The following is a 71029-nucleotide window of genomic DNA, read 5'->3' as shown; positions in this document are numbered from 1 at the left end:
CCCGCGGGGGCGTGCAACAAACTATGATTTCCAAGTTGTTATGTTGTGTTTATCATTCCCGTGCTGCGTCGCAATATCAATGTTTTATATAGGCACATAGGAAAAACTTAGCTTGACGCGCTTGAAGTAGTTTCCGCCTCACGAGGCGCGCGTTTCTCAGTACCTGGCGAGGAGGAACTGCAAAAATTTGTTAGGAGATTCGAGCCCTGGTCGCAGGCCCCTCTGGCCATGACCCAGCGCCTCGTATCGCGGTACCCGAGGGGCACGGATTGAGAGAGGTGCGCCAGCTTGCGGCTCGAACGAGGGTGCCTTGCGAAAAACAGACAAGATGCTCATGAGGGCACGAGGGCGCCTGTCCAGCCCCCTCGCGAGTGACGCGAGAGAGAGCTCAGGTCAAACAAAGAACCGAAGGCAGAAACAGAGGCAGAAGTCGATGGAACAAGCTCAGCGAGTAACACCAGAAAGCAAATTTCGATTAAAGAGGGGCAAGCCAACTACGGAAAGCAAATGAAAAGCTGCGTCCGGCACCTAGTCTAGTCTTCTTGTCTTCTCACCAACGCGGAGCTAAGTGCTGCCACTAGGACGTGGGAGGGAGCCCTAGAGGCCCGAGGGCGGCACTCCTGAGACTCCGGGGCGTGTACAGCCCCACTCATTATTACGTTAGAGTGTCACGAGCAGAGACCTTCACAGGCACGGGGCCTTCTTCACAGGCGCTGGGCCTTTCTTCATGGGTAGAACTTCCGGAGGTGCTGGATGTTCCAGGCGTTCTGGATGGGTACCCCGTCCTGCATCTCCAGGCGCGCGGCGCCAGGCCTGGAGACGTGGGCGACCCTAAACGGGCCCTCCCACATGGGTGAGAGCTTATGCAGCCCTTCCCTGGAGAGCACCCGCCTTAGGACGAGGTCACCCACCTCGAGCGTCCTGGAGCGGATGCTGCGACAGTGGTACCGTCGCAACGCCTGCTGATATCTTGCCGCCCGTAGAGTGGCTTCACGGCGGCGTTCCTCCCCTAGCACGAGGTCCATCCCCCACATGGTGTCCTGCTGCGCCTCATCAAACGCCAGGACCCGCGCGAAGTGATGCTTGACCTCGTGAGGGAAACCGCCTCTGCTCCGTAGACGAGGAAGAATGGGGTCTCACCCGTTGGCTTGGTGGCGGTGGTGCAGATGGACCACAGCACGGACTGGAGCTCGTTGTGCCAGCCCCTGCCGCATGCCTCGAGCTTCTTCTTGAAGATCCTAGTCTTGAGGCCTCTCAGGACCTCTGCGTTGGCGCGTTCGGCCTGGCCATTGCTCCGGGGGTGCGCCACCAAAGCGTAGCAGATCTGCGTTCCAAGGTTAGCACAATACGTCTTGAAGAGATTGCTAGTGAACTGCGAGCCATTGTCGGTGATGATGCGGTTGGGGACCCCAAACCGGCTCACGAGACCTTTGATGAACTTGACCGCGGAGCCGGCCGGGATGGTGCGGACGACTTCTACCTTCGCCCACTTGGTGAACTTGTCGATGGCGACGTAGAGGTAGCGGTAGCCCCCAGGCGCTCGAGGGAACGGGCCCAAGATATCCAGCCCCCAGACTGCGAATGGCCACGAGAGTGCGATGGTCTGGAGGCCCTGAGCCGGCTGATGGATCTGCTTGGCGTGGAACTGGCAGGCCCCGCAGGATTTCACCAGCTCAGTCGCGTCGTTGAGTGCCGTAGGCCAGTAGAATCCGCTGTGAAGCACCTTGCCGACGAGGGTCCATGATGACGAGTGGTGCCTGCAGTCCCCGTCGTGTATGTCGGCCAGCAGCTCTTTCCCCTGCTCTCTGGAGATGCAATGTAGGGAAACGTCATTCGGCCGCTTCCTGCACAACTCACTGTCCTGGATGCAGTATGTCGTGGCCTGCCGGGCCACACGCTCCACGTCCTCCTCCTTCTCCGGCAGCGTCCCTTGCGTCAGGTATTCCTTGAATTCCTTGGTCCAGCACCCCTCCTAAGGCTCAAGCGCCAAGAGCAAGCGCGCTCCTGAGGTCGGGCCACAGGCCGGGGCTCCCGAGGCAGGTGGTTGAGGGAGCTCCTCCCAAGGCAGCGCTGTTCTTGAAAGCGGTGGTGTTGCCGATGGCTTGAAGAGCCGCTCCTCGAAGACACCAGGCTCTTGGGGTAGCTGCTTGGATGCTCTCCTGGCGATGTCGTCGGCTTCCTTGTTGGTGCCACGGGGCACATGCTGCAATTCCAAGCCCAAGAACTGCTTCTCCATCTTGCGCACCTCCACGAGGTACGCCTCCATGTGCTCGTCCTTCAGCTCGTACACCTTGTTGGAGAAGTTGACGAGGAGCTGCGAGTCGCCCTTGATGGTGAGGCGCTTCACCCCCAGGGCCACCGCAGCCTTGAGGCCAGCTATGAGGCCTTCGTACTCTGCTATGTTGTTGGAGACCTTCTCGCCCTGCTGGAAGCAGAGCTGCACGGCATAGTAAAGCTTGTCCTGAGTGGGTGAGATGAGCACTGCTCCAGCCCCCGCGCCCTGGCGCGCAAAGGCGCCATCAAAATACATAACCCAGCCGCCAGCCGTCTGGCGCTTCACTCCCCGGCGAGAGGGACCTATCCTCGCCTTCTTCAAGCCCCCGGGCGTCCGTCCATTCTACCATGAAATCAGCGAGCGCGGCTCCCTTGATGACCCTGGTTGTGCTGAACTCCAACTAGAATGCCTGTAGCTCGATGTTCCACTCAACAACTCTCTCGGCGGATTTGGGGCTCCTGAGCACCCTCTCCAACGGGTAGGTCGAGACGACCTTGATGGGGTGACCTTGAAAGTAGTGTCGTGGCTTGCGTGAGGCCACCAAGAGTGCGAGCAGGAGCTTCTGAGGCATGGGGTACCGCGCCCTCGCGTCCCACAACACCGTGCTGACAAAATACATAGGGTGCTCGACGAGGGCGGGTGCATTGACGTGGCTTGCGGCTTCCGGAGGCTGGGGCGCCTCCCGAAGCCTGGTCACTCGTTGGGGCTTCGTCAGGCCCAGGCGCGCCGTCTTGTTGAGCCTGGTCCTTCACCGGTGTCGCCGCAGCCTTCGCGGAGCCCTCTGGGTCTTGCGCCGCTCCGGCTGGGGAAGCGGCTTGGCGCGACACATCCTTGACTCGGCGCTCCTCCCGGACTGCCACCGGAGCTGCGCTGGCGGAGTAAGGGCTGGCGGCAAGGTACAGCACCAGGGGCTCGAGAGGTCGGGGTGCCACCATCACCGGAGGGCTGGTCAGGTATCTCTTGAGGTCTTGAAACGCTTGGTCGGCCTCCGGAGTCCACTCGAATGGGCCCTTCTTCTTCATCAGCTTGAAGAATGGCAGGGCGCGCTCTCCCAGCTTGGAGATGAAACACCCCAACGCAGTCACGCGACCAGCGAGCTTCTGCATCTCCTTGAGGGTTTGCGGTGGACTCATGTCTTTGATTGCCTTGACCTTCTCGGGGTTTGCCTCGATCCCTCTGTGGGACACGAGGAAACCCAGCAGCTTGCCGGAAGGACGCCGAAAATGCATTTCTCCGGCTTAAGCCGCAAGTCCACCCGGCGTAGGCTTTCGAAGGTCTCCTCCAGGTCCTGAATTAAAGTTCTCGCCTCCCGAGACTTCACCACAATGTCATCGACGTAGGCTTCAGCGTTCCTCCCGAGCTGCTGACCCAAGGCGATGTGCATCAGCCGTTGGAATGTCGTCACCGCGTTGCGCAGCCCGAACGGCATGCAAGTGTAGCAGTATACCCCGCACGGGGTCAGGAAGGCTGTCTTCTCGATGTCTTCTACCGCCATCTTGATCTAGTGGTAGCCTGAGAACGCATCTAGGAAGCACAGCAGGTCACACTCAGCGGTGGAGTCGACGATCTGGTCGATGCGTGGAAGCGGGAAGGGATCTTGGGGGCAGGCCTTGTTGAGGTTGGTGAAGTCGACACACATGCGCTCCTTTCCGCCTTTCTTGGGCAAAACGACGGGGTTTGCCAACCATTCAGGGTACCGGACCTCGCGAATTACGCATGCTGCCTCCAGCTTGCGGGTTTCTTGGACGATGAAGGACTGCTTCTCCGTGGACTGCCGTCGCGCCCTCTGCTTCACAGGGCGTACATTGGGGCACACCTTCAAGTGATGCTCAATCACTCCCCTTGGGACCCCTACCAGCTGATCGGGCTCCCAGGCAAATACTTCCTTGTTTGCGCGCAAGAACTTCACCAGTGCCTCCTCTTGGTCGGGGTCAAGGTTGGCGCCTATGGTGAAGGTGGCCCCTGAGGACCCGTCCTCCTCGACCGGCACCTGCTTGGTTTCTGCCCGGTCTTGAGTGAACAACTGCTTCTTCTTGGTTGGTGCGGCCGCCTTAGCTCCAGAGGTGCCCGCATCGGCCGGTTGCGCTGCTGCGGCGGTCTTGAGGGCAAGCTTGAGTGCCGCCAGAGCCTCCTTGATATCCCCCACTATGGTGAGGACGTCCTTGCTCCCAGGCATCTTCATGAGGTTGTAGGCCGGATGGGTCACCGCCATGAACTGAGCTAGAGTCCGGTACCCAAGGATAGCGTTGCACTGGAGGCTGATGTGGGCGATGTCAAAGTCGATCAGCTCGGTGCGGTAATTGTCGTGGGTACCGAAGGTCACGGGAAGATGGATCTGCCCCGGGGGCTGGAGGAGGAGCCTCCGATGTCGGAGAAGGGCTTGCTGGGGCGGAGCCGCTCGAGTGGTACGTGAAGGAGGCTGAAAGCCTCCACCGAGAGCACGTTGAGGCCGGTGCCGCCGTCGATGAGGGTCTTGGTGACGGCTATGTGGCAGATGGTGGGCGTGCAAAGCATTGGGAGCACGCCCGAGCCGACGGTGGTGACGGGGTGATCTTCCGAATCGAAGGTCAGGTCGGCCTTGGGCGCCACCCAACCCGGGGCAGCCCCCTGTCGCGCGGAAGCACCGATGATCTGGCGAAAGAATGGCTTCGCGTGACGGTCCGAGGGCGGCGCTTGCGAGCCGCCGAGGAGGGCTGCGACCGCATGGGGCGCGGTGCCACGAAGCACGCGGCGAAGAGGCCGCGTAACTCCTCCCAAGATGCCACCGTGGATCCGGGAAGGTTGAGCAGAGAGGCGCGCGGCACGCCGGTGAGGGCCATGGGAAGCCAGTTGGCCATGACCTTGTCGTCGCCCCCGGCCTTAAGGACGGCCTCCTCGTATGCCAGCAGGAAAGCCACCGGGTCCGCCGCGCCGTCGTAGCACGGTGGCATGTCCGGCTTGAACTTGGGCGGCCACTGCACCTCCCGTAAGGAGGGGGCCAAGGCTCGGAGCCCCCTGGCGCCGCCACTGGCACCAATCGTCGGAGGGGGAAGCGCAGCGCCTACCGGGCGAAGCACGGATCGACGGAAGGAAAGCTCCGACGCACCCCCCTGGCGCGCCAAATGTCGGATTTCGGGTTCCGGCAAAACCCTTAAGGTTCGAACACTGGGGTGCGCACGAAGATCTCCCCCTACCTAATCACGCCCTCAGCCTCACCGCGGTCTCTAAGGCTAGCTCGATGAAATCACAACACAAGGGACACAAGGTTTATACTGGTTCAGGCCACCATTATGGTGTAATACCCTACTCTAGTGTGGTGGTGGTGGATTGCCTCTCGGGCTGGGGATGAGCAGTACAAGGGAAGAATAGCCTCCTGAGGAGAGGTGTTCTTGTGCGTGGTGAGTGTGAGGATGGAATGGATCCAGTCCAAGATCAATTCAGGCTGAGTTGCCTCCTACGTTGGTGGCTAGTCCTATTTATAGAGGCCCTGGTCCTCTTCCCAAATATCGAGCGGGAAGGGATGCCACAACAGCCAATTTGAAGGGGGACAGCGAGTACAAGCTATCCTGACTAAAGGTGGTCTTTGCCTGCCAAAGGCTCTGGTGGTGAAGCCGTCTTGGGCTCCACGGTGACCTCCGTCCTGTCATCCTGCTGGTCTTGGTCTCGTTGCACCGATATGGAAAACTTTGCCTGATGCCTCGGTACTCCTCGCCTGTGCTTGCCTCCTTAGCACCAAAGAGGAAACGAGGACACTGTGCGCACTGGCGCCCGCCTGGCGCCCGCTTGGTCTTGGTCGTCATGGCTTACGTCATTGGAACCTCGCGAGGTTCATCTTGCCTTGATCTCTCTGCCCCTCGCGAGCCAGCCTGGTGAGGCCTCTCCCGAGGAGGTCTTGGGTCGTCCGCCTCGCGAGGCTTGGCCCCTCGTGAGGGTCTTGAGTGCTTATTGGTGAGGACGGGCCGCACTAGGTCGCGAGTGGAGCCACACCGTGGGCCGCAGGCAGGCAAGTCTGGGGACCCCCGTTCCTAGAACGCCGACACCGCCAAGACTAGAAGTCTTAATTCATGAGCCAGTTCACCAGCCATAGCATTTAGATGCTATTTCTCAAAAACACTTATCCTTTTCCGGCCGTTAGATGCCTTGTAATAGGCTAGTTTAAAAACAATGATATGTTGTGCCATCGTGCATGTTTATTTGCATAACACTATTGATCCGTTATATAAGATCTGCCACTTATGCTTATAATATCATCAATTATGCAGACCATGCTTATCATTTTTTTCCTGCACATAAGCAGACAACAGGTGCCCTGGTGGTTTACCCCAGGGCGGGTCACAATACCCCATATAAAAACCACCAATGACTAAATAGTCCATAACCAGGGCCGGTTTATCAAAACCTCATATAATCATAACAAAATAAATATCATACCTGTGATATTTGTTCACACTACCGGCTTATCATGCGTCGTGCAGTAAGGGTAACAGCCCAAAGATTGAGAACTCAACACCCTGTTCAATTTATTCATACCGCCGGCTTACAACGCCATATGCAACAAGGGATAACACCCCAAAGCTTAGAGAACAGTACTCCAAGGGCCGGGTTAATAAAACGCCGGATAGAGTCATATATGAACCATAAGGCAACATGGCCCTAATCGGTTTTTTAACCATGTATCAACATGGCACAAAAAATGAACCTCAAAAAATGTTCAACCAAACATAAATCAGAAAAAACAAGGCATTCATAGGCTGCCAAGCCTCAATGTCAAGTGCTATTCAAGGGTTGCACAACCGCTGAGTTAAACCTTAATTCAAACCCGTAAGCCGGACCTCACATGACCAATCGCCGTTTTAACTTTGACAAATATAGGGTCTTTATAAGATTGATTGTCAAGAGTACGGCGAGTCATTCCAGGATTACCTGGTCGGAGTGGCAGGCAAACAAAGGTAGGATAACCCAGATTTTTGGTGAATACACCTGGTGTCCAAGCCTATTACAAGGGACAACAAAGCTCTGTTCATTAACAAGGAGCCCCCAAGTAATATTTCATTCCAGGCGTATAAGCCGGATTGATAGGGTAGTCATAGCTATGCTCAATGAGCAAGAAGCCCCCAAGTGTTTGTAATCATGGCGTACAAGCCGGATCAAGAGGGTAGTCATAGCTATGCTCAATAAGCAGGAAGCCCCCAAGTGATCGTATGAAGTAATAATAAAGACTCATATTCTCAGAAATGAAACGACAGAGGCCCTGAACTATCAGGGATGCCGGCTTTATTATATTCATCATAATATATACATTGACAAAGTATGTACATCACAAGAACCGGTGGCTCATGTGTAATAAGGCCGAAGATGAGCAATATTCCACGATCGGCGGGTCTCCTCTTCCAACGTGCGTGAGTCCTTGTGGTCTCGAACATCCATAACGTAGTATGACCCGTTGTTCAGATTTTTGCTAACCAAAAAAGGCCCTTCCCAAGGTGGGATAACTTGTGCATGTCAGTTTGATCATGGATGAGCCAGAGCACCAAATCTCCTTCTTGAAAGGTCCTGGTTTTAACCCAGCGGCTATGATAATGACGCAGATCTTGCTGGTAAATCACTGAACGAGCCGCCGCACGGTCACACTCCTCATCCAACGGGTCAAGAGCATCCCGATGTGCTTTTTCATTATCAGCTTCAACATAAGCTGCCACACGGGGCGAGTCGTGACGGATGTCACTAGGGAGAACTGCCTCTACTCTGTAAACCATGAAGAAAGGCGTGTAACCTGTAGATCTGTTGGGGGAGTACTGATACTCCATAACACTAAGGGCAATTCCTCCACCCAACAACCCGGCGTCCTCTGCAAAGGGACCATAAGCCGGGGCTTGATGTCTCTCAAAATTTCTTGATTGGCTCTTTCAGCTTGGCCATTGGACTAGGGGTGAGCCACTGATGATCCATCAAGACGAATATGCTCTTGTTGACAGAATTCTCTCATAGCACCCTTGGACATATTAGTGCCATTATCAGTTATAATGCTGTGAGGAAAGCCAAACCGGAAAAATCACGTTTTTGATGAACTGAACTGCTATTGCTGCGTCACACTTACTGAACGGCTCTGCTTCAACCCACATTGTGAATTTGTCAACCGCCACCAAAAGGTGGGTCTTTTTATCTTTGGACCTTTTGAAAGGTCCAACCATATCCAGCCCCCAGACTGCAAATGACCAAGTAATTGGAATCATCCTCAATTCTTGAGCCGGCACATGAGCTTGTTTTGAAAATTTCTGACAACCATCACATTTACTGACCAAATCCTCTGCATCAGCATGAGCCGTCAACCAATAAAACCCATGACAGAAAGCCTTGGCTACAAGGGACTTAGAGCCAGCATGATGACCACAATCTCCTTCATGAATCTATCGAAGAATCTCACGGCCTTCCTTAGGAGAAACACGACGTTGAAATACCCCTGTGACACTGCAACGACGCAACTCTCCATTGACAATAGTCATTGACTTAGACCGCCGAGTTATCTGCCTGGCCAAAGTTTCATCTTCAGGTAACTCGCCCTGGGTCATATAAGCCAAATATGGAACTGTCCAATCAGGAATAACATGAAGAGCCGCCGCCAATTGCGCCTCCGGATCAGGAATAGCAAGATCCTCCTCGGTAGGAAATTTGACTGAAGGGTTATGCAGAATATCAAGGAAAACATTAGGTGGTACCGGCTTATGCTAGGACCCTAGCCGGCTCAAAGCATCAGCCGCCTCATTTTTCCTGCGATCAACATGTTCCACTTGATAGCCTTTGAAATGACCAGCAATAGCATCAACCTCTCAGCGGTAAGCTGCCATGGGTGGGTCTTTAGAATCCCAAGTGCCTGAGACTTGCTGAGCCACCAAATCTGAGTCGCCAAAGCATCTCACCCGGCTTAGATTCATCTCCTTAGCCATCCGAAGACCATCGAGCAAGGCTTCATACTCAGTTGCATTGTTAGTACAAGGGAACATCAACCTTAAAACATAACAAAATTTATCAACTCGTGGGGAAGTTAAAACAACTCCAGCCCCCGAGCCTTCCAACTGCCTGGATCCATCAAAGTGAATAGTCCAATATGTGCTATTCGGCTTCTCCTCAGGCATCTGCAGCTCTGTCCAATCATAGATGAAATCCACAAGTCCTTGAGACTTGATGGCTGTGCGAGGCATATATTTCAAGGGATTTCTAATTTTATGCCCCGGTTCCTTAGTTGTGCTCACTTTTCCCCATTCGTTAACTTTTTCTTCACTTTTCCCCATGTCTCGGGTTTTTTGCTTTCACATTTTCCTCACGTTTCCCCCCGAAAAAATGCCCAAAAAGGACGAAAAAAACGCGAATGGGGAAAAGTGAGCACAACTAAGGAACCGGGGGCATAGAATTAAAAATCCCATATTTCAAACCATGGGGTCCAAGCTCAATGGCCCACTTGGCTACCCGACCTGTGGCCTCCCTGTTTTGAATAATGTCCCCTAAAGGAGCAGAACTAACCACAGTGATGGGATGACCAAGGAAATATTGCTTGAGCTTTCGACTAGCCATGAACACCCCATATACTAGCTTCTGCCGATGCGGATACCTCTGCTTGGATTCAGTGAGAACCTCACTGATATAATAAACCGGCCGCTGAACCGGATGTTCCTTGCCTGCTTCCTTCTGTTCCACCACAATCGCTACACTGACAGCTCGGCCATTGGCAGCCACATATAAAAACAAGGGCTCCTTATCAATAGGAGCGGCAAGGATCGGCGGCTCAGCTAACTATTTCTTCAAGGCTTCAAACGCCTGATCAGCAGCATCACTCCAGACAAAGTGATATGTTTTCTTCATCATCTAGTACAGCGGGATAGCTTTTTCTCCTAGCCGGCTTATGAACCGGCTTAAGGCCGCAATGCGATCCGCCAGACGCTGAACATCATTAATACGCGCCGGTTTAGCCAAGGAAGTAATAGCCTTGATTTTCTCTGGATTAGCTTCAATGTCTCGTTCAGAAACCAAAAAACCCAAGAGCTTGCCTGCTGGCACACCAAAAACACACTTGGTCGGGTTAAGCATCATCTTGTAGACCCGGAGATTGTCAAAGGTCTCTTTCAAATCATCTATCAAGGTTTCCTTCTTCATGGACTTCACAACAATATCATCCACATAAGCATGAACATTGCGTCCAATCTGACCATGAAGGCATTTTTGAACACACCGCTGATAAGTCGCCTGGGCACTCTTGAGCCCAAAAGGCATAGACACATAGCAGAAGGCTCCAAAGGGAGTGATGAAGGCTATCTTCTCCTGGTCCTTAACTGCCATCTTGATCTAAAGATACCCAGAATAAGCATCCAAAAAACTCAAACGCTCACAACCCGCCGTAGCATCAATAATCTGATCAATACGGGGAAGAGCAAAAGGATCGGCCGGGCAGGCTTTATTAAGGTCTGTGTAATCCACACACATGCGCCAAGTACCATTTTTCTTAAGCACCAGCACCGGGTTAGCCAACCATTCAGGATGAAAAACTTCAACAATGAACCCAGCCGCCAAGAGCCGGGCCACTTCTTCACCAATGGCCTTACGCCTCTCTTCGTTAAAGCGGCGAAGGAATTTCTTGACCTTTTTAAACTTTGGATCAATATTAAGAGTGTTCTCAGCGAGTTCCCTCCGTACACCTGGCATGTCTGAAGGCTTCCATGCAAAGATATCCCGGTTCTCACAGATGAACTAGATGAGCGCGCTTTCCTATTTCGGATCCAGATTAGCACTGATACTAAACTGCTTAGATGAATCACCAGAAACAAAATCAAACAACTTAGTGTCATCTACTGATTTATATTTCAACAAAGGGTCATGCTCTGTGGTTGGCTTCTTCAAAGGTGTCATATCTGCCGGGTCAACATTATCTTTGTAAAACTTCAACTCTTCTGTTGCACAAACGGACTCAGCATAAGCAGCATCACCCTCTTCACACTCCAAGGCTATCTTCCGGTTCCCATGCACTGTGATGGTACCCTTATAACCTGACATCTTAAGCTGCCGATAAACATAACAAGGCCTTGCCATGAACTTAGCATAAGCCGGGCGCCCAAACAAAGCGTGATAAGGGCTCTTAATCTTAACCACCTCAAAGGTCAATGTCTCGACTCTGGAATCGTGATCATCACCGAAAGGCACTTCCAAAGCTATCTTGCCCACTGGATATGCTGACTTACCAGGCATCACACCATGAAAAATAGTGTTCGACGGCTTAAGATCCTTGTCAGTCAAACTCATGCAATGAAAAGTTTCGAAATAAAGGATATTGATGCTGCTGCCTCCATCCATGAGCACCTTGGTGAACTTGTAGCCTCCAACCTGAGGCGCAACCACTAAAGCCAAGTGACCCGGATTGTCAACCTGGGGTAGGTGATCCTCACGGCTCCAAAGGATAGGATGTTCAGACCATCGTAAGTAATGGGGAACCGCCGGCTCAACTGCGTCACCGCCCTTTTATGAATCTTCTGGTCTCGTTTACATAAACTCGTGGTGAATACATGGTACTGTCCACTATTCAACTGCTTCGGATTACTCTGGTAACCAGATTGCTGTTGTTGATTCCCTTGACCAGACTGCTGATTAAAACCACCTTGATTGCCTTGGCCCTGGAAGCCAGAGTTTGAACCACCACCACCAAAGCTAGGCCCGTGAGAGCCGGATCCTGAGCCGCCATTTGGGCCATGATTGTTCTAGAAAAAATTGGAATTCCTATACTCCCTCATGATGAAGCAATCCTTCCACAGATGATTGGCCGGCTTCTCTTGCGCTCCATGCTTTGGACAAGGCTGATTCATCATCGCCTCAATGTTAAATTTTGGCCCTCCAAGGCGGGGCGGCTTTCCCTTGCGACACTGATAATTATTCTGCATATTGGTGTTAGCCACAAAGTCTAAATTTCCATCAGCCTTGCGCTTACCGTTGCCACTTTGACTTGCCGTGTTATGCTGCTGCCCCTTCGTATTGCCACTCTTCTTCCCCTTACCCGCCTTCTCCTCATCAGAGTTGGGGTCTTTGGTACTATCAGAGTCGGCATATTTGATGAGAGCCACCATGATCTCCCCCATGTCATTGTAGTAGCGTTTAAGCCACCCCAATTTCTGCTTAAGGGGGAGGAAACGACAATTCTTCTCCAACATCAGGACTGCTGAACCGGCATTGATACTGTCCGATGAGTGTATAACAGCTGAGATCCGGTGCACCCAATTGGTTGTTGACTCGCCCTCACCTTGGACACAAGAATCCAAATCCAGGATCGACATAGGCTGCTTGCACGTGTCTTTAAAATTTTGGATGAAACGAGTTTTCAACTTCACCCATGACCTAATGGAGTTAGCGGGCAGCCCTTTCAACCAAGTACGAGCCGGTCCATCAAACATCATGGTGAAATACTTAGCACATGCAGCATCACTCACATCCAGCATCTCCACGGCCATCTCATAGCTCTCAATACAAGCCTCAGGGGGCTGATCCGCCGTGTAATTAGGCACCTTACGAGGACCCTTGAAATCCTTAGGCAAACGCTCGTTACGCAGAGCCGGCACTAAACATGGCACACCCAAAGTTCTAGAGGTCACTCCTGCCTCCATCGATGCTGATGGATAAACCGGAGATTGCCGTTGAGCCGCCAGTTGAGCCGCTAGCTCAGCCTCCTGACGCGCCCTGCCCTGATCCACCATAGTCTGAGCGTCGACACCACCGCGCGCCGGGTCATGCCTACGAGGCTGGTTATGGTGCTGCTCACTGCTTGAAACCGCCGGCGACTCAATGTGCCTGCTATAACTCTGGCTTGGACGAGGGGTTGAGTGAATCCATTCACGGCTACACGAATAAGCTGCCTGTTGAGCCACGGCTGTCTGAAGAAGTTCTCTGGCCCTCCGTGTCTCTATCGCAGCTGGAGACTCGCCTTCAACTGGGAAGAGCCGCCAATCGTGTCACCGCAGCGATCATGTTATCCAGAGGGTTAGAATAATGACCTGGCGGTGTTGGAACATGCTGAGGCGGAGTCATATCTAAACGAGGTGGATCCATGGTACGCGACTAAACCGGCGCTCCGGTCACGGGCGCCTCAACCGCCCGGTTCACCACAAGCGGGTCACTGGTCCCTGCCCTAGGCGTGTTGAAGAGGTTTCTCGCATCGTAAACTGGAGGTAAACGACTCTGGTGCCTCCTTCTCATGATAGCATTTGAAGCGTTTTGATCCAAGGTGAGCCGAAAAGAGTCCGCCTGATTCCGTTGTGCCTGAGCATCTAGAGCAGCTCGCTCCGTGGCCATCCTAGCATTCTCAGCCGCCAGCTCTTCCTTGGCTTGACCTATCTCATCTCGTAACTTCGCAAGATCCACCTTATGTTGTTCTTGAGTGTCCGGGGTCACCTCCACCCCCATCAGAGTCGCCAAAGCCTCCAACAAATCTGTCAAAACCTAAGCCAGCGGGCGCGCGGTGCCGCTAGTACCAGCCGTCGCCGCAGCCGATGAGCTGGAGGTCATGGCCGCGGCGGTCATCGAGCCGAGCGCCGGCTGTGTACCGGCCATGAAGATCGCAACCCTATTCGGTGGCTCATATGGGTCCGGAATACTGTCGCCATCGGAACACCACCAAGCCGGCCGTCCCACAGTTGATACATTGAATTGGTCTCGCCGGTTGACGATTCACCATCAGAGTGGATGGTCGTCTCACCACCAGACACAGATCCTTCCACAAAGTCCGCCCCATGGATGAAACCAACAAAGGCATGCTTCACAGCGGCCTGAACCTTGGCGGGTCGTGCACGCTGAGCCGTCTCAATGATGTCGGTGCAGGTGTCCGGCTCAGGGCCCGATTCACCGATCTTGTCGATGAAGACGTGGATTCCGCCGAAGGGGACCCGGTACCTGTACTCAATTGAGCCGGCCTCGGGGCCCCAGCCTGCGTCGTCGATGTAGAGCTTGTCGCGACGACTCTGAAGGAAATATGCCCTAGAGGCAATAATAAAGTTATTATTTATATTTCCTTATATCATGATAAATGTTTATTATTCATGCTAGAATTGTATTAACCGGAAACTTAGTACATGTGTGAATACGTAGACAAACAGAGTGTCACTAGTATGCCTCTACTTGACTAGCTCGTTAATCAAAGATGGTTAAGTTTCCTAACCATAGACATGAGTTGTCATTTGATGAACGGGATCACATTATTAGAGAATGATGTGATTGACATGACCCATACGTTAGCTTAGCACTTTGATCGTTTAGTTTATTGCTATTGCTTTCTTCATGACTTATACATGTTCCTATGATTATGAGATTATGCAACTCCCAAATACCGGAGGAACACTTAATGTGCTATCAAACATCACAATGTAACTGGGTGATTATAAAGATGCTCTACAGGTGTCTCCGATGGTGTTTGTTGAGTTGGCATAGATCGAGATTAGGATTTGTCACTCCGATTGTCAGAGAGGTATCTCTGGGCCCTCTCGGTAATGCACATCACTATAAGCCTTGCAAGAAATGTGGCTAATGAGTTAGTTTCGGGATGATGCATTACGGAACGAGTAAAGAGACTTGTCGGTAACGAGATTGAACTAGGTATGATGATACCGACGATCGAATCTCGGGCAAGTAACATACCGATGACAAAGGGAACAACGTATGTTGTTATGCGGTTTGACCGATAAAGATCTTCGTAGAATATGTAGGAACCAATATGAGCATCCAGGTTCCGCTATTGGTTATTCATCGGAGATGAGTCTCGGTCATGTCTACATAGTTCTCGAACCCGTAGGGTCCGCACGCTTAACGTTCGATGATGATAATGTATTGTGAGTTATGTGATTTGATGTACCGAAGGTTGTTCAGAGTCCCGGATGTGATCACGGACATGATGAGGAGTCTCAAAATGGTCGAGACATGAAGATTGATATATTGGAAGGTTATGTTTGGACACCGGAAAGGTTTTGGATAGGTTCGGGCATTTTTCGGAGTACCGGGGGGTTACCGGAACCTCCCGGGGGGTTAACGGGCCTTCATGGGCCTTAATGGAAGAGAGGAGGAGGCAGCCAGGTGGAGGCGCCCCCCCCCAAGCCCAATCCGAATTGGGGAGGGGGGCCGGCCCCCTTTCCTTCTCTCCCTCGTCCCCTTCCTTCCCCTCGTAGTTGGACTAGGAAAGGGGGGAACCTACTCCTAGTAGGAGTAGGATTCCCCCCCTTGGGGCGCGCTCCTTGAGGCCGGCCGACCCCCTCCTCCACTGCTTTATATACGGGGGAGAGGGGCACCCCATAAACACACAAGTTGATTTTTTAGCCGTGTGCGGTGTCCCCCTCCATAGATTTCCACCTCGGTCATATTGTCATAGTGCTTAGGCGAAGCCTTGCATTGGTAACTTCATCAGCACCGTCACCACGCCGTCGTGCTGACGAAACTCTCCCTTGGCCTCAGCTGGATCTAGAGTTCGAGGGACGTCACCGAGCTTAACGTGTGCAAATCGTGGAGGTGTTGTGTGTTCGGTACTTGATCGGTTGGATCGCGAAGACGTTCGACTACATCAACCACGTTACTTAACGCTTCCGCTTTCGGTCTACGAGGGTACGTGGACACACTCTCCCTGCTCGTTGCTATGCTTCTCCTAGATAGATCTTGCGTGATCATAGGCAAATTTTTTGAAATACTACGTTCCCCAACAGACTCTTGGTCATCCGGCCCATAGCGTATCCCTTGATCCCTGCGAAGCTGCCCTTCAAGAACTCGAAACCACCGTGCGCTGGCCCCATGGTGGGCGCCAACTGTCGTGGACTTGACACGGCAGATGTCCTAGCAAAAGGACTTAGTCGTGGAGCCATCGCAACTAGGTTAGCTTGAAGGGGTTAAACGGAACAAAGGATACACAGACTTTACCCAGGTTCGGCCCCTCTCAACGAGGTAAAAGCCTACTCCTGCTTTGTGTTGTATTGCTAGGGTTTCAATTACCAGGGAGCGAATACGCTTGACCTAGCTCTCGATTGTTTGTTACTACGGGTCGTCCCTTTATATACACAGGTTGACACCCGGCGGCTCACAGAGTCCTGGCCGGCTCATACACAGCGTGTCCGGCTCGGTGACTAGCTACGCTTGCCTTACAATACAAGTTACACACATATGGCGGTTCATCCTCTTAGGCCTCAAGTCGCCTCTGGGTCTTGGGCCATCAATAGGATTGCTATGACCCGCCATCTTCATGGATAAGTCGTCAGTGGTATGACCCGGCCCCTCCTGGGCGGTTCGTACCCAGTAGTTATATCCCCAACACCACCTATCGGAACTACGCCAAAAAAATTCTGCGTCTCCATTGCGTTTGCACACTCCAATCCCATCCCTTTACTTTCTTGCAAATTGCATGCTTTACTATTTCCGCTGCTCATACCCTTGTCGTGCTTGCTTGAAATGTATTGTGAATGCTTTAACATGTGCTAAACTCAACCTTAACTTGTAGAAATTTAAAATTGTCAACTTTGCTTGTTATTAAGGGTCTAATCACCCCCTCTAGACCCCTCTTCTCGATCCTTTCAGGGTGGACCGGTGCTTGGGTGCTTCCCTTACTTGGACAAGCCTCCCACGTATGGTTACCCCCTCTCGCAAGCATCCGCGACTATGAAAGAAGAATTAAGATATCTAACCATAGCATGAAACATATGGATCCAAATCAGCCCCTTACGGAATAGCGCATAAATTAGGGTTTAAGCTTCATCACTCTAACAACCCATCATCTAATTACTACTCCATAATGGCTTCCCATAGGCCCAAGTATGGTGAACTGTCATGTAGTCGACGTTCACACGACACCACTAAGGGAAACAACAACATACATATCATCAAAATATTGAACAAATACCAAGTTCACATGATTACTTATGACAAGACTTCTCTCGTGTCCTCAAGAACAAAAGTAACTACTCACAAATCATCATCATGTTCAAGATCAGAGGGGTATTGAATATCATTAAGGATCTGAACATATAATCTTCCACCAAATAAACCAACTAGAGCATCAACTAAAATATGTAATCAACACTACTAGCAACCCACAGATACCAATCTGAGGTTTTGAAGCAAAGATTGATTACAAGAGATGAACTAGTGTTTGAGATGAGATGGTGCTGGTGAAGATGTTGATGAAGATTGCTCCTCCCATGATGAGAGGGTTGTTAGTGATGTTGATGGCTTCGATTTCCCCCTCCCGAATGGAAGTATTCCGGTGGAATCGCTCCGCCAGAGAGCAAAAGTGCTCCTGCCCAGGTTCCGCTTCGAGACGGCGGCGCTTCGTCACGAAAGTCCTCTCTTGATATTTTCTAGGGAAAATGGCATCATATAGGAGAAGATGGGCCTCGGAGGATGGCCAAGGGCCCCACGAGCCACCTGGGTGCGCCGAGGGGGGTGGGCGCATCCAGGTGCCTCATGGTCACCTGGTGGGCCCCTTCTAGTATTTATTTTCTCCAGTATTTTTTATATATTCCAAAATAATTCTCCATGAAATTTTAGCTTATTTGGAGTTGTGCAGAATAGGTATCTCTGATGTAGCTTTTTCAGGTCCAGCATTCCAGCTGCCGGCAATCTCCCTCTTCATGTAAATCTTGCAGATAAGAGAAAAAAGTCATTAGATTTGCACCACAAAAACATTTTAAATAACAGTAGCAAAACATGATGCAAAATGGACGTATCACTACTTCATCCTGAAGAAGGACGCCGTGGAACGATTGGCTTCTCCCGTTACCAGAAGTGCACAACCGCACTCCGGATGCTTGCATATGGCATGGACGCTGATTCATGGGACGAGTACCTACGGATGTCTGAGAGCACACACGGAGATGCCATGGTCAGGTTTGCAATTACCGTGGTCAAGGTGTTCGGACCTCAATACCTGAGAAAACCAGCTGTGGCAGACACCGAGAGGCCTCTAGCAATCTCAGAAGCAAGAGGGTGGCCATGTTTGCTTGGAACTCTTGACTGCATGCGTTGGAAATGGAAGAACTGCCCGAAGGCTTTACAAGGGCAATATCAGGGTCATGTTAAGAAGCCCACCACCATTCTTGAAGCAGTTGCATCATAGGATCTTTGGATTTGGCATGCCTGGGTCTCACAATGACATCAATGTGCTGCAACAATCGTCGTTGTTTGCGAGGCTGATTGAAGGAAAAGCTCCTCCTTGCCACTATACTGTCAATGGACATGAGTACAACATGAGCTACTATCTAGTTGACAGTATGTATCCTCCATGGGCTACCTTTGTCAGCACCATCTCAAACCTAGCTGGACAGAAAAAGTCTCACTTTGCCCAAAGACAAGAAGCAGCTAGAAAGGATGTCGAGAGGGCATTTGGAGTTCTTCAATCCCATTTTGCAGTTGTTCGTGGACCTGCAAACAATGGGATCCGGAGACCTTGTGGGAGGTGATGACATGTGTGATCATGCACAACATGATCATCGAGGATGAGGGTGACGATGCTGCTGCAACTTTGGAATTTGAGAACATGGGTGATCTTATCCAACTTTCGGACGAGAATCCGACCACATTTGAGGAGTTTATTCAAATGCATCAACAAATTCGGCATCGACCAACTCACGAGCAGCTCAAGGAGGATCTGATTTAGCATCAGTGGGCGGTGAAAGGAGACAACAATGTTGGGATGTAAAATATTTGAAGTTTTTTAAATTTAAACTAGTGCTGCATGCGGCCATTTGAACTTTCGTGCCCTTTGCATGTGGCTACTTGATCGTGACGACTGGGGAAAATCTGAAAGGCCGAATGTATGCAGCTACGGTTACTGCTTCCCGCATCCGTGTCCGTGGACTATTCCTCCTCTATCCGCGGACTAATGCGGTAGGTTTTTTTGCGGGTTACCGTTGGAGATGCCCTAAGCACCCAACCTGGAGTCGGTTGTGGTGTTGGGTTTCCCATCCCCTTAATTTTTCATCTAAAAAGGTTGGTACTCTAAGTGCTGCTAAAACCTAATTTTACCAAAAAAAAGGATAACATTTTAAAAATACTCATTTGAATTTGATTACAGCATAAAGTTATTAAAAATATGCAAATATTTTCAATGTGTACATGGTTTTAAATGGGACTCTGTGCCATTTAGCGCAACGTGACCTCGTTTCGCTGGATGTGCTTCCCTCGTAAGAAAGAAAAACAATTCGCTGGATGTTTTTTTCGAGAGTACGCCAAAGGCGTACCTTACTTTTATAGAAGAGAAGAGCAAAGAGCAATGTACAAGAGAGTTTAGATGGAAGCGAGCTTCCATCGGGGACGCACACCCTACCACACCCTACAATTAACCTATGCCTACACTCTCACAAAACGTGCCATAGCCTCCTCCTCCCAAGCCCGCCAACCCCCACTCTTTGAGCTCCGCAATGATGGCAAGGGCCAAATCTAGCGCCGTCATCTGTTGATGAGTCCTGTGGAACACTCTAGCGTTGCGTTGCTTCCATAAAGCCCAAGTGGTCGCAATGATCACCGTGTCGAAACCACGCTTGGAGCCCTTCCTAAATTGAGCTCTCCTTGCTAGCCACCACTCCAGCAAACAGTCCTCCTGCTCCGGGATGCTGCCCTGTAGGCTCAGCGCCTCGAAAATGTAGTGCCACACTTCTCTAGCGTAAACGCACTGAGTAAGAATGTGTTCCGTGTTATCCTCTTCTTGAAGGCACGTGAAGCAGGCAGAAGAGGCGTCCTGAAGGCCGTGCCTCGCTCTTCTATCAGACGTCCAAATCCGGTGTTGAACTGCCAGCCACACAAAAAATTTGCACTTGAGGAGGGCCCAACTCTTCCATATGCATGAGGCGTAAGGAACCCTCTCCGCACCCAAACAAAGCCTATGATACGTGGACTTGGCAGTGTAACTGCCAGAAGGATCCGCCGGCCAGGAAAATGAGTCTTCACTGGAAGGGTCACGATTTACCGTGCTGATCGCAAGGTTGAGGTGTAGAAGTTGCATGTGGCCACCAAAGTTAACTTCACCGGCTATGTCAAGCAACCATCTCGCATTCTCTAAGCCTTCCTCAACCTTGCGGCGGTTGATCGTTCTTGTGTCCACCAAAGCATGAATGTAGGGTTCAATGTCTTTAACCGCAAAGCCATGAATCCATCTATCTCTCTAGAACAGAACTCTATTGCCCACCCCAACCGCAAGTGCACCATACTATCGAAGACCGCTCGAGCCTCTTTGTCCACAACCATGGGTAGCCCTTGCCACGGCCTCTCGGGATCCGTCCTTCTCAACCACTCCCACCTCACTCTCAAAGCCAAGCCTTGTAGTTGCATGTTGCGCACGCCCAAACCTCCAAGCCACGTAGGCTTACAGACCGAGTTCCAAGCCACCAGACACTGACCCCCATTCACTTTCTCTTTGCCGGCCCAAAAGAAGGAGCGCATCCATTGATCTAACTCTTCGAACACCCAGGAAGGAGCCTCCGTGACCATGAAGTGATGGATTGGCTTGGCTGCGATCACGGACTTGACCAGCACGAGACGTCCCGGGCAGTGCAACAACCCCCTTTGCCAGGCCGGGGCAAACTTTTTGGCTTGATCGATCATGGGCTGCCACTCCGCCCTCGAGAGCTGTCTAATAGCCAATTGGAGGCCAAGGTACTTGCATGGGAAACTGCCCAACCGCAATGCAATATAGACTCGACCCGGTCCCGATCAGTGTTGCTTCCGTGGGTCATGATTGCTAGTGACTTCTGATAGTTGACCCGTAAGCCAAAGGCGGCACCGAATGTGTGTAACATGGATCTGACGAACGTGAGGTCCAGCACCCGGGGTTTAATGAACAGTGCCATGTCATCAGCATAGATCAACACTGATTGGTGAGCAGCGATGCCAGTGAAGCTACTAAAGACTCCAAAACTCTCGGCCTTGATCATGATTCTCGACAGCACGTCCATGGCAATCACGAAGAGCAAAGGCGATACCGGGTCCCCCTGCCTAAGGACCTTAGCATGGGTGAAACTTCTTCCAGGAACTCCATTGACAATCACCCTGGTACTAGCCGTCCTGAGAAGAATCGAGATCCATGTGCACCACTTGTGGCCAAAGCCTTTGCTCCTCATCACCTCGAACAAGAACGCCCAGTTTAGCGAGTCGAAGGCCCTTGAAATATCGAGCTTTAGGAACACACTAGCCTCCTTACGAGCATGAATCTTCCTGGCCACTTGCCTAAGTAGAAGAAAGTTATCATGCAAGTGTCTACCACATATGAATGCGGATTGATTTGCCGTGATTATCTCTTTCATTCTTCTTCGGGCTCTATTGGCTAGCAACTTAGCGAAAATCTTGGCCACACTATGTGGGAGGCTGATGGGGCGGTAGTCTCCCACTTCCTCGGCGTCCGGCTTCTTCGGAATCAGCACAATGTGAGCGCGGTTAAGCTTCCCGAAACCACGCCCATCTCCCACGTAAAGATTTAGGAGCACCGCCATTACGTCATTCTTTATCGTGGGCCAAGCTTTTTGATAAAAAGCAGCACTAAACCCATCTGGCCCTGGCGCCCGATCCGAATGCAGTTCCCTGATAGTTTTCCACACCTCTTCCTCCGTGAAGATCGCATCAAGATCTGAAAGATCATGCACAGCCATGTCAAGGAAATCCATGTCCACATCTGCTTCCCTAGAAACGGCGTGACCCAACAGTTGCTTGTATGCTTCGGTGAAGATCTCCTCCTTCCTTTCTTGCTGGGATATCAGTTCTCCATTATGTCTAATATGAGGGATGGAATTCTTAGACCTCCTTCCGTTTGCCACTGCTTGGAAGAGTTTAGTATTGGCATCACCCTCTCGGATCCATGTCAGACGAGAACGCTATCTTTCAATGGTACGTTGGAGGGAGGCAAGCCCCAAGACCGAGTGCTTGAGGGTTCTCCTCAACCATCTCTCCCTCCAATTTAGCACTCGGGCCTCCATAGCTCTGTCCAGCCTAAGAATGATGTAGTTTGCCACAGCAAACTGAACTTTGATGTTCCCAATCTTCCTTTGACCCCAGGCTTGAAGGGCGGATGCGGTATTCCTAAGTAACATGTCAAGCCTCTTGAATGGATCGACGATAACATCTTCACACACCCATGCATCTTTAACAACCTGCTCAAATCCTTCCAGTCGAGTCCAGAACAACTCAAAACGAAACCTTCGCTTCGGGCAGAAAGGGGCCGAAGTGGAAAGATGGAGCGGCGCGTGATCCGAGATGTTGGTGGAGAGGGCTTGGAGTAGCAAATCCGGGAAACTAAGCTCCCAATCAACAGAGACAAGCACCCGATCGATCTTAGTCATAACCACCTGTTCTCTCTCGTTAGACCACGTGAATCGCCTACCATGCATATATATCTCTTTAAGTTCGTTGTTATCCATAAACGATTTGAACTTCCTCATCATGCTCCTATTAAGGTTCAAATTTCTTTTCTCCTCGGCTTTGATGATCATGTTGAAGTCTCCAAGCACCATCCAGGGGCCCGGAGACACGTCCCTTCTAAGCTGAAGATCCACGAGGAACTGGGTTTTTAGCTCGTCACCTTGGGGTCCGTACACAACCGACAACCACCATTCGAAGCCATCTTTGTTACGCACCAAGCCCGAGAGGAAGTTAGTATGCCGGGTGATGTTGTTGATCACCAAGAGCGAACTGTCCCAACCCAAAAGGATACCACCCCTAGTGTCCGAAGCAGGCAAGTAGGCGAAACCATCAAATGATGGTCCGATGCATTGCATTACCAAATAAGAATCGAAAGCTTCAAGCTTGGTTTCTTGAAGACATACAAGGTTGACCTTCGCCGCGACTACAAACTCCCTAACTGCATTTCTTTTGGCGGGGTTGTTGAGCCCTCTCACGTTCCAACAAAAAAATTGAGGGTTCCAATCCATGAAACCAGAAGCACACCCACACCAACGGGGACAAGCGACCTCAAGCCATGCCCAACAACACCGTAGTGTCGGAGCTCACCTCCGGAGCCGGTAGCATCTCCTTACCAAACAGTGTCGCGATCACTCTCACATGTTGTTCCCTCAAAGGGGAGTCGAAGAGCTCGGCCAACTCCGCAATCGTGTCGTCATTGCAATCCAAATCCTCCGGAACCAGCCCTAACGCTCTCATAAGCACGTTCTCAGCCTGTGTGGCCTTGGATTTCCCAGCCGAAGCCCTCTTGGCGCGGCGTGTCGTCCTTCGGGGGGTGAAAGGCTCGGCTTCCGGCCTCAGAGAGGACTGCACCTCAAGAACAAGAGGAGGGGCCAACTTTCTTACCAGCGCGTTACAGAACCATTTAAGCTTTCCGAAAGCAATCACCTCCTGGAGTGTCATGCCCCCATCTCCCTCCGGAATCCGAGTTTGCATGGCCTGGTTAATGTTCAGAATCACCTGAACCAACGCGCGCTCCTAAGAGGGCGCCACTTGTAACTGCACGTCCGCACATGCAGGGGAAGTCTCCCCAATTATTAGCGTATCCACCTGCCGCACCGAAAACGCCACCGGATTTGTCTCCACGCCCGAGCCAACCAGTAGCTCCGGAATCAATGGCACGTCCACCAAAGCCTCCGCACCAGAGCCCTGCGCCAATCCAGGAACCTCTCAGGTGGGTCCACCACGATCTCGCCAGGGGGCACGACAGGCACAGAAGCCAAGCTAGGGGGATGGGCACATCAGATGACCCCACGAGCCTCTCAGAACACGCCAAGGTGGGTTCCACCAGATCCTGAGCCACCTCGGGGCCTGTAACGCCCCGAGACCGACGGTTCAGAAGACTTCCATTTTCTCGTGATCACTGTGTGTTCCTTCTGGTGCTTTCTCTTTTATTTTTGCATTGCATCATGTCATCATGCCATCATGTCATTAATCTTTGCATAAAAACTCAACTAAATAAATTGCATGGATCTTCGATCCATTTAAATCGAGGGAATTCACATGGTGATTTCTCTTTATAACATATCCTCCTAATATTTATGGAGCTATTATAAATATTCCATTAGTTTGGAATTAACCGGAACACACTTGCAAAATAATTCCCATGCCTATTTCCACTTCAAGTTTCACCTCCAAGCTTTGCCAACAATTCTTTTCCCTCTTATCGAGGCCCTTCCTAAATGTTCAACATTTTGGACACTTTGTAATCCTACTCCTTGTTCAAACCATTTGAATTAAATCCAAATGCATTTGAATTTAAACCGTGCAATCTTACCCACTCTGTTTTTCTTGGAACGAGCATATTTTGTGAGTCCGGGAAAATTATCTGCCTGCCCAAATTCTATCTCTACCTTCCGTTCTTCTTCTTTTCTTCTTTGACATTTTTCTGTTTTTTTTGGAAAAGAAGAAGAAGGAGAGCAGCCACAGCACGGCCTTCTCCCAGCAGTCAGCCCAGGCCACCGCGGCCTCCCGCAGCCCACCACCAGACCTAGGCCCAGCCACCGCACCCCTACCACACCCATCGCCCGATCCCCATCTCTCCCTTCGTTCTCCTCCTGCGCCGCCACACACCCATCGCCCGATCCCCATCTCCCTCTCGTCTCCTCCCTGCGCCGTCACTCACACACACGCACGCATCGAGCCAGGGAGAGGAGCTCCCTTCTGCTCGCACCCTCCATGGCGCTGCCTTGCTGCTCCCTCCAGCGCCCAAGCCTCCTCCTCTGCTTCGCCCCCTCCTCTGCTCCCTCAGCCATGGCGCTCCACCGTCCCTTGTCTCGCCCGCGTCGGCAACCAGCAGTAGGTCGCCACTCCGCGCCGTCCGTGAGCGCCTGCAGCTCGCGTCTCCACCCGTCGTCGCTGCCTCGTGTGCTCATCAGCGAGCAGCAGACCCGAGCGCCCGTAGCCTTGTGCGCTCGTGCAAGCTGCCCAGTCCTACTGCGGCAACCTCCAGCCGCGCCCGTCCTGGAGCTCGTCCGCCTCCTCAAGCCGCCGCCCTAGCCTCGGTTCTGGCAAGTTCCCGTGCGCCCTCGCCCCTGCCGTCCCCGCGCCTTGCTGCCTCCTAGAGTGCCGCGCGAGACCGCCGTGCCTAGTTCCCGCCGCTGCCGCCAAGTCCCTGCTTCGCGCCCCTGTTGCTGTTGACGCCAAGTCCAACAGTCATCGAGCGTGGATTCGCCATGTACAACTACTGACACCCGTGGATTTCACCAAGTACCTCTACCGACGACCGAGACCCTGGTTTCGACAGGTTCCTCACGGCGACCCTGAACATCTACGGGATATGTACGACTTCGAACCGTGTACCACGATGAACATGTACGGCTACACGACGACCCGCCAAGACCCTGAACAACTACCGCCGCCGTGTACAACTACTCCCACTAACGTCGCGAGTACGACTACTTCCACTACAGCCCGTGTACCCCTACATCCCGTCGAACTTGATCCATTCCGAAAATGCACGCTTCGAAGGTATAACCCCGAGACGCCGCCCTTGAACGAATGCATGTTGTATGAGATGCTCGTGTTTGCACCGTGTCCGAATTGTCACTCGTTTCCATGCCACTAACCCGTGGGAACCCGGTTGCCGGGATCACCCCACCATCTTGCATGACACGCTCACGCCACGCTTCCTTTTGCGCCGGTATTTCCATTAGCTACCGGAACCGATATGTTGCCGTGGCATCATTTTTGGATTCGTCGCCGTGGCACCCTTTCTTCCACCACGGTGACAAATGCTCTTATCATGCCCCATATCTTATTATAACAACATTTTCATAAAATTGCTTAAAAAGCTTGCATATGTCATTCGCATCATGATAACAACATTTAAATGTTACAATTGATGTTTGCATTAAAATTGCTAAATGACATGAGGATTTTCCGGAATTATTGTTTGTTGTTCCGGCCTCATTTAAATTGCCTAGATAGTTAGTTTACTTATGCTTCACCTCTTGCCATGTTGATCAACATTTAATATTGTTGGGTACATAACCAAGAGAACTAAACAATTGATGTGGTGTTTCGTCAATATGCAACTCGTTGCATATTGAGCTCCACTTAACTTGTAGTTTCGTTTGTGCACTTTGCCATGCCATGCCTCACTAAACCAGACATGCATCATACTTGATTGTGCATCGTGCCATGTTTATGATTGTGTGTTTACTATGTTGTTTGTTTCTTTCCGGTTTGCTTCTCTCGTTAGCTTCAGTTTCGTTCCGGAGTTGTGAGGATTCGTTCGTCTACGTCCATTTGTCTTCATGGACTCGTTCTTCTTCCTTGTGGGATTTCAGGCAAGATGACCATACCTCGAAATCACTTCTATCTTTGCTTGCTAGTTGTTCGCTCTATTGCTATGTCGCGCTACCTACCACTTGGTTATCAAGCCTCCCAAATTGCCATGAACCTCTAACCTTTGTCACCCTTCCTAGCAAACCGTTGTTTGGCTATGTTACCGCTCTAGCTCAGCCCCTCTTATAGCGTTGCTAGCTGCGGGTGAAGATGAAGTTTGTTCCTAGTTGGAACATGGATATTTTGGGATATCACAATATCTATTATATATTTGATTAATGCATCTATATACTTGGTAAAGGGTGGAAGGCTCGGCCTTATGCCTGGTGTTTTGTTCCACTCTTGCCGCCCTAGTTTCCGTCATACCGGTGTTATGTTCCTTGATTTTGCGTTCCTAACGCGGTTGGGTGATTTATGGGACCCCTTGACAGTTCGCTTTGAATAAAACTCTTCCAGCAAGGCCCAACCTTGGTTTTACATTTGCCTCACCCAGCCTTTTTCCCTTGGGAGTCGCGCTCCCGAGGGTCATCTTATTTTACCCCCCCCCCCCGGGTTAGTGCTCCTCGGAGTGTTGGTCCAAACTTGAGCCCTTTGCAGCGCCACCTCGGGGAAACTTGAGGTCTGGTTTTAGTTGTACGGACTGCTCATCCGGTGTGCCCTGAGAATGAGATATGTGCAGCTCCTATCGGGATTTGTCGGCACATTTGGGCGGCTTTGCTGGTTTTGTTTTACCATCGTCAAAATGTCTTGTAACCGGGATTCCGAGACTAATCGGGTCTTCCCGGGAGAAGGAATATCCTTCGTTGACCGTGAGAGCTTATAATGGGCTAAGTTGGGACACCCCTGCAGGGTATTATCTTTCGAAAGCCGTGCCCGCGGTTATGTGGTAGATGGGAATTTGTTAATATCCGGTTGTAGAGAACTTGACACTTGACCTTAATTAAAACGCATCAACCGCGTGTGTAGCCGTGATGGTCTCTTCTCGGCGGAGTCCGGGAAGTGAACACGGTTTCTGGGTTATGTTTGACGTAAGTAGGAGTTCAGGATCACTTCTTGATCATTGCTAGTTCACGTCCGTTCCTTTGCTTCTCTTATCGCTCTTGTTTGCGTAACTTAGCCACCATACTTGCTTAGTCGCTGCTGCAACCTCACCACTTTACCCCTTTCCTACCCTTAAGCTTAAATAGTCTTGATCTCGTGGGTGTGAGATTGCTGAGTCCTCGTGACTCACAGATACTTCCAAAACAGTTCCAGGTGCCGATGATACCAGTGCAGGTGACGCAACCGAGCTCAAGTGGGAGCTCGATGAAGATCTTGTTCGTTGTGTTGTTTCTTTTCATTTTGATCAGTAGTGGTGCCCAGTTGGGAAGATCAGGGATCTAGCAGTTGGGTTATCTTCTTTTCTTTTGGCTTTGAACGTAGTCGGTCTATGAGTGTACTCTGATTGATGTATGATTTATTTATGTATTGTCTGAAGTGGCGATTGTAAGCCAACTCTTTATCCCATTCTTGTTCATTACATCGGATTGTGTGAAGATGACCCTTCTTGCGACAAAAACCACAATGCGGTTATGCCTCTAAGTCGTGCCTCGAAACGTGGGAGATATAGCCGCATCATGGGTGTTACAGGGCCCGCCTGCAGTGTCCGTGGAGAACCGCGCTCCAGCAACCCAGACTGACCCACCAATCCACAGTTCAGCGTATCAGTCTCCCTGGACCCCACAAACGGAGCCTGGCCAATGGGCGCCGATTCCAGAATCACGACTGTCCCCTGACGCACCGGGCCCTCCTCCGACACCCTCGGGGTAAGAGACGCAAGCTGGCAGCTGCACCTCATCCAGCCGAGGCGGGCCCTGCGGCGAGACACAATCCGGGGCACGCGGGGGCGAGGCAGCGGTGGTGGCGCCCTCCCGATTCAAAATACCGTCGCTATCTCGAACAGCCACCTCTTCCCGGCCAGTCGCCCTTCCCAGATGGTCAAAAGCAGAAAGGCGGGTTGATAGCCTATCCTGCACCAAAGTCACTGGCCCACCTGACGCTGTTGGGGATCGTAGCAGAATTTTAAAATTTCCTACGCATCACCAAGATCCATCTATGGAGTATACTAGCAACGAGGGGAAAGGAGTGCATCTACATACCCTTGTAGATCGCAAGCGGAAGCGTTCCAATGAACGGGGTTGATGGAGTCGTACTCGCCGTGATCCAAATCACCGATGACCGAGTGCCGAACGGACGACACCTCCGCGTTCAACACACGTACGGAGCAGCGACGTCTCCTCCTTCTTGATCCAGCAAGGGGGAAGGAGAGGTTGATGGAGATCCAGCAGCACGACGGCGTGGTGGTGGATGTAGCGGGATCTCGGCAGGGCTTCGCCAAGCTTCTGCGAGAGGGAGAGGTGTTGCAGGGGGAGAGGGAGGCGCCAGGGGCTGTGGTACTGCTGCCCTCCCTCCCCCCACTATATATAGGCCCCTCTGGGAGGGGGGCGCCGGCCTGGATCCCATCTAAAGGGGGGGGCGGCGGCCAGGGGGGAAACTTGCCCCCCAAGGCAAGTGGGGCGCCCCCCACCCCTAGGGTTTTCAACCCTAGGCGCAGGGGCAGGCCCAAGGGGGGCGCCCCAGCCCACTAAGGGTTGGTTCCCTTCCCACTTCAGCCCATGGGGCCCTCCGGGATAGGTGGCCCCACCCGATGGACCCCCGGGACCCTTCCGGTGGTCCCGGTACAATACCGATAACCCCCGAAACTTACCCGGTGGCCGAAACTTGACTTCCTATATATAATTCTTCACCTCTGGACCATTCCGGAACTCCTCGTGACGTCTGGGATCTCATCCGGGACTCCGAACAACTTTCGGGTTTCCGCATACTCATATGTCTACAACCCTAGCATCACCGAACCTTAAGTGTGTAGACCCTACGGGTTCGGGAGACATGCAGACATGACCGAGACGCCTCTCCGGTCAATAACCAACAGCGGGATCTGGATACCCATGTTAGCTCCCACATGTTCCACGATGATCTCATCGGATGAACCACAATGTCGAGGATTCAATCAATCCCGTATTCAATTCCCTTTGTCCATCGGTATGTTACTTGCCCGAGATTCGATCGTCGGTATCCCAATACCTTGTTCAATCTCGTTACCGGCAAGTCTCTTTACTCGTACCGTAATGCATGATCCCGTGGCTAACTCCTTAGTCACATTGAGCTCATTATGATGATGCATTACCGAGTGGGCCCAGAGATACCTCTCCGTCACACGGAGTGACAAATCCCAGTCTCGATCCGTGCCAACCCAACAAACACTTTCGGAGATACCCGTAGTGTACCTTTATAGTCACCCAGTTACGTTGTGACGTTTGGCACACCCAAAGCACTCCTACGGCATCCGGGAGTTGCACGATCTCATGGTCTAAGGAAATGATACTTGACATTGGAAAAGCTCTAGCAAACGAACTACACGATCTTTTGTGCTATGCTTAGGGTTGGGTCTTGTCCATCACATCATTCTCCTAATGATGTGATCCCGTTATCAATGACATCCAATGTCCATAGTCAGGAAACCCATGACTATCTGTTGATCAATGAGCTAGTCAACTAGAGGCTTACTAGGGACACGTTGTGGTCTATGTATTCACACATGTATTACGATTTCCGGATAATACAATTATAGCATGAACAATAGACAATTATCATGAACAAAGAAATATAATAATAACCATTTATTATTGCCTCTAGGGCATATTTCCAACAGTCTCCCACTTGCACTAGAGTCGATAATCTAGTTACATTGTGATGAATCGAACACCCATAGCGTTCTGGTGTTGATCATGTTTTGCTCTAGGGAGAGGTTTAGTCAACGGATCTGCTACATTCAGGTCCGTATGTACTTTACAAATATCTATGTCTCCATTCTGAACACTTTCACGTATGGAGTTGAAGCAACGCTTGATATGCCTGGTCTTCCTGTGAAACCTGGGCTCCTTGGCAACGGCAATAGCTCCAGTGTTGTCATAGAAGAGAGTCATCGGGCCCGACGCATTGGGAATCACCCCTAGGTCGGTAATGAACTCCTTTATCCAGACTGCTTCCTGTGCTGCCTCTGAGGCCGCGATGTACTCCGCTTCACATGTAGATCCCGCCACGACGCTTTGCTTGCAACTGCACCAGCTTACTGCTCCTCCATTCAAAATATACATGTATCCGGTTTGTGACTTCGAGTCATCCAGATCTGTGTCGAAGCTAGCATCGACGTAACCCTTTACGACGAGCTCTTCGTCACCTCCATAAACGAGAAACATATCCTTAGACCTCTTCAGGTACTTCAGGATATTATTAACCGCTGTCCAGTGTTCCATGCCGGGATTACTTTGGTACCTTCCTACCAAACTTACAGCAAGGTTTACATCAGGTCTGGTACACAGCATGGCATACATAATAGACCCTTTGGCCGAGGCATAGGGGATGACACTCATCTTTTCTCTATCTTCTGCCGTGGTCGGGCATTGAGCCGTGCTCAATTGCACACCTTGCAATACAGGCAAGAACCCCTTCTTGGACTGATCCATATTGAACTTCTTCAATATCTTGTCAAGGTACGTACTCTGTGAAAGACCAATGAGGCGTCTTGATCTATCTCTATAGATCTTGATGCCTAATATATAAGCAGCTTCTCCAAGGTCCTTCATTGAAAAACACTTATTCAAATAGGCCTTTATACTTTCCAAGAATTCTATATCATTTCCCATCAATAGTATGTCATCCACATATAATATGAGAAATGCTACAGAGCTCCCACTCACTTTCTTGTAAACACTGGCTTCTCCATAAGTCTGTGTAAACCCAAACGCTTTGATCATCTCATCAAAGCGAATGTTCCAACTCCGAGATGCTTGCACCAGCCCATAGATTGAGTGCTGGAGCTTGCATACTTTGTTAGCATTCTTAGGATTGACAAAACCTTCCGGCTGCATCATATACAATTCTTCCTTAAGGAAGCCGTTAAGGAATGCCGTTTTGACGTCCATCTGCCATATCTCATAATCATAGTATGCGGCAATTGCTAACATGATTCGGACGGACTTCAGCTTCGCTACGGGTGAGAAAGTCTCATCGTAGTCAACCCCTTGAACTTGTCGATAACCCTTAGCGACAAGTCGAGCCTTATAGATGGTCACATTACCATCCGCGTCTGTCTTCTTCTTAAAGATCCATTTATTTTCTATGGCTCGCCGATCATCGGGCAAGTCAGTCAAAGTCCATACTTTGTTTTCATACATGGATCCTATCTCAGATTTCATGGCTTCTAGCCATTTGTCGGAATCCGGGCCCGCCATCGCTTCTTCATAGTTCGAAGGTTCACCGTTGTCTAACAACATGATTTCCAGGACAGGGTTGCCGTACCACTCTGGTGCGGAACGTGTCCTTGTGGACCTACGAAGTTCAGCAGTAACTTGATCCGAAGCTTCATGATCATCATCATTAACTTCCTCCCCAGTCGGTGTAGGCACCACAGGAACATCTTCCCGCGCTGCGCTACTTTCCGGTTCGGAAGGGGTGACTATCACCTCATCAAGTTCCACTTTCCTCCCACTCAATTCTTTCGAGAGAAACTCTTTCTCCAGAAAGGACCCGTTCTTGGCAACAAAGATCTTGCCTTTGGATCTGAGGTAGAAGGTATACCCAATGGTTTCCTTAGGGTATCCTATGAAGACGCATTTTTCCGACTTGGGTTCGAGCTTTTCAGGTTGAAGTTTCTTGACATAAGCATCGCATCCCCAAACTTTTAGAAACGACAGCTTAGGTTTCTTCCCAAACCATAATTCATACGGTGTCGTCTCAACGGATTTCGACGGAGCCCTATTTAAAGTGAATGCGGCAGTCTCTAAAGCATAGCCCCAAAATGAGAGCGGTAAATCGGTAAGAGACATCATAGATCGCACCATATCCAATAGAGTGCGATTACGACGTTTGGACACACCTTTCGTTGAGGTGTTCCAGGCGGCGTGAGTTGTGAAACGATTCCACATTTCTTTAAGTCCGTACCGAATTCGTCACTTAAATATTCTCCACCACGATCTGATCGTAAGAACTTTATTTTCCTGTCACGTTGATTCTCAACCTCACTCTGAAATTCCTTGAACTTTTCAAAGGTTTCAGACTTGTGTTTCATTAGGTAGACATACCCATATCTACTTAAGTCATCAGTGAGAGTGAGAACATAACGATATCCTCCGCGAGCCTGAACACTCATTGGACCGCACACATCGGTATGTATGATTTCCAATAAGTTGGTTGCTCGCTCCATTGTTCCGGAGAACGGAGTCTTGGTCATCTTACCCATGAGGCATGGTTCGCACGTGTCAAATGATTCGTAATCAAGAGACTCCAAAAGTCCATCTGCATGGAGCTTCTTCATGCGTTTGACACCAATGTGACCAAGGCGGCAGTGCCACAAGTATGTGGGACTATCGTTATCAACTTTACATCTTTTGGTATTCACACTATGAATATGTGTAACATCACATTCGAGATTCATCAAGAATAAACCATTGACCAGCGGGGCATGACCATAAAACATATCTCTCATATAAATAGAACAACCATTATTCTCGGATTTAAATGAGTAGCCATCTCGAATTAAACGAGATCCAGATACAATGTTCATGCTCAAAGCTGGCACTAAATAACAATTATTGAGGTTTAAAACTAATCCCGTAGGTAAATGCAGAGGTAGCGTGCCGACGGCGATCACATCGACCTTGGAACCATTCCCGACGCGCATCGTCACCTCGTCCTTTGCCAGTCTCCGCTTATTCCGCAGTTCCTGTTTTGAGTTACAAATATGAGCAACCGCACCGGTATCAAATACCCAGGAGCTACTACGAGTACTGGTAAGGTACACATCAATTACATGTATATCACATATACCTTTGGTGTTGCCGGCCTTCTTGTCCGCTAAGTATTTGGGGCAGTTCCGCTTCCAGTGACCACTTCCCTTGCAATAAAAGCACTCAGTCTCAGGCTTGGGTCCATTCTTCGACTTCTTCCCGGCAACTGGCTTACCGGGCGCGGCAACTCCCTTGCCGTCCTTCTTGAAGTTCTTCTTACCCTTGCCTTTCTTGAACTTAGTGGTTTTATTCACCATCAACACTTGATGTTCCTTTCTGATCTCCACCTCCGCTGATTTCAGCATTGAATATACCTCAGGAATGGTCTTTTCCATCCCCTGCATATTGAAGTTCATCACAAAGCTCTTGTAGCTCGGTGGAAGCGACTGAAGGATTCTGTCAATGACCGCGTCATCCGGGAGATTAACTCCCAGCTGAGACAAGCGGTTGTGTAACCCAGACATTCTGAGTATGTGCTCACTAACAGAACTATTTTCCTCCATTTTACAGCTGAAGAACTTGTCGGAGACTTCATATCTCTCGACCCGGGCATGAGCTTGGAAAACCATTTTCAGCTCTTCGAACATCTCATATGCTCCATGTTTCTCAAAACGCTTTTGGAGACCCGGTTCTAAGCTGTAAAGCATGCCGCACTGAACGAGGGAGTAATCATCAGCACATGATTGCCAAGCGTTCATAACGTCTTGGTTCTCTGGGATTGGTGCTTCACCTAGCGGTGCTTCTAGGACATAATCTTTCTTGGCAGCTATGAGGATGATCCTCAGGTTCCGGACCCAGTCCGTATAGTTGCTGCCATCATCTTTCAGCTTGGTTTTCTCTAGGAACGCGTTGAAGTTGAGGACAACGTGGGCCATTTGATCTACAAGACATATTGTAAAGATTTTAGACTAAGTTCATGATAATTAAGTTCATCTAATCAAATTATTCAATGAACTCCCACTCAGATAGACATCCCTCTGGTCATCTAAGTGAAACATGATCCGAGTTAACTAGGCCGTGTCCGATCATCACGTGAGACGGACTAGTCAAGATCGGTGAACATCTCCATGTTGATCGTATCTTCTATACGACTCATGCTCGACCTTTCGGTCTTCCGTGTTCCGAGGCCATGTCTGTACATGCTAGGCTCGTCAAGTCAACCTAAGTGTATTGCGTGTGTTCCGAGGCCATGTCTGTACATGCTAGGCTCGTCAACACCCGTTGTATGCGAACGTTAGAATCTATCACACCCGATCATCACGTGGTGCTTCGAAACAACGAAACTTCGCAACGGTGCACAGTTAGGGTGAACACTTTCTTGAAATTATTATTAGGGATCATCTTACTTACTACCGTCGTTCTAAGCAAATAAGATGCAAAACATGATAAACATCTCATGCAATCAAATAGTGACATGATATGGCCAATATCATTTTGCTCCTTTGATCTCCATCTTCGGGGCGCCATGATCATCTTCGTGACCGGCATGACACCATGATCTCCATCATTGTGTCTTCATGAAGTTGTCACGCCAACGATTACTTCTACTTCTATGGCTAACGCGTTTAGCAATAAAGTAAAGTAATTTACATGGCGTTATTCAATGACACGCAGGTCATACAAAATAATAAAGACAACTCCTATGGCTCCTGCCGGTTGTCATACTCATCGACATGCAAGTCGTGATTCCTATTACAAGAATATGATCAATCTCATACATCACATATATCATTCATCACATCTTCTGGCCATATCACATCACAAGGCACATGCTGCAAAAACAAGTTAGACGTCCTCTAATTGTTGTTGCAAGTTTTTACGTGGCTTGTATAGGTTTCTAGCAAGAACGTTTCTTACCTACGTAAAACCACAACGTGATATGCCAATTTCTATTTACCCTTCATAAGGACCCTTTTCATCGAATCCGTTCCGACTAAAGTGGGAGAGACAGACACCCGCTAGCCACCTTATGCAACTAGTGCATGTCAGTCGGTGGAACCTGTCTCACGTAAGCGTACGTGTAAGGTCGGTCCGGGCCGCTTCATCCCACAATACCGCCGAAACAAGATAAGACTAGTAGTGGCAAGAAAAATTGACAACATCTACGCCCACAACTGCTTTGTGTTCTACTCGTGCATAGTAACTACGCATAGGCCTGGCTCATGATGCCACTGTTGGGGATCGTAGCAGAATTTTAAAATTTCCTACGCATCACCAAGATCCATCTATGGAGTATACTAGCAATGAGGGGAAAGGAGTGCATCTACATACCCTTGTAGATCGTGAGCGGAAGCGTTCCAATGAACGGGGTTGATGGAGTCGTACTCGCCGTGATCCAAATCACCGATGACCGAGTGCCGAACGGACGGCACCTCCGCGTTCAACACACGTACGGAGCAGCGACGTCTCCTCCTTCTTGATCCAGCAAGGGGGAAGGAGAGGTTGATGGAGATCCAGCAGCACGACGGCGTGGTGGTGGATGTAGCGGGATCTCGGCAGGGCTTCGCCAAGCTTCTGCGAGAGGGAGAGGTGTTGCAGGGGGAGAGGGAGGCGCCAGGGGCTGTGGTACTGCTGCCCTCCCTCCCCGCCACTATATATAGGCCCCTGGGGCCCTGGGAGGGGGGGCGGCGGCCAGGGGGGAAACTTGCCCCCCCAAGGCAAGTGGGGCGCCCCCCACCCCTAGGGTTTTCCAACCCTAGGCGCAGGGGGCAGGCCCAAGGGGGGCGCCCCAGCCCACTAAGGGTTGGTTCCCTTCCCACTTCAGCCCATGGGGCCCTCCGGGATAGGTGGCCCCACCCGGTGGACCCCCGGGACCCTTCCGGTGGTCCCGGTACAATACCGATAACCCCCGAAACTTTCCCGGTGGCCGAAACTTGACTTCCTATATATAATTCTTCACCTCCGGACCATTCCGGAACTCCTCGTGACGTCCGGGATCTCATCCGGGACTCCGAACAACTTTCGGGTTTCCGCATACTCATATCTCTACAACCCTAGCGTCACCGAACCTTAAGTGTGTGTAGACCCTACGGGTTCGGGAGACATGCAGACATGACCGAGACGCCTCTCCGGTCAATAACCAACAGCGGGATCTGGATACCCATGTTAGCTCCCACATGTTCCACGATGATCTCATCGGATGAACCACGATGTCGAGGATTCAATCAATCCCGTATTCAATTCCCTTTGTCAATCGGTATGTTACTTGCCCGAGATTCGATCGTCGGTATCCCAATACCTTGTTCAATCTCGTTACCGGCAAGTCTCTTTACTCGTACCGTAATGCATGATCCCGTGGCTAACTCCTTAGTCACATTGAGCTCATTATGATGATGCATTACCGAGTGGGCCCAGAGATACCTCTCCGTCACACGGAGTGACAAATCACAGTCTCGATCCATGCCAACCCAACAAACACTTTCGGAGATACCCGTAGTGTACCTTTATAGTCACCCAGTTACGTTGTGACGTTTGGCACACCCAAAGCACTCCTACGGCATCCGGGAGTTGCACGATCTCATGGTCTAAGGAAATGATACTTGACATTGGAAAAGCTCTAGCAAACGAACTACACGATCTTTTGTGCCATGCTTAGGGTTGGGTCTTGTCCATCACATCATTCTCCTAATGATGTGATCCCGTTATCAATGACATCCAATGTCCATAGTCAGGAAACCCATGACTATCTGTTGATCAACGAGCTAGTCAACTAGAGGCTTACTAGGGACACGTTGTGGTCTATGTATTCACACATGTATTACGATTTCCGGATAATACAATTATAGCATGAACAATAGACAATTATCATGAACAAAGAAATATAATAATAACCATTTATTATTGCCTCTAGGGCATATTTCCAACAGACGCACCCACATGTTGCACCGGATCCAATGGAGGAAGCTGCCAGGCCACCGGCTGCCGGCCACCCGCCACAACTACAGCGAACGTTCGGCCACCTGCCGCCTCCGCACAGCCGTGCGAGTTATCCCCACGCATGTCTCTCACCTCGAACTGCCAGTCGCACCGGCGCGTGGAGGCGCCACCACCCATGTCCAAATCAGAGCCGGGAAGCCCGCTCTGCCCACTGCCCGAGGAGGCGCCGGTGAGGAACCATGGCTCCTCCCCATCGGGGAAGGTGGTGACCGCGGCCAGATGAATCAACACCCTATACTGCAAAGTCTTTGGCTGATAAACCTCCCGCTGCTCCTCCGGCTCCAGCACCGCCAACCATTTGCGAGTAGGGATCGCCTCCGGGTCCGCTGTCCAGGCAAGCAGCTTGAAAGAGGCCAGGTCAGACCGCGACGAGGTCTCCAGCGCGATGGACTCGATGAAGCACGAGCCGCCCAAGAGACTTTCAACCACCTCGAGCTCCCAAGCGTGGGGGGGTGCCTTCCAACTCCAAACTGACCCTGATCCGGAGCGCCGCGAACACCACCTGGTTCTGTCGAATCCACCTCCTGAATGCAAGCCTGATCCCTCTGAACTCCAACACCGGCTGCAAACCAACACTGGCTCGATCCTCCTGCCTCGCAAACACCACCAAGAAATCCTTCGGCATGAACCTGTGAACGGACACTCTATCCGGCGAGACACCACGCTTCTCATGCAGCGCCTGCAGCACCAGCTCCGGCGAGAGCTCCGACCTGTCTCCATTGCAATACACGACCATGGCGTTCTGGAGACGCCCCTCGAGCTCCACCATAGCCCTCGAACGCCTGACAACACATAGCTCAGCCGGCGCCATCTCCAGATCAGGGGCGATCACCAGACGAGGATCCGCCGGGCGGGGCCAGACCGCCGCGCCGCAACGCCCGGGAGCGACGAAGAAGGAGGCGGCAACGCACGCGACGCCGAGTGGCTTGGCCTGGACGGACCCGAGCGATCTCCCACGAGCCTGAAGCGCCTCTTGCCACCTTGGCAGCAGCGTCGCGCCTGAGCTCCTCCACCGGCGACGGACTGCGCGGCCTCTTGCACTGGCTGGCGACGTGACCGGACAACCCGCAACGGAGGCACACCACCTTGTTCGTGCAGTCCTTCAGAAAAGTGGCCCTTCTCGAGACACTTGAAGCATCTGTCCCGCATCTCCGGCGAGACCTCCTTGCGGCCGGGCGAAGGGCGCCGGGGAATCTCCACCGACGGCCGCTCCTCGAGGCGGCGCTTCCAAAGCGTCCGCTTTGAGGCAGGCGCTTCCTGCCATGGCGAGATCCGCCGCGACGGGCCGCCCTCGAGACCCGCCTCCGGCCGAACCGCGGGGTCCCCGCCCCCAACCGAGCTCTCCGACGCCGACGCCGACAAGAGGCCAAGACCAGAGACGACCGGACGCTCCCCCTGGAAAGCCGAGGTGACGGAGCGAGGACTGGATCCCATGGCGCAACGCGGGGGGGGGGGGGAGGGAGGGAAGAGCGTGCGGAGAAGAAGAGGAGCGCACCGCGCGAGGAAGGGCAGGGTAGCCGCTGGAGCCGGAGCGACTAGCGGCGGGGAGGTGTACGCCGGCGTCGGAGTAACGCACGACGGGGCGGCTCTCTCGCTCTCGCTCACGCAGATGTTTTGTCAAACACAGAGCTGCTCGCGAAAATGAAAGAGAAAGAGTCGTGCTGTAAAGTCACATGATAATTCGCTGGATGTGGTTCCCCTAAAAAAAAGATAATTCGCTGGCTGTGGTCCCCTAAGAAAAAATTTAATTCGCTGGATGTGGTAGCATAAGACTAGCCACAATGGGTAGTAACATAGAGTAGTAACATGCCCATGTTACTATTCTATGTTACTACCTCTATAGTGGGAAGTAAGATATGCGTGGTAACATGCAATACTTTATTTATTATGCTATAGACTCATCTTGCTTTGATATGTGTGATGTTACAGTAACTAGCTAAGTTACTAGAACTACCTCTCTCTTCATTAACCCATTGCCACATAGACAAATTTGCTCAGAGTTGGACTTGAAGTTACTACTGATGTTACTACCACTGTGGCTAGTCTAAGAGGAACCCTAGCCGATCGTGGGGATCCGCAGGCGCCGCCCCTCCCCTGCGGCAACACCTACCCCTTCCCTGCTCCGCTCCCGCCTGCCACCACCACTCTCCCCCGCCGCCATCCCCCGCGACAGCCCGCTGCCCCATACCTCCCGTCCTGCTCCGGCCACCACGACTCTCCTCCGTCGTCATCCCCTGCGACAGCCCCCTACCCCACACCTCCCGTCCGGCTCCGGCCACCACGATCTCCTGCGGCGGTCCCCTACCCCACACCTGCCGTCCGGCGCCAACCCCTGCGACAGCCCCCTATCCAATACCTGCCGTTCGCCGCTGGCCACCACACCATCCCTTGCGACAGCCCCCACTGCAACCCCTGCCATCCGCCGCCGGCCTCCATCGCTCTCCTTCGTCGCCACCTCCGCTGCCTGGGTTAATATGCCTGGCTGCGTTTCGGGCGAAATAATCTCGCGGGAGACGGAGTTGATTTGCTTCTGTTCGTGCGGCAGGCGCAGTCTAAAAGGAGTAATTTTTTTTCCGGAGGAGTCTGTCTGTTGAGAAGTTGTAATCGGGATCCTCTTCCTCTCCTCTAATAATCTCCTCCCTTTTGTAGGAATTGTGCAATCGGGGAAGAGAAGAGATAAATTTCTGTTTGTGCGGCAAGGGCTGTCCAAAAGGAGGAATTTTTCCGGGTCTATTAAGGAGTTGTAATCAGGATCCTCCCCCCTCTCCTTTAATATCTCCTCCCTTCTGGACTAGAGCTGGCCTTAATAAATAGAGAGTCGGAGGAGTAGGAAGGGCCCCTCGTCGATCGAATAAGTTGGCGTCCCTGATTTGATTTTTGCCGGCGATTAGTCTCCTTTCTTGCGCCGGCCTAAATAAGCAGAGGAGGAGTAGTAGGGGGGATTCGAATATGGGCAGATCAGGCATCTGCCGCTTGTCGCAGATCCAATAAGGTCGATCCAAATAGTTCAGGCGTCTCATCATCAAGAACAGTTTTTTCAACAAGACCAGTTGATCTGATCAGCCATGACGAAGAAAAGACGTCACCGCAGAAACAACGTAAGTTTTGTTTCTGTTTTGTTTCTGTTGTGCCTGATTGATATTTGTACTATGTACTAGTACAAACGAAAGGTTCTTCTAAAGACTGACTATTTGTTGTCCCAGGTAAATGCAACACAGAAAGCAACTCTCAACAAAGACGCTGCTGGCAGCGAAGAAGTCGGAGACAGGCTTAGCAAGCTGCCTAATGACATTCTACTCAACATTCTGGAGAGGGTGGACACGCTCGATGCATTTGCTGGCCTCAAGCGCCTGTGGCTGCGCAATATGAGGTTTGGTGAAAGTGACATACCCAACATCCTCAGCACTTGCAAGCTCTTGGAGTCTTTGCATTTAACCAATTGCGACTCGGGGATGAATTCTGTGGTGCAACTAGAACATGCTAAACTTACTGAGCTCGAGGTCAAGTATGGGAAATTTGAGATAGTTGAGCTGACATGTCTACCAAAACTCCAACGGGTGAGCTATAAGGGCTGGTTCAACTCTCATAAAGGTCCCCTGTATTTTGGTTTTGTACCACAGCTTTCAAAGTTGAGGCTTACTAAAATTGGCACCCGACCAACTAGGACTCTTGAGTTAAGTCAGCTCCTTGATAATGTTCCTCACATAGGCAACCTGCATCTGGATTTTCAAAGTGAAAAGGTACTAATTAGCCATTTGAATCATACCTGTCCATTCTCACTCTATATATGATGGTTATATGTAATACTCCCTCCGTTCCATATTAAGTGTCACTGATTTAGTACAAAGTTGTAATAAATCAGCTACACACAATATGGAACGGAGGGAGTAACAGTAGTAGCTTAAGTTGGTCTTCTCCACCAGTTGAGACTGTGATTTATATGCAACTTGCACTCAGTTTGTAAATTGTTTTTTCTTTCCCAGATTTGGGTTCTGCCAGAAAGCCCGAAGCTGCTCAGGCCTGTGCTCAGCCAACTACAGCAGGTGAATCTGGACAATCTTTCTGAAGGATGTGATTTAGCTTGGACAATGTTTATTCTTGAAGCTGCACCGTCCCTAAAAGAGCTCTGCATCACAGTCTTGGATCATTGGTGCAATATGGTGATGAGAGACAAAGAGTTCCGGAAGAACAATGGTTTCTGTGAAAAGGCAGACGTGGAGTGGAAACCACCCCCCCCCCCCCCCCCCCCCCTGATTTCAAGCACAAGAATCTGGTTAAGCTCACCATCTATGGCTTCCAACCCGACGACATCTTTGTGCGATTCATCAGGTGTGTCATGGAACATGCGGTTAATATGGCAGAGATATCTCTGCATGACAGGAAAAAGGTATGTCTGCGCTGTGGTGTCTTGGATCCCGAGATGAAGTACCCATCGAGGTATCCACGGAATGCTGATGAACGCACACATATCACTGAAGAATTGGGGAGGTCTTTGCCTGCTATGGTTCGCTTGTGGACGTAATTGACAAAAAGAGATGTACTACCTAGTAGTCTCTACTCCTAATGTCTCAGTTGGTAGTCTCCGTTCCGGGTTTATTTTCGTCTCACCATTTTCGTCCGGTTTTTTTTTGTCCTCGCTCCCACCTCCCACCTCGACAAAAAATCTCAACAAAAAACGGAGAACCAAAACCCACCTTAGAAGGGAGCGATGCCCCTCGCACGCCAGAGAATCGAACGACAAAAAACCTACGAAGAAAAACCAACGAAAAAACGCCAGAGAATCGAACGACAAAAAACCTACGAAGAAAAACCAACGAAAAAAAACCCTCGAGCTCCGACGGGAACGAGGCTCCCCTTGATCTCAAACAACGCTAGGGTTTGCCCAGCCGCCACGCTCCGCGCTGCCGCCCAAGGCCCGCTCCGCCCCCACCGCTCCCCGCAACGCCACTGCCGGAGGGCCGGCCGGCGAAGCCGCGCCGCGCCCAGGGACGGCAGCGTTGGGGCGGTTCCGTCTCCCTACCTCCTGCCAGAGCCCCCACCCCACCATACGTAGATTTGGCCGGGAGCCCCGCCGCCGATGAGGGCCACACCGGCGATCTCGCGCAACCTACCTGCCTCCTGTTTCCTCTCCGTTCTCCTCCTTCTCTCTCCAACCCTTGTTCATCCGCGGCCGCAGCTCGCCCCGATTCATGGCCCTCTCCTTCCGCCAACTCTGGTCCGTCACCGGTCGTCTGTGGCGCGAGCGTCGCGCCTCCTCCTCAACCTCCTCGATCCGTGATGCCCTAACTGCACTGCGCACTTGCGCCTCGCGAGCCATGGCCACCTTTTGCCGAGCTGCGGGATCGACGTCTGACCGCCACCACGACCGGCCTCTTGCGAAGGTCCCGGTCGCCGTCTCCTGTGCCTTTGGACCTTGGGAGCGACTGGGTGATTATATGCCAGGTAATCTATTTTGCTGAATTTGTTCAGAAGGAAAATCCTTGAGGTACAACACTGACCCGCTTCCTTGCTGTCTCATCTCGGCTGTTTTGGTTGAACTAGCATATGTGCAGGACGATGGGAAGACGAGCTAGAGGCCAAAAGCAATATTGCAACACCATGCGTGAGGAACATGATTCTGCCAGTATTTAAGCATTATACTTGCTAACTGAGAGCTTAATTATCTTTGATGCAACCAGTCCGTCCAAGCATGCAAATGTACGATTCATGTGCCTAGAATCAGTACTTTTGCATGTCTGATGCATATAGAAATATCCAAATTCGGCCATTAATTTCCCTTTTAGTATTTACTAATATTTTTTTTATTGTTTTGGTTGATCCAGAGTTGATTTGGGATGTAGAGATTAAAGAACAGCAAAATCGTAAGCCATCGGGTCAGGACGTCATGTTCAGAATTGTCTTGGCATCTTCCAGTGTGGCGACGATGTTGATTGTCGGGATTTGAAGATAAGTGTGCTCCATACCGTGGCTGAGCCTGTCGGTTTCGCACAGTGGCTGCACGACACCTCATGGACCCGATGTGAAGGTAGCATATGCTATTCTACAGTGCTTGCCCTCTGAAATCTTAATTGTTGGTTGTACAGTTAGTGCTAAACTGCAGTAATCTACTGCACTTGCATCTGAATTGTACATTTAATAAGTTAATACTTGAGAGTTAAGATAGATCAGTAATCTGGTTGGGGCTCTATCGTTAAGATAGATCAGTAATCTGCAAGCATAAAGTCAATGTCCTGCTATGCCGCATAATTACAGTGCTTTCACATTATGGTAAATTTGTTTCCTAGAAGTAAAATCTTTGTTAGTGCCAATTCATGGTGCAGGACAAGTAAGCCATCCACACGAAGTCGGCGGCAGCAAGGGTGTGGGGCGTCGGGAGGAGCATCTGGGTTGAAGGTTCTGGCCCTCGCCATTGAGACTACCGTGGTCGTCGCCGAGTACATCTGGTATGTACGCAACGAACCTCCCTAATGCAATGCCGCTGCTGTTTATTTCATCTTTTGATTGCGGCAGACTATATTCAACGAACCTGCATATTTTGATCAATTATTTTTATTAGATTAGCAATGGGAGCTTACTGTTCAGTGAGGATTTTCCCCCTTAAAGTCATATTGTTAATATCCAAAAAAAATTAATGGGTGGGTGGTGATGTCCCACTGCTTTGCCCTTTTAATTCCAGCACTTAAATAAGAATTGGAGGGCAGACATTGCACAAATGGATCATGTGGCATTTACTATTGTTGTATTATCATATCTAGCATCTCTCTATAAAAAATAAATCTAGCATTAATTTTGAACTTCTGATGATGTAAGGTAAACACAGAGGCATATCTCCGTCATAGTTGCATCCTTTATAGCAGAGATTTTGTTATGAAAAATTTATTTTGTTGATGGAAGCCTTTGTGCTTCTGTCACTTAAGACGTGAAGTTTTTGTAGACAATCTTAGGGCGTGAAGTGGGATGCAACATCTATAGATCTACTGAGACTAAAAGGTGGTTGTTAGTTAGGTTCTGATTGTGCCAATCAATAATACACAATTGTTACTAGGGTTTGGCTAGGGATGCCATCCATCAACTCCTGTTTTAAAGTGTGCTTGTGAGATGCAATCCGATCTCTCTATCTTTCCCGCTGAGATGCAGAGGAGCTCGGTGTTTTAGGGTTTGGCTGTTGCTGCAGGGGAAGGTGGAGCTGCGAGGAAACAAGACAGGTGGACAATGCGACAGGAAGCAAGAATGAATTTCTAATCAATCTACTGTCTCCCTTGAGTCGGAGTGAACGTACCACCTACCATGGTTTTTTTGGTACCTGCTCCCACCTAACGCTCAACCGCGTAGAACCAAAAAAAACTCCTGCTGAGTCCCCCGCCCGCCCCCACACCCTCGCATCATGAGTGAAAAACCATCCACGAAGCGAAGCAAATAAAATCTACGAAAATTAACCAGCGAAAAAAAACACAAACGAATCGCACGCAGGTTCGACGGGGCTCCCCTCGATCTGTTTCCCAGGTCGATCCTCGGGACGCCCCAGCGGCGACAGCCCTTCACCATCGCCGAGATCCGAGAGGAGCCGCCGCCACCGAGGTCCGGGAGGAGCCGCCGCCGCACCGTCTTCCTCCTCCGCCGACCTCCAAGGCACCCTACTCGTGGGACGCCGCCGCCTCGCGGAACCCGAGGGCAGGGCAGGGCGTGATCGCGTTGCGGTCGAGGTCCAAGATCGCCGCCATCGACCTCTGAGATCGCCATCCCTCTCTATTTCTAGTTCGCTGGCCTCTCTCCCTTTTACATCTCTCTTTGGTGCGCGTGCATCGCTGTCGGCGTCCACTATCGGCCGCCTCCGCCGTCGATTGGTGCCCCCATGTCGCTACCGACTTCGACGAGATCTCCTATTTCCAACATATGCAGCCGCCTCGCTGTTCTGGCCCCATGTGCGGCCCCGTGGCTAACCCTAGCCACCTCTATCTCCGACGGTGATGCCTCCTCTTCCTCTTGCAGTCCCATCCTCGTCCTTGCTGGTGCTCCACACGTATATCCGACGGTGACGGCGACCGACGGGCTGTGGGCCTACCAGAGGGCGCGTCAGGCGACAGCGCAAGGCCGCTCGCAGCAGGGCGCGTGGTCGATGCTCACGACAATGGTGGGCGTGAGCATGGCACAGGCAGCGGCCAGGTGCATGCGAGTGGTAGCCGGCGAGGACATGTTGATGTTTATCCGGGCCACACGGTGAGTATTCTCTGTTTATGTGAATAGATCCATCAGCCATAAGGCTGCACCATCTCCAAGTATTTCTGGGTCAATCGCAGTGCAGGATAGATCACAAAGAGAAGACTACCGCTGGTTCGAATGCTCTCTCCTCTTTGCAGTTAATTAAATAGATCTGTTAGCTGCTTAACTGCTACAACTGATTGTATCACCGGCCGGTTACTTTGGGTGAATTGGGCAGAACAAATTACGCCATGTATGTTCCATCTCATTTTGTTCAACACTTGTGCTTTTCGTAATTGGGAGTCTCCAAGTTTTGATTCCATTTATTAGAATGATTGCTACTATCTGCTTGATGAATGGAATGTGAAGATTGTATAAAACAGTAGGATTTTCAGTTTGTATGCTCGTCCAGTAACTGAGTTTTTACAGGTTTCATGATACAGTAATTGTGCAAATGTGTTAGACTTTCTAATTACTTTTGCAGTGCCATTTAATTGTTAAACTTTCTAATGGGCATGCTTCTCAGATCCAAGGCATGGAGAACTCCAAGGAGTTTGCTGACAAGCTGTTCGGGATATGTCGAGGCAGAGGAACATTGAGCCAGATGAAGGCATTAACAAGGATCAGCTCAGAGAGGTCTAGACGTCTAGACGGAGATTACTGACCACATCTTGGACTAAGCTATGTTCAGTTTAAGTCAATCTCCTGATGAAAATTTTCTTTTGGGTGTCTCACATTAACAGGTGGAACATGAACATTGATGGGATGCTCACAGAAGATGAGGTCAAGAAGGTGGCTACGCAAATGATCACAAAGAGAAGACTACCGCTGGTTCGTCTTCCCCGCCCCTTCAACTATGTTCACGTCTGCACATCAATCTATTGATATTGTTTGGGATTTTTTTCCAGGGCCTTTTGATCGACCACGCGATTCAAAAAGCTCTTTAGTGCAGTTTGCAACAAAAAAAATCAGAGGATTGGTCGTTTGTAAGGGTGGATATCTCAGAGGCGGCAGCCACCCGGATTGGAATTTAATTTCAATCTATTTCCCTGTCTGAAGTTTCATACTAGATGGTATGTTCCTATGATGTGATTTGTTTATGGAGATGGAGAGATGTGTAGGAACTTGTTAGTTTACAATTTTGTGATAAGATGAAACTAACTACTGATCTGATATGCTCTTAGAGTTGCAAGTGGTACTATGTTCCTACGCTGCGTCGACCCGAACAGTTGCGAGAGCGAATGAAGCTGCGGTTGCACGGACAAGCTTGTGGAGGTGTTAGTATGCACGCATGCGTCCCTGATTTGGAGCATGCCTCTGGCCTGGTAGGATTCTCGCTCTGCCCCGACCTGAAGGGCGTTCCTCTATCTGTGTCGTGCTCGGGACCATGCACTAATGCAGGTGCGGTTCTTCAGCTTTTCTTTGTCTTTTTCTTGGTATGTATATCTCTCAATCTTGTGAGCCGTGATTTTCATGCTGCCATGTATGCCATTGTGTCCTGTATAATGATTCTTCTTATTATTTTTGAATGGCATAATTATTCTTATTGAGGCAATGCCGCTGCCTAATTTGCTTATAGAAATAACATACTAATTAATACAGGGAGAGAGTACGATTTTTTGACACAATCTGCAGTACCCGTGAGCCTGCCCATAGGTAGATATGGATACATTTTGTAGCTTCCATTCTTGTTTTCTCTCATTAAAATTATGGATTTGGAAACTAATCATGGAGTGTCTAGATTGCCTGCTATATTACCAAGTGCGCTGAAGGAAAAGCTGCTGCCACTGTTGATGACCACTCTAGGTGATATAATTCATGTTTGCTTTGTTGTTTCAGTAACTTCCTGTAGCATATTGGTTCCATCTTTTTTTTGCATCATGGTACATTATTCTCATCTTGATATATATCATTTGGTCAACTGAAGATTTGAGTGCAGGGTAGAATTCTTGGTTGATTTTAGAATTTCGTTGTTGATTAGTTGGCCAACAGACTTTTATGAAATTCAAGGCGTCATTTAGTGTACTATATGTCATATTTGTCTTATTTCTATACTCACAATATTTCCGCATCATCTGAACAAATGATGCTAAATTGATATAATCATTTTGGATCAGTGTCATCTTCTCAATGCTGAACAGCCAAAATATATACATAGTGAGCATTCCGCCGCACATGCTCATACGTCATATTTATGTACTGTTTACCACGGCAAAAATTGGTCAAACATTTAAACATTTCTACTGTTTAACACAACCAAAGTATATACATAATGATCAGTCCTCCGCTGCACGTTAGATCCAGCCTCCCTCCCTTGACACCATTCTTCTTACTTATTATTATTTATTTTAAAAATATCTTTAGTTTTATTTTCTAGCTACTTCAATTCATTTGTATATGGTTAGTTCCATCGCACTACGAGGATGATCCATGGCTGGTCGCGGACGATCACCTGCGAGGATGATTCATGGCCGATTGGGAATGGTCAGTTCCATCACACTGCGAGGAGATGATTCATGGCCAGTCGGGGATGGTCACCTGCGGTGAGCACAAGTACCTCCTCCATATCCTCCCTATACTAGCACCCTTGGCGATGAAAATGACAGCCAGGAGAATCCCTCCTTCACACCTCTTTTTCATCTCTGTCAGATTGTCCTCTCCAGCAAGGTGTCTATGCATGAATCATATTTATGATTTCTTTGCATTTTTAACAATTAATATAGATTTTTGTACCCACAGCCCGAAGGCCAACCTTAATACTGGACCTTGAAAGGGGCATGTGGCCAACCATGCCGGAGGACGCAGAGGAGTTGTTTGGGAATGTTATCATCAGAGGACCCAAGAAGCAACCCACCATGGATGCATGGACCAACCACGCAAGTCCATTGTGAGTTTGATGCTTCTCATGTGTTCACTGTGGTGCAATGAAGATCTGATGGGCAATGGTCTCATGACATTTCCTTTCTGAAAACTTAAATTTATAGCTTGCAATCCATCTGTGGCGAGGGTTCATGACAGACAAGCCAATAGATTTGGGGGTCCACTTCCCGGTGAAACAAATGTTCATTGCGGACAATACGAAGACAATGATTGGTACAATGAGGTGAATATATTAGAATTTTTATTCTTCTCTCTCCATGTCTATGTTTGTGCTTGATCAACTGTCCACTTAATGATTTTAGTTGTACAAAGTCCTAAGCCGGTCTCACTAGGTCGTACCCAGTGGCGGAGACAGGGGGGACCAGCAGGGGCCCTGGCCCCCCCTAACACCATGATTTTGCATGTAATTTGCTATGAACAGTGGCAAAATTAGTACTAATTTGCTGCTAAAAATCTATTTTTCAACACTTTGGTCCTCCCCAACCAGTTTTAGTAGCACTTGGCCTCCCTTATAGATATTTTCTGGCTCCGCCATTGGTTCGTACTTGTACCACACCGTGGGAAGGTTATGGCCAAGAATGAGCTGGAGGTTATTGCTTTGGCGACGCCGAAGGCCGTTCACGCGAAGAGGAGATGTGCCTGGTGACGAGAAGTCTTAGACCACCGGTGAGTTTTGCTTCCTATCAATTCAGCAGTGTGTGTACATGTTCAGAATTGTTGGCTACAAACACTTGAATTATCTCCAATCATGTACTCCAGGTTCTACCATCTTCCATATTTACCATGTTTTGTCACTTAACAAAATTTACATAACTATTTTGTGTATGTATGCAAAATTCTGGTTTAGAAACTTAATGCAGAATTATGAACAAAATTATCATTCAGTATTAAGAATTTACATTTATCATAAGAAATGGCAAACTCATAGGTATTTCAATCTAGAAATTACAATGCAATGTTCAGGGAAGATGGCGAGCTTCTAATTAGCGGTAACTTTATTCTGTTGAAACCGAAAGATATGGATGAGCCATGATAATGAGTGTTAGGGGATTGGACGGCACGGCGTAAAAAGATATCATTTTTACTAAATAACTTCATTTTCCGCAGAAACTTCCTTGCACTAAACTTACAATATTGGCTTCTCCAGATGTACATAAGCTATTAGCTCTTAGCTCTATTTAATTCCACTCATATTTACGAAAGTGCTCTTTTGATCCCGAGTTCACAATCTCCCTGATGAACAGTAAAATCCAAAAAATTAGTTAAAGAATTCAAAAAAATTCTGGATTTAAACATCGATGAAAGTTTTAACTTCCTGCAAATTTTGGTGATGAAATAACATTGGTGGAGGTCTGGACAAAAAGAAAAAAATCGATGCTCCAAAATGCTTCCGAGAACAAATCTTTTGGAGCGTCGATTTTTTTTGCCCAGACCTACACGAATGTCATTTCATCAAAAGCATTTGCAAGAAGTTAAAACTTTCATAAATTTTTATAAAAAAATCAGATTTTTTATATATTTTTACTGTGTTTTCGGATTTTACAGTTCATCAAGGAGCATGTGAGCTCCGGTTCAAATACTACATGTCTTCATATTTATTCCTATTCTCCTTTTGTCATTTTTTACATCTAGGCATATAGTGTTTTGCTGTGTCTCAAAGTTTTACCTTTTTAAAAGTGATATGTGTTTATATTTTGTGGATGTTTTTGTTGCTGGTATATATTCTCAAGTGATAATCATCATATCTTGTCAATCTCTATGTTATGAGAGGTATAAAAATATAATCGGATCTAAATTTGATAGTATGATACCTTGGCCAATATACTGCATCATGTGAAGGCTGCAAGGTTGCACCTTGGAGTTCAAAATTTGGTGTCTTCGCATTGAAGGATCCAATCCATCGACTTTGGAGTTTGAACATGTCACTTGTGATGGGGAGAGGAAGAGATGACTTGCATACACTGGACAATGAGTATGTTAGCAGCGTGGTGGCTCAGGACTGTACAAGTTGTAGTAGCCCCTTCCCTTATAAATGTTTTGTTTTGATTGGAAGCACCTTATAATTAGCTAATATATGGATTTCATTTACATCGTCTGTCCAAGTATGCGAGGCCCATGAGATGGGCATTAATCACTTCTCCTTTTTGTCAGTATTTTGATAGGGGACCTATGTATATGGGAAGGAGTTAGTATCATGTAAATCGTATCACCAATTTAAGGATCCTCATGTTTTCTTACTTTTCAACACTTATTTGTGATTTTGTTCACAAGTTTTCAATTTCATTCTGTAGAATGAAGATAATATTTTTGTTGTATTTTTTGTCCATGTAGAGGATACAAGACATCATATTAAGTAATCAATTAATGAAATAATGAATTAACTTACGTATGTGTATGTTTATGCCTCGCTTTTTGTCCCTCCTAGCGAGAGGGCGACGATAAGGACGGTTGTCTTCGGGTGTCCCCCAACGTGGTTCACGGGCTGGCGGTGTGAGGAAATGTGTGACTATGGAGGGAGCTCAACAATTGGGCTACAATGATAGGAAGAAAGGATGTGATGGGAAGAGAGTGGTTGATTGCAAATAAAGTGTTAGCTATGTTGCAGCCTACCGGCTGTCTGTTCCGTTTGATGTCCAAACATGCCCAAATATACAAGGAAGAAATGAGCTTCGACCTTGAAGACAACTTTAGTCATTTGTTTAATTCATTTATATGCATTGTATTGTAGCCCGTAGCAACGCACGGGCGGTCTACTAGTAGTACTAGTTTGCAAATCCTCTGAACTATAATTCAGTAGTACTCTTGCTTTCCTTTGAATTGAAGCTATGTGAAGTGTTTGTCTAATGGAGAAAATATTTAGTAAATTTTCAGAGTATTTTGACATTTTTTGGAATTGGATAAGCTCATAGATACTGTTTGTGGCTGCATGAGGTTAAAATTGAGCGCTTGATGCGTTGGGACAAGTTGACATGCTCACTTAATCTTTATGCATACCAGTAGAAATAATAATGGGATAATGCATTGCAATGATTTACGTGTTGTTGTATAAAATCAGAGAAAGAAAGAAGAAAACAAAAGAAAGAAGAAGCTGTTGGGAGCTTGACACTTTGAATTCTCATTACAAAGAATCGATCATCCGTGACGATGGCTGGGGAAAATTTTGAGGAGTCACTTCACAGGGCAATGCGGCGTTCACTTCCATTGGTTGGCGATGGTGTCGGCGAGGTCGACTACCCTCTGGGAGTAACCCCACTCGTCGTACCATGCGATGACCTTACCATGTCGTCTCCCATGACCATGCTGAGCGACCCCACTCGTCGTACCATGCGATGACCTTACCATGTCGTCTCCCATGATCATGCTGAGCGACGCGTCGATGGTGGAGGACACGTCGGAGCACCTGAAATCAATGGACACGAGCGGCTCATGGCAGGCGTCGAGGAAGGCATTGAGCTCGTTGGCCGCGCCGTCGTGGAACGCCTGGTTCACCTCCTCGTCGAGGGTCTTCTTGGAGACCTGCACCGCGAGGTCGACCACGGATACGTTTGGGGGTGGGCACCCGGAGCGATCCCGTTGAGGCCTTGACATGTTTGGCCATCTCCAGGACAGATTGTTGATCATGTCACCAGAGCACCAGTCATTTGGCTATCTCTAATCAGCCCATTGAACTTCCAATGCAAATTGGTTTCCTGCAGTTGCTTATCTGAACAAGACACATGTTAAGTTTCTTCTTAAGCTCTTCAAGGCTAACCTTGTGGTGCTCGAGTGTTGAAAGGCCTTTGTATTCCATTCACATGCTGCCACTCTGTTGATCTGTTCCATCATGTTCAAATTGTCCTCTGAACTGAAACCTGATGCACAGATAGTCGAGCGGATCCATGGCTCAAACCTATGAAAAAAAAACTGTGAATCAAAATACCCCCTTTTAGTTCAGTTAAAACCAAACCAGCCATAAGTCAACTAACCCTAAACCAAAACAAAACCATGGCTTCCCAGCACGGCCGCACTTACCAGATGCACCACTGAATGAATGAAAACAAGAAGAAAACGACCATCTCTGTTGATTTTGAAATCCCCCAAAACCCTACTTAGAACAGAGTAATCAAGCACATAGTGGTTCACTTCTCACACAGAATCGGATGTGGTTACGAACCTGCACGTGTCGCCGGCTCCCAACGCTCAGTTAATGCCGCTGATCGCCGTCCGTCCCGCGGCCGTCGTCGTCAGGGAGAGAACTGAGGGGGCCGCGAAGACAGAGGCTGGGTGGGTCGAAGGCTCGAAGCAGAGGAAGGAGCTAGCTGGGTCGAACCGGTCTTGGTCCCACTGGTCAGGCGCCACATTGGCAAAACCACCCACGGCCGCTTATAAGGCTGGTTGTAATGAGAGTATCATATACTCAATCCATACACTCGTATAATGCATATGGTATTGGTGTATGATACTACCTCCCTAATGCATAGTACTTCTTCCGTTTCTAAATATTTGTCTTTTTAGAGATGTCAAATGAACTATCACATACGGATGTATATAGACATATTTTAGAGTGTAGATTTACTCATTTTGCTCCGTATGTAGTCACTTGTTGAAATGTCTAGAAAAACAAATATTTAGAAATGGAGGGAGTCATATACTAGTACTCCATCTGTTCATAAATATAAGACGTTTTAAGACTTGTATGGTCAGTCTAGAACGTCTTATATTTGTGAACAGAGAAAGTATCATGTAGTACTTTATTTATTGTCATGTATGACACATACTCCTAGTAGCATAGCATTTATTATGATACGGTATCATGATATGATACTCAATCCTCTCTTTCTCCATTTAATTCAATGACACCTCATCAAAATTGTCTACTCCCTCCGTTCCTAAATGTAAGTCTTTGTAGAGCTTCCACTATGAACCACATACGGATGCATATAGATGCATTTTAAGTGTAGATTCATTCATTTTGCTCCGTATGTAGTTCACCTAGTGAAATCTCTACAAAGACTTATATTTAGGAACGGAGGGAGTAGTTGGCATGCATGCATGATACTGGAGTATGATACATTACAACCAGCCTAAACTCGCTCGAATCGCGAACCCGCCCGACCCTCTCCGGCTCTCTCCCCCACCCCCGTCTTCTCCTACGCTCCAGAACCTTGTTTTGCTGTCTAGTCACAGGACTCCCTTGCCAAGATGGCCGGCGAGAGCAGCACCAGGCGCCCCCTCTTCGGCGGCGCCATCTCCACCGCCTTCCCCGCCCGGTTCCAGGTACTGCAAGGCCCTTCTCCATCGCACACATCGCTTGCTCCTCCTCCTCCTGCTCCCGCTGATGCCGTTTCTGTTTAGTTTTGGTACTGTTTGGTTTGGTCAGGATGTGAGCAACATTCGCGAGGTCCCCGACCACCAGGTTCGTCCGATTCCCCCTTACACGGTCTCGTTTGGAGCGCGCTGGTTGATTCGTTCCCTTACTGATCGATGTGTGTGGTTCTGCTGCGTAACCAGGAAGTTTTCGTCGATCCCGCCCGTGAAGAGAGCCTCATCTTCGAGCTGCTCGACCTCAAGGGCGAGGTGGAGGATGGCGGCAGCGCGCTCTGGTTCCTGCGCGACGTCGCCAACGAGCAAGATGCGGGGGATAACTTGGTAATGTCCTGGCTTCACTCTGTGAATAGCTTGGCCACTTGGCCCTATAAATTTCGATTCATTGCCATTAAACAACAGTTCTCCCTGCTTGGCTTTCTGTCCAAAACAACAACCGTATTCTTCTTTCGACAATAAAAGCAGCTGTACTCACGAATTCTTTGCCTGCTTCATGTGCATTGAATGGTCATGAACTCACGGTTGTTAAATTTCCGATCCAAGTGGATTTTACTCATGTTGGTAACTTACCTCTTTTTTTGTCGGTTAGGTGGTCGAGCACTCTGGGACAGTTGAGCTAGCTGGTCTGCGCTCCGGGGAAGCACCTGCAGTGGCTGGAACTGCAATTGGCAAGCTGGTAAGCAAACGTCCTGTGCCATATCCAGATTACCCTGCTCCTTGCCTTCAATCGACCTCCAGTCGATTAGTTTTCACCTGTGCTTCCCTGGATATGATAGCTTTAGTTGCACAAGTCAGCTCAGTCTCATAATTTGATATTTCTGTTCCTTGGCATTCATTATATGATGGCCACTTCACACCGGCAGTGAATAAAATTTTCTTAAGGATCTCACGCTTGATTTCGGCATCTGTAGGCTGTTTCAAAAGGGAGGCAGGGCAGAGAAGCACAGAACATTGTTCGGGTGAGTACACCCATCCCTTGGAATTATGGTTCAACAGTTAATGTTTGTTTTTTCAACTGAGCGTTGGGCTACCTTTGCAGCTTTACTTGGCAAACATACGTCTCAAGAATGCAGCAACTGATGTAGTTATCACTGCATATGAGCCGCTCTTGATAAAGTAAGTTCACTATGACATACTTCCTCTGTTTAATGGAATTTTATAAACCAGTCTTTTATAATATTTTGTTACTTTCTCAAGTATAAAGTCTTGTTCAGATTTATCATCATAGCTAATACTCCGGTAAGATTAATCTTTTATGGAGTATCAACTGATGTAGTTCTCTTTAGTAGAGTACTGTTTATCACCATTTATTAATCTTTGTATGACTTGATTTTACACAGCGATGTGCTTAGGAGAATTATGTATTATTTGGTATAATCTTAACTTGCATAAATCTGATCTATATCGACATGTTTGAATGACGATCATAACTTCTTATGCAGTAGCAATTATGCTTACTAATCATGTGGGTTTTAAACTCCCTTATCTAGTTATCTCTGTCATCTTTATAATAAAGAACGACAATCCTGCCCTGCTCAATTTTTTTTCAGCTCTTTATCTAGGCTACACGTGTTGAATGAAGCTGTATTATCGTAGCAGTATGGTCAATGGCAGAACTAAAATAGGAAAAAAAAACTTGCTCGGTTGATGAAACAGAAGCCTGTTGTGCTCAGGGCCTCATGTAGTTCCTTCAGTTTTCTACCTAGGCTAGTCATGTTGAATGCTATAATAGTAGTACGGGGAGACCAAAATGCCAAAACTAGATTATATTCAGCTGAAATACAGATGAAACGGTATAATGATGCATAACAAATTCACAAGTAATGTGGAGATAGTCGTAGATCTGAGTGAAAGCAAGTAAAACTAGTATGGGCTAACATATCCAAGTTAACGACTAGCTAGGTTATCGATGCCTTTATTTTAAGCTCAGGTATTATGTTTGTGCTGCCCACTTCTCCAATGTTACAGGCTGCCCCTTGAATGATAAGTTTTTCTGTCATTTTTATTTCAGTCCTTTGAGTGAAAGTGCCCAGGCAGTTGCAGCTGGACCAGCAGTACCCGCAGAACAAGCAGGATGCTTGCCAATGTCGGAGGTCTTCAGACTTGCAGTGATGAACTTCGATGTCCATGATTGGAACCTTTTCAATGGCAGCGGTTGAAGCAGAGAGGGTAACACCTCAGTGCTAGAGTGATTCTTAGGCCCTGTTCGGAACTTGCCCGCTCCGTGGAGTTGGGGAGCTGGGTTTTGGCAGCTCCATAAAATTAAGCTAAAGTCTGGTCCACTCCCGGAGCGGAGTTAAACGAGCCGAGAGAAACCGAACGCAGCCTTAAAAAGGTGTTCTGCAAGAGAGTGTTTGGGGAATGTACTTTCCTTAGCAAAAACTACTCTCTGAATTTTCCTTTAGAGTAGTGTTTCTTTTCCTGAAAGTGCCATCACTTAGTGTATTTAGTGTCATCCGAAGAACCCTGGTTGAAGTTCAATATATCATGTTAGCTTGTACTAGAATTTACTTGAATGGTTCTTAGTACTTGCTATTTCATCGATAAAGACTGCATATGTCTCATCATGGGGCATTGAGTAGAGAGAGCTCAACTCTGAATTCTAAATATCTTGATTCTATTAAGTTAGACACGGGCCATTTGGGTATAGAGATTCGAGATGTTTTGATCCATTTGAGTGCTTCAGAGCGGAACGACACCCCTGTGGTCTGTGCATTGTATGGTCAGCAATATTTATCCCTCATGATTTCCATATATTCTTGACCACTCACACGCTCTGATTGGCACCAAGCATATAGGATGGCAAACATGTGAACCATGATGTCCAACGAAAATACGACCCACAAAAGTTGTGGGTCTACTCTCTAAGTAGTTCATGCCATCATCATCCACCTAGGTTCGCAGATCGCAATCTCTTATCTTGTGAATCAATTTGTGTGGATAACTCTGATAATGAGTTTTCGCAAAAATAACATAAAAACTCTGATAATGGGCTGCATGGTTGTGCTCCCTTAAATTTTGCAATTCCCATCAGAAGTTCAAACTTTTCATTTTATGGTAACTTTCGTGTATGGTTCAAACTTTTCTTTCTGAGTTGATCATGCATGTTTAGATAGCAGTAAAGGTCAAAACGATGGAAATGTTCGAAGAACAAGTTGAATTCTACATCAGAACCTGGCAAACGATAGTACGTATATATTACAGATGCACAGCGTTGAGACTTCCTTTGCAGGAAGTCTATTATAATCCGTGTCTGGACACTGAAAAATCAGAGAAAGAAAAAAGAAGAACAAGAAAAGAAAGGAAAAAAAAAGAAGCTGTTGGGAGCTCGATACTCTGAATTCTCATTACAAAGAATCGATCATCCGTGACGATGGCTGGGGAAAATTTCGAGAGGAGTCACTTCACAGGGCAATGCCGCCGCCGTCCGGCGTTCACTTCCATTGGTTGGCGACGATGTCGGCGAGGTCGACGACCCTCTGGGAGTAACCCCACTCGTTGTCGTACCACGCGATGACCTTGACCATGTCGTCGCCCATGACCATGCTGAGCGACGCGTCGATGGTGGAGGACACGTCGGAGCACCGGAAGTCGACGGACACGAGCGGCTCGTCGCAGACGTCGAGGATGCCCTTGAGCTCGTTGGCGGCGGCGTCGCGGAACGCCTGGTTCACCTCCTCGGCGAGGGTCTTCTTGGAGACCTGCACCACGAGGTCGACGACGGACACGTTGGGGGTGGGCACCCGGAGCGCGATCCCGTTGAGCTTGCCCTTGAGGTTGGGGAGCACCAGCGCCACGGCCTTGGCCGCGCCGGTGGAGGTGGGCACGATGTTGAGCGCGGCGGCGCGGGCACGGCGCAGGTCGCGGTGGCTCGCGTCCAGTAGCCTCTGGTCGCCGGTGTATGAGTGGGTGGTGGTCATGGTTCCCTTGATGATGCCTGCGCCATAGCCGCCGCCATTTTTTTAGTTACTTAAAGAAGTTGATTCAGTGGAGACTTGAGAGACAGAGGGGACGGGCACGTACCGAACTTTTGGTCGAGCACCTTGACGAAGGGGGCGAGGCAGTTGGTGGTGCAGGAGGCGTTGCTGATGATGGTGTCGGCGTGGGTGTAGAGGTCGGCGTTGACGCCGCAGACGTAGGTGGGGATGTCGCCCTTGCCGGGTGCGGTGATGAGCACCTTCTTGGCGCCGGCCTCGAGATGCTTGCCCGCGCCGGCGCGGTCGACGAAGACGCCGGTGCCCTCGATGACGAGGTCGATGCCCATCTCGCCCCACGGCAGGTTGGAGGGGTTGCGGTCGGACACCACCTTGATCACCTTGCCGTCCACGGAGATGGCGTTGTCGCCCACGGGCTTGACGTCCGCGTCGAAGATGCCCAGCGTGGAGTCGTACTTGAGGAGGTGGGACGCCTGCTTCACGCCTCCGGTGTCGTTGATGGCGATCACCTCCAGCGGCGAGCTGTCGCCGCGCCCGTGCCAGCACCGCAGGAAGTTGCGCCCGATGCGCCCGAACCCGTTGATCGCCACCTTGAGCTTGGCCTCCGTCGGCGCCTTCCGCGACCCGCCGCTGGTGCTCACCTGCAAGCACAGCACCGCCGCGTCACGCACACACGCTCCCATGGCACGCGACCAAGCAAGCTACATTCCACCGATCATGTCATACCGCGTATGTCCTGAAGGAGACCGCGGACATGAAGTCGTCGGAGGTGGCATTCCGCCGGAGCGGCAGCGACGACGAGCTCCTCAGCCCGGAGAACTCCAGCATGCCCCCCTGGATCGAGTTGGACGCAAATCACTTACATAACCGTGCGTGACAAACATGGAAGAACTGTAGGACGCAAGCATGGAATGGAACGTGGACATACCTGGAGTGGCGCCATGGCGGTGGAGAGCATGGGCGACGCCATGTCCAAAGGATCTGATCAGATAGGGGGGAAGATCAAGGACGGTGAGGCGGGCGTGGCTGTATATACGAGTTAGGGGATTGGAGCTTGTGGTGCACGCGGGGTGGGAATTGAGATCGTGAGGCCGCGATTGGGCGAGAGATGAGATTTTGGATAGCCCAATGTATGGCTGCCAGTGCCCGCCATCGCGGCTCCCACACTTCGCTATTCCGGTCGATATGTGGCTTTTCTCTTCTTCGTTCATGTGACCCTTCCTTTGTCATGTGCCTGATCGCATATAGTTTCCTTTTTTATTTCTTTTGTGATTATTTGTTGCAATGTACATCCATCCTGTATTGTTGATGTAATGCCCGCTCGATGGATATTCTGCGTTCCATCCTCTGGACGTCGAGCAGAGCACCGTTCCGATCGGAGTTTCGGGGGTGACTCGACAAAGTTAAACGTTATGAGCTGGCCATATAAAGATTGTCAATAACGGGTCGTCAGGAAGCTGAGGACTTCTGAATCATGGCAGTTGAAGTAAAGCCTTTTTCATTCGCAAAAGGAAAAAGTAAAGCCTTTTCACCTTTCCTTGCCCCTGTTCTCTGGCGGAGACACGAGGGCTGGCGCCGGCACTGCTCTCTTCAGCTCTGCTTTTTAGAGCATCTTCAGCCGTTGACTCCCCAGGACGCATAAAAATCGCCCCTGGGGCGAGCCGGCGATACAATCGGCGCTGGAGGCGGTTGGGTATCCAACCGTCGCCCCCAGGCACCGATATTGCCTCATTTTTCGGCCCACTTTCGGCGAATAAAGGGCCCATATGGGCGAGAATATGCCCATATTCGGCGCGGTTCGTCGTGGTTCGGCGTTCAATTATCAACATAAATATTTTTTTATCACATAGTTCATCATAGAAAATCAAATACTTCAACAAAATAGTGCAACAACAAATCATTCAATACAAATTATATAGTTCAACAAATAAAAACTCATCACACGTCGCGCCCGGCTTCGCCCTTGAGCCTCTATAGGTGATCCATCAGATCCTGCTGCAGTTGATGATGCACCTGTGGGTCTCGGATCTCCTGACGCATAGTGAGGTAGGCAGTCCAGGTTGCCGGTAGCTGGTGATCAACTTCGGCTAGAGGACCCTGCCTGTAGTATGGTTCAGTATCAAACACTGGCTCTTCTTGCTCGCTCTCGATGATCATGTTGTGCAAGATGACACAGCAAGTCATGATCTCCCACATTTGATCTTTCGACCAGGTCTGAGCAGGGTACCGGACAACAGCAAATCGAGATTAGAGCACACCAAATGCCCGCTCAACATCCTTCCAGCAAGCCTCCTGCACCTTGGCAAAGTGGGACTTCTTGCCTCCTGGCACAACGTTTGAGATAGTCTTCACAAATGTAGACCATCTCGGATAGATGCCATCAGCTAGGTAGTACCCCTTGTTGTAGTGGCACCCATTGACCTCGAAGTTCACCGGAGGAGAATGACCTTCAACAAGCTTGGCAAAGACAGGGGAGCACTGCAGCATGTTGATGTCATTGTGAGTTCCTGGCATACCAAAGAAGGAGTGCCAAATCCAGAGGTCCTGTGTGGCCACCGCCTCAAGTACCACACTGCAACCTCCTTTGGCGCCTTTGTACATCCCCTGCCAAGCAAATGGGCAGTTCTCCCATTTCCAATGCATGCAGTCGATGCTTCCAAGCATCCCAGGAAATCCTCTTGCTATATTCTGTGCTAGGATCCGAGCAGTGTCTTCCGCATTGGGTGTTCTCAAGTATTGCGGTCCAAACACTGCCACCACTGCCCGACAGAACTTGTAGAAACACTCAATGCTGGTGGACTCGGCCATGCGCCCATAGTCGTCGAGTGAATCACCGGGAGCTCCGTATGCAAGCATCCTCATCGCTGTCGTGCACTTCCGGATCGAGGTGAATCCAAGTTTGCCGGTGCAATCCATCTTGCGCTTGAAGTAGCTGTCGAACTCCCGGATGGAATTCACAATCCCGAGGAATAGCTTTCGGCTCATCCGATAATGGCGCCGAAATGTTTTGTCGCCGTGAAGTGGAGCATCGGCGAAGTAGTCGGAGTAGAGCATGCAGTAGCCTTCGAGACGATGCCGGTTCTTTGCTTTCACCCGCCCCGGTACCGAGCCACCTCGTCGCGGCTTTTCATTGCTCGCCAGCAGCTGGGCGAGGGCGGCGAGCGCCATGAGTGTTGGGGAACGTAGTAATTTCAAAAAATTTCCTATGCACACGCAAGATCATGGTGATGCATAGCAACGAGAGGGGAGAGTGTCGTCTACGTACCCTCGTAGACAGTTAGCGGAAGCGTTATATCAATGAGGTTGATGTAGTCGTACGTCTTCACGATCCGACCGATCCAAGTACCGAACGCACGGCACCTCTGAGTTCTGCACACGTTCAACTCGATGACGTCCCTCGAACTCCGATCCAGCCGAGCTTTGAGGGAGAGTTCCATCAGCACGACGGCGTGGTGACGATGATGATGTTCTACCGACGCAGGGCTTCGCCTAAGCACCGCTATGATATAATCGAGGTGGATTATGGTGGAGGGGGGCACCGCACACGGCTAAGAGATCAAGAGATCAATTGTTGTGTCTATGGGGTGCCCCCTGGCCACGTATATAAAGGAATGGAGGAGGGGGGAGAGGGCCGGCCCCTATGGCGCGCCCTGGAGGAGTCCTACTCCCACCGGGAGTAGGATTCCCCCCTTCCAAGTAGTAGGAGTAGGAGTCAAGGAAAGGGAAGAGAGAAGAGAAGGAAGGAGGGGCGCAGCCACTCCCCCTAGTCCAATTCGGACTAGGCCTTGGGGGGGGGGGGGGCGCAGCCTCTCCTCTCTCTTTCCCCTAAAGCCCAATAAGGCCCATATACTCCCCGGCGAATTCCGTAACTCTCTGGTACTCCGAAAAATACCCGAATCACTCGGAACCTTTCCTATGTCCGAATATAGTCGTCCAATATATCGATCTTTATGTCTCGACCATTTCGAGACTCCTCGTCATGTCCCCGATCTCATCTGGGACTCCGAACTACCTTCGGTACATCAAAACACATAAACTCATAATATAACCGTCATCGAACTTTAAGCGTGCGGACCCTACGGGTTCGAGAACTATGTAGACATGACCGAGACACGTCTCCGGTCAATAACCAATAGCGGAACCTGGATGCTCATATTGGCTCCCACATATTCTACGAAGATCTTTATCGGTCAAACCGCATAACAACATACGTTGTTCCCTTTGTCATCGGTATGTTACTTGCCCGAGATTCGATCGTCGGTATCTCAATACCTAGTTCAATTTCGTTACTGGCAAGTCTCTTTACTCGTTCCATAATACATCATCCTGCAACTAACTCATTAGTTGCAATGCTTGCAAGGCTTATAGTGATGTGTATTACCGAGTGGGCCCAGAGATACCTCTCCGACAATCGGAGTGACAAATCCTAATCTCGAAATACGCTAACCCAACAAGTACCTTTGGAAGCACCTGTAGAGCACCTTTATAATCACCCAGTTACGTTGTGACGTTTGGTAGCACACAAAGTGTTCCTCCGGTAAACGGGAGTTGCATAATCTCATAGTCATAGGAACATGTATAAGTCATGAAGAAAGCAGTAGCAACATACTAAACGATCGAGTGCTAAGCTAACGGAATAGGTCAAGTCAATCACATCATTCTCCTAATGATGTGATCCCGTTAATCAAATAACAACTCTTTGTCCATGGTTAGGAAACATAACCATCTTTGATTAACGAGCTAGTCAAGTAGAGGCATACTAGTGACACTCTGTTTGTCTATGTATTCACACAAGTATTATGTTTCCGGTTAATACAATTCTAGCATGAATAATAAACATTTATCATGATATAAGGAAATAAATAATAACTTTACTATTGCCTTTAGGGCATATTTCCTTCAATGAGATGCTCTTCTTCCTGGACGTCGGCCTCGGCTTCCTCCTCCAGCAGTGCGGCGAGCGCTTCCTCGTCATCCGAGTCCATCACCGAGGCAGGCAAATCGCCGAACACCTTGCGCCCGGTGGGCGTGTACCCCGCCGCTAAACTACCCCTCCGCGGCCGAAAACGGCGGCGGAAACGCCCAGCTGCTGGTGGAGGAGGCGAACCTCTGCTATTTTTCCGGCGGGGATTGGCTATCTAGCGGTGAAGGGAGGCGGGCGGCGCTGGGATACAGCTAGTGGCGGCCGAGGGCGCGGGGGGTGGGAGGCGAGTCGGGGAAGAAAAACTTGACTTTTCACCTGACGGTGTGGGCCAACCGTGCTTTTCCCTTGCGCCAGAGCCCCTGATCGCCCCCCAGTGCGCCGGGTTCGGCCTGCGGCCGCCGGGCCCAAAAACGGGCCGAACCGGCACTTTTCGGCGTCCTGGGGGCGCGACTGGGGCGTTTTTTGGCGCCGGTGCCGAAAAAGTGGCCTGGGGGGCCTATTGGGGGCGCGGCTGGAGATGCTCTTAGAGCACATGAGCAGGACAGCCAACCTTAATGTTGCTCAATTTTTGTGCAACTACTAAAGAAGAACCTGTCAGCTCACGAGAGCAAGTACTTCTTGCTAGTTGAATGATGCAATCTTTGCTTCATTTCAGGTGAACTGCAGAAAAAGTGGCATGAATTAAATCATCGAGTGGAGCTGTAGATTGACTTCCACTAGTGTCACTATTATAGTAATCATGCTCTTTATTATCTGTGTTGTGCAAACAGGAATACTCAACTACAAATGTTGTGATGGTCAAGAGCATCCGCCAAGTTCTTGGGTTGTATGACACGACTAGCCAAGATGGATTTAATCCCGATATTCACTTTATCAAAAGGCTCTAATGGGTTGGTTCTGAATCTTGCAAGCTGGGAATCAATGAGATGTGTAGACATCTTTGCTGTACTTATTATTGGAATCTTATTTGTTGGTTCTAAATCTTGCAAGCTGGGATCAATGAGATGTGTAGGCATCTTTATTGTACTTATTATTTGAATCTTATTTGTTGGTTCTGAATCTTACAAGCTGAGAAACACGGCATGATGATGCAAAGGACAACAACTATAACAAACAGTTCAAACTTGGTAGTATTATCTGTGTGAAAGTGCAACAAATGTGCTGATCGTGTACGTCCTAAGAATAATAATTCTAATTATTGTGCATGTTGATCCTGTGGCACTGATAGAACGAGCAAATGCATTGGTTGTTTTAAGAATAAATTTCTATTAAAACTAATTAAATTTATGTAAAGTGACCACTAACACTTGTTATTACAGTACCAATACAGACCCGCTCGTGAACCGACGTGTGGCCGGAATAGGTTTCTTAATGGAGGCATTTGAATGCGCCGATGGTGCATGTTCTGCCGGGCGTGCAGCGGGCGAGGGAGGGGCAGTAACTGTTGTCGCATGTACACACTCAGTTTACTGTTGAATCCAGTTCTCCAAGAGCTAAAAACCGAACTGCCGCCGCCGCCTACCCACTCGTTCACTTGAAGAGACTCCAATGGCGATCCGAGGGGTGAGCCTGCTGGATATGGACTTCAGTAAGGAGTTCACCTTTGAGTTCGCCGTTCAGTCCCATGGCTGCACCAAGTTGAATGTGATGTACACCAACGATTCGGACTTGGTGAAGCTCTACCTCGCCTAGTTCAAGCAGTACCTACAGGACGAGAAAGCACAAGGTCACAGGACTAGACCTTGTGCCCATCCATTTGTCTCCTGATAGGGACCAGCGGATCGCCGTCGCCCAGGTATGCGTGCAGGACGAGGTTCTCGTCTACCACTAATGTAGGGCCATCAGAGGTTCTGGAGCATTCGCCTGTTTCATCGGCAGCGCCGACTGCACCTTCGCTACGGTGGAGAGAAGGAAGAACGCGACGATTCGGCCATATGGTGCAACAAGCTTGTCGACCCCTCTGATGCCTCGTCGAGGCCATCATCGACCCCTGCTACGCCAAAATGAAAGAAGACAACGATACCAAGGACCTGAACACGTGGGAGGTACCTCTGAATCTAGCCTACATAACCTACGCGGCCAAGGACGTATACGCATGCTACGACATGTACAGGGGGATCTTGGACATGAGGGCATGTCTGCTTCCCGTAACCGACGAGTATAAGGACAGCCGCAGCATCATGATCAAGCATGCCAGGAAGGTCTAGATGTTGTACTTTATCTATTTAAGCACCTTTATCATCTGAGTGTTTCATGCATTAGCCTATGTGTCGTAATTATCTGTTTTGTCCGAAATATTTCTTCTAAGAACCCATTAACCTGTTTGATTTTTTTAGTGGCTATTTGCTTATGTATGTAACTAGTTCACTCGGTTGCCGTGCTTTGAATATCCTTCCTTCCAACATATTCCCCTTCTCAGGTGGACCCAACAGGTCTTGTACACAGCCATACAGGATGGTCCAAACGCGACACTACGATCAGAGACCCTTTGACGAAACTGTGTGCGATGCCATAATCGCAAACTGTGGTCTAAAAAACCCGTCAAAAAAGGTGCAAAACTTTTGCGATGACAGATGCATCAAACACGGTTCAGATTTTAGTTGCGTGTGCGATGCAGGGCATACAGTTCAGTTCAATTAACTGTTTGGGATGAGGAGGAACAAAAGAAACGGGCAGCCAGATGAAGGTGTGTGCGATATACATCATACGGTTCAGTAGGATGAACTGTGTGTGATTAGGCAACACAATGGAAACGGTTCAACTGAACAAGATGTGTGTGATACGCGACAAACATGTCCGTAATCAGAAATGTGTGCGAAGACCAATAATAACACAGACGATTGCTGCTAATAAGCCGTGTGATTTGCCATGTCTACAGAAGAATAACATGTATATTAACTGAAATAAACATCCAATTACATAAGTGACTATATAGATCATTCGCACACACCTCAATAAACAATTGCATGCATTCTAAAGTAGGAGAAACGATCGTCTAGTCATCTACTTCTTGTGACGCTCCCGCCACTGCTTTGTGGCTCGATCCCTCGTCTGGGGCAGGAAGAAGACACTTCCTCATGTCAACGATCCGCCTGTACATCTCGTAGCTTGTGTACGCGTCCTTGGCCGCGTACTTGACATGTTGTCCATCCAGTCTCTCATGCCACATGCCAGGCGTTCTTGTCCTTCTTGCTCTCATTCTTCATCTTCATGTAGTAGGGGTCGATGATGGCCGAGGCGAGGTCAACCAGGGAGTTCAGTTTGTTTTTGTCGCCACCCCAGGCCTTATAGTGGTGCTGGATGTGGACAAGATTCGGGCATTTCAAGCCCGAAACCTTGAGCGCTTTTAGATCGTTGGTGGTGTCCACCGTAGCGAAACTGTAGTCAGAGTTGTTGATAAACCTGGAGAAATGCTCGCAAGGCCTTGTGGCAAGGTGGTAGTGGTAGACGAGGACGTCATGTCGCACGCACAACTAGGCAACGACAACCTTATGATCGTGCCCGGCACGACCGATGGTGTACTCGAGGTCGAAGCCGACCACTTGGTACTTGTCCTCGGCAAGAAACTGCTCCATAGTTTGGATGGAGCTCTCCACCAAGACCGGATCATTCGTGTACACCACCGAGAGGGCCTTCCCCCTCACGTGGGTGTCCACTACGTGATGTGTGGTGAACTGCCCGCCGTCGTCGTCGACCGCTGGGAGCGCCATTGGAGCCATAGGGAGCGCCATTGGAACCGCTGGATGTCCTCTCTGTATGTGTCGTCGTGGGTGTGCTTATTGTGTAGTGTGACGCGAGAGATGAAGGTAAATGGCCGCAGGAATAAATGGGGGCTGGGCGGCCTGGATTCTCTGCGCGTTCGCATGGCAGTTTTTGCAGCGGGTAACTGCATTGTTGTGTCGCACCCGGTGCAACCGCATGCACACGAATGTGCGTGATCATGCGCCGGCCCAAACACTAGCAGCGTGCGTGGAGGGACGAGGGCAGAGCACCCGGAGGGACGCGAGAGCAGAGCGCGCGCGGCGGGACGTGAGCAGAGCGCGTCGCGACCGTCTGAACTGCAAGCAACCACGCGCATAGAGCAGTTGAACACGCAGGAAATGGTCGCCTACAAGCCGACCGATAGTTGCGTTGCTGCGTAGCGGCCGTGTGCTACTACCTCCGTCTAGTCTATTGTCCCCTTTATATTCTGTGCCATACTTTGCCCTCAAATTTAACCAACAAAATGTTAATGCATGTTATAAAAATTATATAATTGGAAACTATGTTCAAATACGAATCCAACTATATAATCTTTGGCGACATGTATTTTTATAAACTATGATCAAAATCTTAGTGCATGCATTCGTATAGTAGGTAATTAAATCACAAAAGTTTTTTTATTAACCGTATGTGTACGTGGCCTTTCGTCCTTCTCTCGCACGTCTTGTCACCCCGCTGCCGCAGGCGGCTTATAGCGCAAGCTTGCATAGCGCGCGGGGGCATTCTTTTTGCCAAACAGTGGCGCCAATGAATCGTCGGTAAGCCCGTTCCCGCGCAACCTCGCAGGTTCCCGCGCAAGCTTCCCGCTTGACCCGGTGAAATCCCCCAAAATCCCAATGCTTACCGGCCTGCTATATAAACCCTCATGGCCGGCGAGTCCTGCGTTGCATTTCCCCTCCCTCCCTGTAGCTTATCTCGTCTGCTTCTCCTACAATCGCTAATGGCACCGGTCCATCTTCGTCGCTCAGCCACTCCGCCGTCATCAGAGGACAACTCCAACTGGGAGGCTACACCGCGGCGGCGGCACAGTCCCCGGTGTAGTGTAGTGCGTGTGGCGTCCCTGTTGGGTGTGGGCGGAACACCCACCACACACTCCGCCGCCGCTGCCCGTCGGTAGCTGTTGCCGGCCGCCGTTGCCGCCACACCACCGTCGAAAGCCAGGGCCATCGCCCACTCCGCCGCCGCGGCCCAAAGGCGGGAGGTGGCCGTCGTGGCCGCCACCCCACTGCCGGCCACTGTGGCCATCACCCGCTCCGCCACTGCGGCCCGAAGGCAGGAGGTGGTGGTCGTGGCCGCCACCCCATCGTCGGCCGCCGTGGCCGCCAGCCCACCATCAACAGCCCGGGTCATCACCCGCTCCGCCACCTTCACCCGAAGGCGGGAGGCGGAGGTGGATGCCCGCATGTGCGTCAGCGACCTTGCGCGCTACACCGAGTTCCTGCAGGAGGAGGAGGAGCGCCTCATCAACCACGCAAAGAGCCTTACCGCCACCTCAGAGGCGAGGAATCAGGAGATCTACGAGGAGAACCACCGCTTCGAGAGGGGTCGTCTGGAGCGGCATAGGGCATTCGAGGTGAGCGTCGCTGAAGCTGCAATAGTGACAGGCACCGTATTGCGGTTGCCCAGCTCGTCGGTAGGCTCATCCTCCTCTGCCTCTTACTGAGCGCGCTCGGCAGAGGAGAGGTAGCCGGAAGTAGTACAAAGCCCCTCCGTATAGTAGTAGTATTTAGGGGCTATTTTGTTCAGTTCATCTGACTATAGATGTGGTGGAACTGTACAATGTACTTAAAATTAGCTAGTATATATAGTTGAACTAGCTATTTCAGTACGTGGTTGGCAACAATTGGGGAAAAGTTTGGTCGGTTCAGCTATCGAGTTGAACTATTTGTATAAATTAAGAACGACTGCTTAATCTATGAATGAAATCTATGCTTAATTACTGAATTTTAGTTGCAAAAATTAGATACTGCTAGTGATTTTTAGCTTCATGCTTTGACAAATTATAGTGTTACAAGGTTAACAAATGGCAATGTTACTAGATCAACAAATGTCAATCTTTCTAGTTTGACAAATGGCAACATACCCAATATGACAGATGCAAATCTTACCAAATTGTTTGTAAGTGGTTGCACATGGGTCATTCAAAAGAACCGTTTGCGTTGAAGAGATGTACAAATCCTGCTCTCACTTTGCATACGGGTGTTCTATCTAAAACGTTTGCGATCAAGTGCTGCACAAATCCTGCTCGGCACATTTTCCCTTGGCTTCCTGGGGAAGCTGTTGGTTTGCATACGAGTGTTCTAACTAAAACGTTTGCGACGAGTGTTTTATATTTAAAAACCATTGAAGTTTTTTTAAAAGAAAATCGTTTGATAAGTCTGTACATTAAGAGAGAAAAACGCAAGTTCGCTCAAACCATATCTTTCATTCAGTCATACTGCGAATTTATATTCATATGATTGAGATACAGTATTGAACCCAAGAGAAAACACTATTTCCAGCAGCGGCGGAGGCGGCGTGCCGCGCCGTCGTTGTCGTTGTCGTCCTCCGAGACGCCGTTGTTGAAGTCTTCAATGCAGCACAGAATGTTCTTCACTTGTAAATCAAACATCATGTCATCGCGCGATCAACGGGCGGGGCGCGGGAGGACGGCAGCTAGCGGCGCTGAGAGGTACCGGTCGATGGCGGCGTCCCATGCCGCTGAGGGGGGCGCGCGCACGGGCACGGGCGTGGCGGGTGCATCCAAACGCACAGGGACCGGCGCCGCAGTGGGTGGAGGGGCGCGCACGGGCACGGGCGCTGGCATGTACACGAGCTCGCGCAGGTCCGCGGAGACGTCTCTGACGCCCGCGGCTTCCAGCTCTGCGATAGTGCTCGGCGACCAGCCCGTCAATGCTACGTGGATGGTCGATGGCGCGGGCGCGGGGATGGGAGCTGGGACGGGAGCGGGGGCAGCGACCGCCGCGGCCAGCTCGTTCTGGGCCATGTCCATGAGGCCCCATTCCTCCTTATTTTCTATCTCCTCCGGCTCGGAGTCGACTTCACCAAACTTGAAGACTAGTGGCAGATGATCCTTTTGCGCCATGGCGTTGGTGGAGGTCTACGGGAGGGAGGGGAATGGGAGGCGAACAGTAAGGCCGCCCGTATTAATCAGTGGCTCGGGCGCCATTAATGGAAAGGAAGGCGAGGGGCCATGGAAGTCAAAGGGCTCGCTTCCCAGTGATCCTACGTAGCGTACAACTCGCACGCTTCCCGGTGAGCCTAAGCATTGGAGGACAGCTTGCACGCCTCTCAGTGAGCCTGCGCACCGGACTGCGCTCGCACGCCTCCCATTCAGTCAAGGTTAATCAGCTGTCCGCACGGCACCTCCTATAGCCATTAAAACCAAGACACATGGCATCACGTGAATGGTTAACAGAACGCACACGGTTTGAATTATACAAACGTTTGAGATATTAAAGTGGCAGCTATTTTTTCAAAATGCCTTTATTGGTTGTTATTCGAGTGCGCCTTCTCTCAAAATGGACACAAAAAATAGCACAACATGTCGGGTGCCATTCCATGATAGCATGCCAAGTTTCATGAATTTTAGACGAGTTTTGGATTTACTAGAATTTAAAAACAAAGTAACTCAATGTTTTGCCGGCAATCAACGGTGCCCTGTTGTTTGAAATTCATTCCCATTTCTTTCATGGGACCTAAGCATGCACCCAAGGACATAGATTTGATTTTTCAACCAATTTATATGCACTGGAGCATGTGCATGTAGTTCAAATTTGAATTATGCATATAAATACATTGAAAACTCAGTTAATGCATAAAAATGTCCAAACGAACCCCAAAAAATCACAACAATTGACACAACACTCTTGTTGTTCTATGTTGACACGAGAATTTTTTTGAAAGCAAGAAGAGACAATGGATATCATTTCGTCCCCAAAGGTGGGACGTTCCCTACCGAAACCATCATGCTTGTTGTGAGAAGCTCTGGTTTGTGAGAAGCATATACCCAAACCTGCTCCAAATGGGACAAAAAAATTACCACGACATGTTGATGCCGCTCCATGATAGCATGCCAAGATTCATGAATTTTAGACGAGTTTTGGATTTACTAAAATTTAAAAACCAGGTATCTCAATGTTTGCGGCCGAGTGACGGTGGCAAGGTGTTTGACATTCATTCCCATTTCTTGCATGGGACCTAAGCATGCAACCAAGAACACAGATTTGAATTTTCAACCAATTTATATGCATTAGAGCATGTGCATGTAGTTCAAATTTGAATTATGCACATGAATGCATTGAAAACTCAGTTAATGCATAATAATCTCTAAACGAACCCCGAAAAATCACAAAAATTGACACAACACTCATGTTGTTCTACATTGACACGAGATTTTTTTTTGAAAGCAATAAGAGGCAACGTATATCGTTTCGTCCCCAAAGGTGGGACGTTCCCTACCGAAACCATCATGCTTGTTGTGAGAAGCTCTGGTTTGTGAGAAGCATATACCCAAACCTGCCCCAAATGGGAAATTTTTTTTACCACGGCATGTTGATGCCGCTCCATGATAGCATACCAAGTTTCGTGAATTTCAAATGAGTTTTGGATTTACTAGAATTTAAAAACAAGGTATCTCAATGTTTGCGGCCGAGTGACGGTGGCAGGGTGTTTGACATTCATTCCTATTTCTTGCATGTGACCTAAGCATGCAAACAAG

General features: G+C 49.6%; 3 protein-coding genes and 1 pseudogene across 4 annotated transcripts; 2 read left to right on the top strand and 2 right to left on the bottom strand.

The window, feature by feature from the left end:
* The first annotated feature begins 39356 nt into the window (after positions 1-39356).
* LOC123053531 (uncharacterized) lies at positions 39357-41901 on the top strand. Of its 2 annotated transcripts, XM_044476995.1 has the most exons (4): positions 39357-39866; positions 39955-40403; positions 40509-41045; positions 41289-41901. In XM_044476995.1, the coding sequence occupies exons 2-4, from the start codon at positions 40371-40373 to the stop codon at positions 41727-41729; spliced, it is 1011 nt and encodes a 336-aa protein (XP_044332930.1). In that variant the 5' UTR covers positions 39357-39866; positions 39955-40370; the 3' UTR covers positions 41730-41901. The 2 variants fall into 2 exon arrangements, with proteins under 2 accessions (XP_044332930.1, XP_044332931.1); XM_044476996.1 differs by having other exon boundaries at positions 39357-40403.
* Positions 41902-51483: 9582 nt separating this feature from the next.
* On the bottom strand, positions 51484-52174 carry LOC123055812 (glyceraldehyde-3-phosphate dehydrogenase A, chloroplastic-like; annotated as a pseudogene).
* Positions 52175-53464: 1290 nt separating this feature from the next.
* LOC123053530 (ran guanine nucleotide release factor) lies at positions 53465-56358 on the top strand. The gene is made up of 7 exons (XM_044476994.1): positions 53465-53640; positions 53744-53779; positions 53875-54012; positions 54278-54364; positions 54600-54647; positions 54728-54804; positions 55700-56358. The coding sequence occupies exons 1-7, from the start codon at positions 53566-53568 to the stop codon at positions 55845-55847; spliced, it is 609 nt and encodes a 202-aa protein (XP_044332929.1). The 5' UTR covers positions 53465-53565; the 3' UTR covers positions 55848-56358.
* Positions 56359-56828: 470 nt separating this feature from the next.
* Positions 56829-58809, bottom strand: LOC123053529 (glyceraldehyde-3-phosphate dehydrogenase A, chloroplastic). The gene is made up of 4 exons (XM_044476993.1): positions 58552-58809; positions 58350-58457; positions 57712-58264; positions 56829-57625 (listed from the first exon to the last, which is right to left on the bottom strand). The coding sequence occupies exons 1-4, from the start codon at positions 58591-58593 to the stop codon at positions 57123-57125; spliced, it is 1206 nt and encodes a 401-aa protein (XP_044332928.1). The 5' UTR covers positions 58594-58809; the 3' UTR covers positions 56829-57122.
* Positions 58810-71029: the final 12220 nt, after the last annotated feature.

This window comes from Triticum aestivum, chromosome 2D, assembly GCF_018294505.1.
Source record: "Triticum aestivum cultivar Chinese Spring chromosome 2D, IWGSC CS RefSeq v2.1, whole genome shotgun sequence".
In the NCBI taxonomy this organism is placed as follows: domain Eukaryota; kingdom Viridiplantae; phylum Streptophyta; class Magnoliopsida; order Poales; family Poaceae; genus Triticum; species Triticum aestivum.
The sequence above is the reverse complement of the archived record's forward strand: the minus strand, read 5'-3'. Positions and strand labels throughout refer to the sequence as shown.

What these genes read in the sequence shown, in the direction of transcription:
- LOC123053531 (XM_044476995.1), top strand. Translation starts at nt 40,371, where the DNA reads ATGACGAAGAAAAGACGTCACCGCAGAAACAAC. An exon ending in GACGTCACCGCAGAAACAAC is followed by an intron (nt 40,404 to 40,508) that starts GTAAGTTTTGTT and finishes TTGTTGTCCCAG; the next exon opens with GTAAATGCAACACAGAAAGC. An exon ending in TGGATTTTCAAAGTGAAAAG is followed by an intron (nt 41,046 to 41,288) that starts GTACTAATTAGC and finishes TTTCTTTCCCAG; the next exon opens with ATTTGGGTTCTGCCAGAAAG.
- LOC123053530 (XM_044476994.1), top strand. Translation starts at nt 53,566, where the DNA reads ATGGCCGGCGAGAGCAGCACCAGGCGCCCCCTCTTCGGCGGCGCCATC. An exon ending in CCTTCCCCGCCCGGTTCCAG is followed by an intron (nt 53,641 to 53,743) that starts GTACTGCAAGGC and finishes TGGTTTGGTCAG; the next exon opens with GATGTGAGCAACATTCGCGA. An exon ending in GAACTGCAATTGGCAAGCTG is followed by an intron (nt 54,365 to 54,599) that starts GTAAGCAAACGT and finishes CGGCATCTGTAG; the next exon opens with GCTGTTTCAAAAGGGAGGCA.
- LOC123053529 (XM_044476993.1), bottom strand. Translation starts at nt 58,593, where the DNA reads ATGGCGTCGCCCATGCTCTCCACCGCCATGGCGCCACTCCAG. An exon ending in TCTCCTTCAGGACATACGCG is followed by an intron (nt 58,265 to 58,349) that starts GTATGACATGAT and finishes CTGTGCTTGCAG; the next exon opens with GTGAGCACCAGCGGCGGGTC. An exon ending in GGTGCTCGACCAAAAGTTCG is followed by an intron (nt 57,626 to 57,711) that starts GTACGTGCCCGT and finishes GCTATGGCGCAG; the next exon opens with GCATCATCAAGGGAACCATG.